Raw genomic sequence first — 72,089 nt, forward strand, 5'->3', positions numbered from 1 at the left:
CCTTACCACATCATCCATCAGTGGCAGAGAAGGACTCCAGTGATAGATTACACTGTAAGAAACAGCATGTACTTTCAGCTAATGCAAAGATAATGGAAGCAGGGAGCGCAGGAAAGATGTGTATATGATGCCTGAAATATAACAAAGCATATAAGGCTCATTTTTCAATATAAGCCCACAGTACAGGATGATGATAAATTGAAGAAGTCATTTTAAGCATCCATACCATGAGCACTCCAGAAAGTACCCATTAACAAATGCCTGATTTACCGGTGGTTTGACAGAAGTTCAGTGAAGTGTGCTATTATTTATGCTAATATCTGAGAATGCTAATCTGGCGTCAGCTAATTTTGAATTTTACTTTAGATCAAATGTAGTCAGTATGCTTGGACATATATGAGAATGAATTAATCTGTACATCTTTATATAATAATAATTTATAAAGAAGCCAAATAAACAAAAACAAATTTCATTAAAATTGTTTCTACATTCATTGTCCATTTTTACACAGAGCATTAGTGTGTGTTGCGCTGGTATGGGTGGAGTCTACTCACTGTCCACTGGTCCATATTAGACATGCCTGGCTGGTCCACCTTGTAGATGTAAAGTCAGAGCTGCAGTAGGTCATCAATGCATTGGTCATCCTCTAGTCCTTCAACAGTGGGCAAAAGTGCTGCCCCCAGGACACAGCTGCCTGGATATTTTTGGTTGGTGAACTATTCCCAGTCCAGCAGTGACACTAAGGGGTTTAAAAAAAAAAAAAAAGGACGCAAAATGGAGGGTCAGTGCAGAAACTTAGTTACCTGGATTTCATTGCACCCTGACGAAGGTGTGTAGGCCACAGATAATTGTGGTTCTAAAGTCTCTTCATAAAAACTTAGTGCCTGGTAATAACCACCCAGTGATGTTGCTAAGATTGTCCCCTAGTGGGAAGGCTATGTCACTGTAGATGTGCAATTTTTGAAAATGGACACAGGCTACATTTATTCGGGGTGTGTTAATATGTCCACAGGTGGCAGTATGTTAAACTGTGTGTGTGTGTGTGTGTGTGTGAGTGTCGGGGGGTTGCACTGTGATGGACTGCTGCCCTCTCCAGGTTGTGTTCCTGCATTACACCCAATGATTCCAGGTCAGCTCTGGACTCATGATCAGGATAAGTGGTTATAGAATTTGTATGAATGAATGGATTTCTATAAAGGAAGTTATAAAGACTATGTACATGTCACATAGTGACAAGGTGAGAATGGATGTCATGGATGGAACAGTCATTTCATAAATAGTCTTAACATTTCTTATAAACATCACACTGGATACAGCCATCACAGGGTTTGCAGTCATGTTTATTTAGTCTTTTTTGTACAAAAAGAGGTATGATATAACATAGCCAGCAAAGAATAGGCCACATCTTTACCATAAAAACAAACCAAAAATAATAATAAAAAAAGAACAAAATCAAAAGACATTACAGGTGCAGATTTGTGATTCGTCTGTAGTGTTGGCCCAGTTATACTCCATGAAGTTTCCACTATGAAAACTAAACTAGTACCAATTTTCATCGGAAAATATAAGATGCAGACATCAAACACAGATGTGGGTACGTTCTATAGTCACCAAATATTTTAGATGTTATGTCTGTTAAAAACCTGTCAGTAAACCCCACTGTAACTCTCCTAGAAAACAGTGAGTGGCAAGAGACTTCAAGGTGATGTATTGTGTAAAATGCCAGTATAAGTTCCTTTGCAATGCCTTTGTTTTTCAGCTGGATGTGTTTTTATCAGCTGGTAATCTCAAGCACAATGTATGTTCAGAAGCTTTATTTTTCCAATGTAAAATGTTAATTGTTAATATGTAATAATATACTTATTAGTCTTTTCATAGTATAAATTAGCTATTACACCAATAAGCGCATGAGAGTTCCTTTTAAAAAACAGGGAGCTCTTTACTTTAGGGAAGTGTTTGTAAGACTACACAACCCTTACAAGATCTCTGATTGTTAAGTAGCCTTATGAACCCTGACCTACAGCAAAGTATCACACAAACAGCTCTAGCATGTAGTGTACGTTAACATCAAGCAACACTAACATGCAGCATTACTCTTAACCCAATCTAATGCCATGAGTGTTGTTTGCAAGGTGCGAGTACTCCACGACCTGTTTAGCAGCAAAGGAGCATGGTGAGATGGCTCAGTTACACTCTCTGCACCTGCCTGTGTTGTTCTACACCCATGGCACTGGATAATACTGACAAGAAAAAATCTAATTAGAAATCAACACTGGTTTTTGGTGGATAGCAAATTGAAGTTCCAAAAGTGACCCGAGACCTAGTTATCCAAGGTTATATACACTTCAGTGTTGCATATTGATGATATGGACAAGGACATGTTACTCGGGCGGGTTGAAATGTGACAAAGTTGAGATGAGCTACACAGTTCTGCTTCTTCATTACAGACTGCAATCTAGACTGAAGTTTCCAAGAGTTCTGAAGCTGAAGGAATAATTGTCTAGAACTCAACACACTTGGAGGAGGACACAACTGAAATGAGCTGAGCAGTTCAGGACCTTCATTATAGACTGAGAACAAGACTGAAATTCCCAAGCGTTTGGAAGATAAAAGAATATTCCATTGTTTTTCTGGAACTTAACCCATTTGGGAGGAGGATACTAGTGACAGGAAGTGATTTGGAAAAATCTCACTGCCACAACTGCCATAACCATAATTGCGACATTATTTCTTAGAAAAGAAAGTGAAAACATCCTGGCAAAACCAAACCCTACCTATATTTTGAAATGTCTTCATACTGTAAAAGAGAGGTTGTGAACGGTCATTCAGTGTTTTTTTTTTTTTTTTTTTTTTTTGAAGGAACAGTGTCTACACCATGGTGGCAAAAGACACCAGACATTTGAAGTGTTTATTGCCTCTTAAATCTACATCACTGGTTATGAATATATTGCCTGAGTTGTAATACAGTGTTAGGATGTTTTGGTCAAGACTTGTTTGGTTTTTCCAATTTATTTCATTTAATACAAAGAAAAATATGGGCACATCCCAGTCACATACTTAATTCTAATTGTAGTTTTTGAGGATGTAGTATGTAATGAAGACGAGTGTCAAAGCCAACTGTGAAAGCAGTCTGTTACTCACGTTAGCATTAGTTTGTTTTTCTATATTCTAGTTTTAGGTAAAAAAACTAAAATGAATAAACATATGCATGTTACCATAGCAATGCTTCACCATGTTGTTAGTACAAAATGGAGTAATATCTTAATATTTTGTTTATTAACTGGCCAAATCATGCTATTAAGATTAGTATATATATATATATATATATATATATTTTACAGTATTAGTGTGTAGTACACAACTGGGATGCACCCCATCTTAAAATTGTCAACAGTAAATATTAAAAGGCAGGAGACGAATTAAAATGGCCATTCTGGCACACAGAGACTAATGGTCCCTATCACCACCACTGTAATGAAATTTGATTAGGTAAATTTTAATTACATTTTGTCTATTATAAGCCAAAATGTATTGAAAACTGGTGGATTCCCACTTCAAGCAGTTGCAGAGTTCCTTGACCAAGCATCTGAGATATGAAACTATGGACAGGAGAATTAGGTTTATCAAAACTGTTGTCAGTTACTAATTGTATCCTACAGTTGTGTGACCGCAATATGGCTGAAAACACTAGAGTATTCCTTTACAATCACTTCCACAGCTGAACACCTTGCTAGAAACTAACATGGACTTCTTATGACGAGGATGAGATATGGATGAGCGACGTGTAAACATAGAAGACAGGCTAATGACGTTTCACAGTTTAAAACAAAACAAAACAAACAAAAAAAAAGTAAGAATTTGAGACTCTCTCTGAAGAGTCCAAGGCCAGTATATCAGACAATGGAGCAAAAATAAAGTCTCCTAGACTTTGAACAAAATAGATTCATAGATCTGATATGGAACATTCCAAACAGATTTCTGTAACCAACTGCATAATCAGAGAACCTATGTTATGAACACTGAATATTTCGATATGCATACATACATTTACATACTATATACACACACATACAGGGACGTCCTTCACTAGAACTTTAGTACATTGATCTGTACAATAGCCTCAAAAGGGAAATTTGTGAGCAAAACACCGTCTTGCCTATACAGTAAATACTATGCTTTATAGTACAAAAACAAACACAAACAAAATGGTGCATGAGCCTGGAAAGGCCGCAAAGTGTGCAGAAATCAATGTTTGGGTAGTACCCACCAGGATACAACTGCTCACGTCTTCTGTTTATGGACTGCCACTACATGTTCATGACTACCGCTGATCTAATTGATTAGGACTTGGAGACGGAGTATATATATAAAAAAACATTGAGTTTAGTTTCCGGCCGTGGATTGTTGATGTAACTGACTGGCCATTTAATGTCATACCTACTAAAGTCTGACAGATTTGTTCATTTTGAAAGATGGTTTTACGGTCTAAAAAAAAAAACAGATAATCAATGGTTTCTTTTTTGTATTTACATTCAATATTTCAACAGTTTTAGGGTGGCACGGTGGCGCAGCAGGTGGTGTCACAGTCACAAAGCTCCAGGGACCTCATGCGTTTCCTCTGGGTTTCCACTCACAGTTCAAAAACACACTGGTAGGTGGATTGGCGACTCAAAAAGTGTCTGTAGGTGTGAGTGAACATACGTGTGTGTCCTATGAAGGACTGGCGCCCCCTCCAGGGTGTATTTCTGCCTTGCGCCCAATGATTCCAGGTAGGCTCTGGACCCACCACGACCCTGAACTGGATCAGCAGTTACAAATAATGAATGAATGAATGAATGAATGAATAAATAGTTTTAGATCAAGACAGAAATGTTAAATGTTAAATTTCTCTTAATATTAGGTTTTATAAAGTAACCCTAGGGGCAGGACCAACCACAATTAATTTGAATTAGTTACAAATTCTCAAAAATACATAAATGTTCGGCATATAATGTTTACGATGAGCTGTAATATTCTGTGCACCAGTCACGAGTTGCAAATTGACGGCAACTAATACACAAAATCCAAGACCGGAAACTGATTTCAGGATCTGGATTGCAAGACCTCCTATATGCCACATGTTTCCTGCTGTATCAGTGGCATTCCCACATGTGACACGGGTCACTCACATGTCACAGTGTCTCCTGCTATCTACGGTCATGTGGGAGCTACTAGATTGATATATTAATGAAACAGGTTTGCTCATTACAAACATTTGTATGAGAAGTATGCTTCAAGATTAAAACAAAATGGGGAAGAAAAAAAAAACCAAACAAAAAACATAAAAAAAAGACACTTCAGTTTGAAGTACGTGAAGGAACATAGATCAGATCATTTTGACCATAAATGAACGAAACTCCAGCAAAAATGGACTTTATTTCTGTGCGTGGAGAGCCATCTGGCATCAGTGCGGGGCCCGGCCCTCTAGAGGGGAATGTTTGAAATCATATCTGAGAAGCTTGAGAGATGCCTTTGCTTGTGATGATGCCGCAGCCTCAGATAGACATTGAGACATACTGCAGTTCTCATCTGAGACGCTAGCAAATTAGGAAACAAATCAAAACAATTTCTTTTTTTCTGAGAAACTGGAAAACCAACTGCTAGCAGCAGGAAAATAAAGAACGTCTTGCATTGTTAATGAAATCAGTTGAGTTCCTAATAGATATCTTTTGATATCCTAGTATTTTTCTCAAGCATTCCCCCCTGGATAGTCCTTTACCAAAAGGACTTCTTCACATTAAAGTTTGAGAAGAGAAACAGACAGACCTGACTCTCAATTGCTCAGTTTCAACAATCTCAGGTTCAAAACCAGCACCCTCCTTTACCTATCCCTTGCCATCTCTTTCTGTGCCAACAGCGCCTTACTGGAGGCTTTGGGCAAACAGTGCTATTCCTGTTTCTCTCTGCTTCTTTTGGTCTCACAACGGGACAATCTCTTTCTGTCGTGCCCTTTCTCCATCTATCTCTACCTCTCCTTTCTCTCCTCCTGATACTCCCACCTTTGCATGACCATAGTTAACCATTGAGCAGGTAGACCACCAGCTCATAGGTGCACATCATGATAGCAGTGTTGGGGATCTGTCTGACCAGGTGAGTGGTCAGGCCGCGGTACAGTGCCCTGTAGCCCTCTTCTCGGAACACCATGCTGAGGGTCTGGAAGAACGAGCGGTACTTGCTGCCTTCTTCTCGTAGCCTGGTACGGATCACCTCTGCAAAAGATTAGCCAGAGACGGTTAGTTGCCAAGCTGGAATGGCATGCAATTCCAGACTGTACATACATACATCTTCTGTAACCCATTAAGGCAGGAACAAATACACAGGACAGGGCGAAATCTCGCAAGCACACAACTGTGGGCATATTCATACTGCCAATGCCCCTACCCATGTGTCTTTTTGAACTGTGGGAGGTACCTTGAGGAAACTCGCACAGACACAGGGAGAATACAGCAAACCTGTAAAAATGAATTACCGTGCGGATACGCAATGGAAGTAGCACAGGTCTTGGACGTGGCGGCAGCCAGCATCATTCCAACAAAGTCCGAGGCATCCTTGACGGCTTCGTCCTCATCGTCCATATTAGCGTTTGCTTTGGACTCCAGGAGCTTGCGTTTGATGCTTTCGTAGATGACAAAGTGGATGACAGTCTCTGAGATGCCTGCGTAGGAGGCAGACATGCCCCTATAAAAGCCCCTCAGTCCATCTGCCTGATAGACCCTCCGCACACACTCAAATGCACTCATACGCCTCTCGCCACGATTTCTAAAAGTCAAATGGAAACATAGAGGATATGTCACATGCTTTCCCTTAAAATTCTGGTTAATAAAGTATATTGAGGTATTTCTTCAAAAAACACAACTTTAGTAACATCTTGTTTTACCAATAAAAACTATTCCAGAATATTCCAATTGTTTGGCAATCAAGTGTGTCTAGAATGATGTTTTCCCAAGTCTAAGGCTAGGAAAACCTACTAATGTTGGCTCTTGCAACTTGTTGCATCTTGAATGTAGTAGGATGGTGGAAAGCTAGATTGGTTGTGGTTACTGCACTATAGTTAATTGACTACTCTAGCAGGTAGGATGGATTGACACCACAGTATAAACGTGATAAACATTGGGCAGTAGAGTTCAATAAATGTGCTTTTCTATTCTCCATTAGCACTGCCATGCAATAATGGTACATGAATATATGAGATAGTATGAACGTCAGTACGTAAACAAGACTGAATAGTTAATTCAATTGCTTAAAATATGAGTTTAAATATACAAATTAAATGTTATAGTCTCCCATTCTGTGTTTTATTTGTTTTGTACATTCTTTAACTCCAAGTATTTTACCCATTTGTGACAGTATAGTTTACCAGTTTGCAAGGTGTCAAACCCCTTCCCCCAAACCTCCCCCCTTGCTGGAAGTTGTTTTTTTTTATTATTTGATGCCACAGATCAGGCTGCTTCTCTTCGCAAAAAAAAAAAAACATTCTAAATGTTTTTTGCAACAAGCATTCAAGTTTTTCCACTGTTACAAGCCTTCTAATGGGTTAAGTGCAATACGAGTGCAGAACTTTGTATTTGGGGTGTTTATTTATTTATTTATTTATTTATTTATTATCTTTAACTTTTCTTGTTAAATTTTCTACCTCTTTAAATGCTTGAGAAGCTAATACCCAACCAATGATTTCATGACATCAGGAAACAGATTACAGATTACATTTTTAATGGCAAAATTATTCTGTTAGGATTTAGTTTTTTTTTTTCCTTCATTGATCTATATAGGGATTGAAATATTACTATACTATGTGATAACATTTCTGGCCATATCGCCTAGCACTGCACCTCACAGCTTGCCAAATTATGTGATGCAATTCTAGAAAGTTAGTTTGTTAGTTAGGTTTGTATACATACTAGAGTTTAAGCTCACCAAACTTGTCAGCAGAGGAAGTGGTCAACTGGAAACTTAATAAACAACTATCAAAACAGCTGACACCACCTCTCCAAAATACATGACAACACGATTTGAGCCACTGCAACCTTATCGTCTCTGGGTGAAAGGTAAAGGCACACTGCCTAGTCTCCCAACATCATGAGCTTGAGCAAGAGCCCTATAAATACAACCGGATTAACAGTGCTGCTTACCTGGCATCCAGCTGCAGTCGGGTCTTTATGAGCCAGATAGGATTGGTGGCCGTGATCGCAGTGAACCCTGGGAAAAAGCAATGGCAGGGTCAGACAAGAAAGTGACATGGTCAAGCCACAGTTACTCAGCATAGGTAAAGGTACTGAGTAGAGATCTACACCTTAAAATCAAAGAGCAAATACACAGACAAACTGGCCTATAGTCATTTCACACTCCAGAGAAGCACTGTGGACTTCTGTAAGACGTGTTTATGACCTGTGTGTTTGGGCTTTTCAAGTGTAAGGTCAATTCTTATCCTTATCAGACATACTGGAATGAATGTCATTATGGACCCATATCAGTGGGGATTTATTCAGTATTGTTGGCAGGAACATGGCAGGATTGTCAGATTGAGTTCTTGCCCTTCAACACAGGCTTACATAAAACTATGGATGTTAGGAAACATCTAATTTTTAAGCCACAAACACATCTTAGAGTAGCTGACCACAAAAGCAAATAAGGTCTTGTTAACTAAAGCAATAAAAAGGATAACCAAATTTAGCTAAATTAAGGTATGTATTCTTCTAGTCCTGTTTCATTACATAGAATATTCCCTTGTAACGGTTTAGCGAAAGGACTAGAATATTTTGCATGGTTTTAACTACAATAATTTATAACGATTTGCATAACATGTAAAAAGGCAATGACTATGTTCTGGAGCTGCGGATCATTAGTGGCACTCCAACAAAAATGTCATATGACTTATATGATGTTTAGGGTTGACGTATTAGTAGCAAACCCTGACACTGCTCAGGCTGATGTATTAAATATGTGTCTGCAAGGTGGGCATGTATAGAGTTAGACCAAACACTGAGTTGTCAGGTTATGAAGTACACACCTATCTTCATGCTAACGTATACATTCCAACAAACCTATAAATAATGTGATCGTGGTGTGGGGTAAATGTCAAACAGCCTAACATTTTTGGCATCATAGTTTTCATATGTTTGGGATGGGCAATATTTTTTTCAACAGCAAATGGCTCAGAATATGCAAGCTTGGCAGAAGGTGAAATCGGAATAACTGGATAACCCTAAATGTGATGAACTACAACAGCACATAACTATGTGTTTGTCAGTGTTGTCAGATGAAAAAGGACCATCAAATGTGTGTCTTCCTGTGTGGTTTCAACTGACGAATTAAGATTCTGGGTATAATCTACAAATTAATTTGTTGCTGACCATGCTCTTTATTCATGGTTGGCGTTTAGCCATACAATGATGAACAATTCCACAATATAGTCTTATCTGTGACTGGCCTTGAACAATTCCAAGAACATATAGAGTTTTCATGGATTCAGTGGCTTGAAATGTGGGCTACATTAATCCTAAACCTCTAGAGAGAAGGGCTCTTCGGTCCCAATATAAGATGGATCATGCGTGCTGGTTTGCCTTCTCAATATCAGCCAATAAAAGTTTCAGTTAGTAAAGGAGTTGAATTAGGTTGGTCGGACCAAAAACATCAACAGACTTGACATTGAGACTCCGCGTGGAGTTTTGTGTGGTTTCCCTTTGTCTGCATGGGTTTCCTCCAGGTACGGTAGACTGGACTCTGATCAGAATTAAATGATTAGAAGTGGCTACATAAATTAATGAACTCTATTGTACCAGAACTGATTTTGTCTAAGAGACTGCAATTGATGGGTTCTCTGCACTTGCAACACTTATCCACATGGCCTTCTTATAGGATGTCCAGACTTGTTGTCCATTGGAAAAGGTTGATGAGAGCACGGATGCCACATTCCTGGAGTTCTGTCATCAAAATGGCATTGGGCTTGTTTCAAAATGTCATGCTGCTTGTTCCCATCCTAATAAGCCTACATACCAATCCACAGTTACAGCCCTAAATGTCTCATGGTTGTACCTAGGCATCTTGTTAGATAGCACTTGCCCATAGAAGACAAAGGGGAAATCATATTTTTCTGAAGGTCAAAGGATGCATGATCTGCAAATAGGTGGTGTACCTTATAACCTGGCAACTCAGTGTATGACTGCGTATGTGCAACTTAAACATCTGAGCAAGTTAGGTTTGTTTGTTAGGTTGTGTATCATCGCATATGCACTAGGGGTAAGTTGTTGGTTAACTATTAGCATTTTCAGTTCAATGTGCTAAACGTTCTGGATAAAGTTATATGCCATTAAGTACTATCTATGGCAAAACTGAAGGCTAAGGTTTTGCACTTTCTCTGGAAGCTGGCTAGAATTCCCCCCTTTTTAAGTGAATGAAAAGGGACAGATAACTGTTACGGATGAATGTTCAAATACTCATATATACAGTATATAGTACACATTATATTATAAATTGCTGTAGAGTACTATACAATGTAGTGAAAAATTTTCTTAGATCTATCAAATCCAAAAAAGGAGGTCTACTGACCTACAGTGGGGGTGGGGGGTGGGGGCTCTAGACAGGGTAAGAAGCCTAGGGCAACTGGGTGAAGGAGGATGATTGGTACAAGAGCAAGAGTGAGAGACAGAGAGAGATAGACAGAGAGATAGATAGTGTGTCTCTTGGCGAGTACTCACAGGGGAGGGGCATAGCTCCTCCTCACAGCTGCAGGACGAAGCCTGCAGATATGGGGGGGCGGAGCAGGCTGGCTCACAGACCCTCTCGCAGGGTGCAAAGCTACAGTACAGGCCTAAAATAGACACAGGCTTTTCTGTACCACAATCACAAGCAGCAGCAGCAGCAGTCCACGCACACCTCTGTGCCATGGCAGGCACAGGAGGGGGTGGAGCACTTAAAAAACCCACCCACCAAGTAACACCCACCACCCCTAACCCAAGTAACACCCACCACCCCCGCCCACAAGCCCATACTTAAATGTCCCACCCACAAAAATCATGTATGTTATACCCCTTCAACACAAACTGTTCAACAACTTGTGCTTTTCACTTTTGTTCCCATTCCATTTTAGAGAGAGAGAGAGAGAGAGAGAGAGAGAGAGAGAGAGAGAGAGATAGAGGGAGAAAAAGGCAGATGCTTTGTCTCTTGAGATTTAAAGGACATAATTAAACCAGTGCTTGTAACTATGTCTGGAATACAAGAGGTCAAAATGGGTACACTAATAGTCTTGCTGGTTCTACTGAACAGCAACACCATTAGCGCTGCCATTCTTATCATAATGGGTTAACCATAAGTTGGTGATAAAAGGTAATCATCAAAATTAAACTGAGGACAAAGTCTACATAAACAACAATAAAAAAAAGAAGGTCAAGCAGTGCATGTAAGAGAATACAAATGCTAACCTTGTCAATCATGTCAACAATTCACTGGATAGAATGTGTGTGGTCAGAATGCTGTTTCCCACCAACCATTTGTAGACAGATATCTAAACTTTCTTCTCTTGAAGGAGCGGATCCACGGCTAAGGCTTATTTATGCTTCGGCATTGAATCAACTTAGAGCCTACAGCACGCAGAGTCAGCGTTTAGACTTGTGAAATTGTGTGTCTGCATCAATCTGCAATTACAACACCAAAACACTACTGCTGATATATAACTATCTTCCGTTCTGTAGTGAAGATGGAGAATGGAGAAAGACTTCCGTATTAATGTCTCTCACCTCAGAGGGGAAAAAAACAACAACTCTGTTAGAGCAGTTGATTATGAACATTTAATGTAGGACTAATGAATGCTGGCTGGAGCCCAGGCAGTGTGTGAAGGCATATTACACTTTGAGAGATTTCTGTGGAACTGGCTGTTCCCTTTATCAGGAAACTTTAAAAGTACACCAGCAAGCCTAATAAAACTGAAAGAGTGGGACTAGGCAAACTGACATGAATTAATTGTGCAACTGAAGAATTAGGGGAGGGTGTAGAGTCGACTCACTGAGTGAATTAGTTCACGAATCGAGCGCAAATTCAAATCAATAATTCAAAACATTGCTTACAAGCATAGGCTGCACATGCTCTGACTTCATGTACACACAGCCATGGGGAAACCCAGAGATGACACACAGCTTGCCTTAAACACTGGACTGTCACTGGACATAGCAGAAAGCCAAACACATTGGAAGATTGACAAGAAAGTGAACAAATTGCATGAAACGAATAGTGGGGGTGGACAACGATGTCAAGGCGGCAACCCTTCGTTGTCAAGGCAGATGCCCTAACTGTAAAGCACTGCGAGAGACCCTGATAAGGGCAGAAAGCCATGATGGTCACAACACACCCTCAGTGCCCCATACTGTGGATGGGGCTGTGTATCTACAGAAGAGTTGGAGGACCTGTGCTCATCCATATTGCCTATTACCCACAATGAGCATAGAAGGGTCAGAATTAGACCTTGCAGTGATTTTCCTCAAGTATTGCATATATCCTTACAGAATTATTACTAGTCTTCTTCAGTAGGATTTTGTGCACCCTCAAGGGCTATGTGAGGTTATGTGAACAAATGGGTATCCCAATTCATTCCAGCATTTTTTATTATTATTATTATTTACAAGCAAGAACCCACAAGCTGTTTGGAGATGTAGGGGTGGGGAGAACAGTCGTGAAGTCTTAAAGTATTATGATATTTTCGCCATAGAGCCCACCTCTATAGGAAAGTACTATATGGCTAATCTTTTCAAGCTAAACAAACTACATTGTTCAATACTGGTGCCACCACAATGCCTGCTGTAGAAAGTAGGCCAATGTAACATACCCAGTGGCCCTGTGAGAAGAGAGAGTGGCCTATATTTCCACAGGAAACACGGTATACATTTACACACACAGTCCGTAGCTTGAGATCGGATCTGTAGCTTTTACATGTTCTTCAACTATGATGGGGAGTGCAGTTATAAATCGAATCTTATTCTATTACTGGTTTAAGGGTTTAAAAATATACACAGTTGAACTAAACTGTTAAGACTCTTTTCAGATGAAGCAATTAATGCTAATTATCTCCAAACATGGATAATTGTCAAGGTTTGATGGTAGAGAAATAGATACATCTCGTCTGGAAAAGACAAAGCCTGACTCCAATAAGTGTGGACAGACAACTTGATCCTAAATGTTAAGGTTAATCTGAGGGCCCTGGAAAGCGATTCTGAGTAGCTACTGACTGGAGGTTCAAGGCAAGACAAACCTATTTTAACCCTTCTCACAAAAATGATAGAAACAGGCGCAAAACATTCCTCAGCATCCCGTTATGTAGAAGGCTATGTGGCTGCAAAAAGGTCAGAGCACACATTCTGACGGTAAATCACACAAATGGGCCTACAAGGATCAAAGATGGACCTTGGAATAATGGAAGAAACTGGTCTGGTCCTGGAGTCCTGTTTTCTTTTAGATAATATGGATGGTCATGTACTTGTGCAGTTGATTTTCTGTGGGAAGTGATGGACCAGAATGCACTGTAGGAAGTTGCTCTAGGCAATGTTTTGCTGGGCCAGGTCCAGACATTCAAGTGGATGTGAATTTGACAGGAGCTAGTGGGACCAACCTAGAGGGACAATATTTTGGTTTGTGCAGGTATATCTTACAAATGGCCACCTTTTGGACTATTACCGCTCACCTTTGTTGTCCTTACTTTTAAGTCTAATGCTTAAGTTTAATGTTTGAACTGTTTTATTTACAAGTGCATATAGCTTATTTACAATTCTGACTATATAATGACAAGGTTAGCATTTGCAATTGCTGATTGTATACAGAGAAAGAAAAAGTGCATGAGCTTTTGCAAGTTACCTTACCATGGGTTACAGGCTGGTTGGGGCCAAGCCTCAAGACTGTGCAAGTACAAGGAGGTTAAAAAGAAAAAAAGGCTGCAAGCTAGCTAGAGTAGCTACATCAATAATAAAACCATCATCATTTATCATTAGGAGAATCGTAATCATACCAGTAAGATGAGATGCGACTACCTGAGGCGTCCCGATTCCGCCCGTGTCACTCGCGAGGACCGCTGCCCACCGCGCATGGCGCCCTATATGTTAGCGTAGCGCCCTGCTAGTGGCCACTACTACACACAGCACAGACAGCGTGTGAAGCCAGACTGTTTAGTAGCACACTGGTATGTAATGATTTATGTCCTCCAGCCCTCAAAAGGTAGAAGAAGAAAACAAAACAAACAAAAAAAAAAATGGGAAAGGAAAGCACAATCCAGACTTTGAGGACCTGCTTGTGTTCATTTTTCTTGTCAGTTTTGGTTCGCCGATAGCGATAGACTGCAGCTAAATCAGTCAGTAAACATGGCTTGCCTTGTTTGTATATGAATGTATACACTGACCATTATTTTTCAAAGTAGCATATGAAGTACAAACCAAATATTATTTTGGCACTATTGTGCAAGGAAACACATGCACAAGCAGCCACCTTGCTTCTACATTCACTGTCCATTGTGTTATCTCCACCGATCATACAGCTGCCCTTTGTAGTTCCTTAATTACAGAATGTAGTCCAACCTATGCCCTGTGTGCCCTCAGTGTCATTGCTGGACTGAGAACAGTCCACCAACCTGAGGGCAGCTTCTTGTGTCCTCCAAAGAAGGACTAGAGGATGATCAGTACAAACTGTGCAGCAACAGATGAGTTACTGTCTCTGACTTTACATCTGCAGTGAGTGGGCAAATGTTTAAAACTCTAGCAACACTGCTGCCTGCTCCACTCATACTAGCGTAAATTATACCTGCTCTCTGAGGGCTCTGTCTGCAGGGGTCCTGACTTTTGAAGAACATTGTGAAAGAGGGCTAACAAAATACACAGAGCAACAGACGGTAACTGTAAAACCATAAGAACTAGAAGTGGGCCTACAAGTGGAGCTAATAAATTGGACAAAAAGTTTAGAAACAAGTGGGTCATTGTGATGTTATGGCTGATTTGTTTGCATCTACCAGACATAAGTTGTTAGCTTTGTTGAATAATGGCCAGTGTGATTGATTTCTGTCCAATCCTGTCCATCACTGCATGTTCATAAACAGCAATAATGTGATGTTCCATTTTTGGGATCAGAGGGAGTATAGTTTGACCCTAAACCTGTCCACGGGCAGGTGGGATTTATTGGATAAGTTAGTCAATTACTACGTCTACTCCCGTTGTGCTTATAAACCCATTGTAATGAAGCTAGAACTACTGTTACTGCATATTTAGCTTTGTAAGTGCAACATACACTGGCAATGTGTTGTAAATGGATCCCACAGTTACAATATTAAGATGATCCTGAAAGTCTTTAATTGTGCTTTCGGGCTAGATGCTAACAAACGTCCTGCAAAACACGAGCCATTTGCCATGAGCTAACCATTCCCCATTTGTACAAGATGATGTTGACTTAAAAACCAGGAAAAAATCTATCTGATCTCTAACTCAGATTTATCTACTCTATGCTAGGTTTACAATGCAACTTTACAAGAACCATTTTCAAACACTGGTTATAAAAACATCTCCCAAGATACAATTTTAGTATTGTAACTACTAAGAGGTGAGTACCATTTTAGTTCAAAGGTGAAACACAACCAAAGAAACCAATGAAAAATGTTTAGTATCTAAAATAACAAATGCATCTAAAACCCATGAAAATGAGAGGGCGTGGCTGTGACCCTTACCTGCAAGGCCGGCAGAAACCATGTGGACCTGTGTGGAGTCAGGCTCAAACACAGCATTAAGCTTCTCTTTGGATGTGGAGTAGGCTGCAAAGTAGATAGCTCTGTGGAAGAAGATCAAGACTATCAATCAAGTCTTGTTTCACAAACCTGCTGAGATTAAAATGTTTTCTGTTACATGTTCATGGACACAGTCGTCCAGAGTTTCCTCTGTAATGAAGCTTATTAGTTGCGAGTTTGTCAAGCTATCCTGTATCGTACCTATTCTACTCACTTTTTGGCTCCTGGCACCTGGTTCGTCTTCCACTACCACACCTCCCCTCAAAATGTAGCCAGCAATGTTGCAAAACACAATTTATAATCAGAACTGTGGACTTTGAAAATCACAACAACAACGGTCACCAAAAATGTTGTTTACTTATGTATTTGCGTGCTATTTTTGTGCTTTTTTGGGACACAACATGACTCGTTCATTAGTACAGACAGATTAGTTGTGTAGTTCTTTTTTTTTGTCCCCCCCCCCCCATCCTTGATGACCTTTCCAGCTCTCGATGGATTTTTTTTTTGGGGCCACCAATTATGAGCTCTACCGTAGTTTGGAAGGTTTACAGATGGCTAGTTTGTGCTGGATATCTATATTTTTTGTGATTTACAAGTCAAGTTGCAGAATTCGCTACTCAAAAATGGGGTCTACAAACATTCTGAAATCCAGAATGGATGGTTGGTTGGCACAAATGGCAGTAGCAAGGCTTGAAATAACTCAAAAAAGGCACCCACTGATTTCAGACTATTCCGTTTTTAGGCCATTCTGCAATCTGCCTGACAGAATGTGTAAATAAGGGTAAAGCCTAGTGAAATGTCCTTGCCTCCACTGAATCACAGGCTAGTGCTGGATTTATTCTCCGTATGAGGCAATTTAGCCCACAGTTGCCCACACGCAAAATGGGATTATTCCTAATCAGAATTTCCGCCCCAGCTTTAAGCCCCTGTGCTGCAAGTGTAACCTTCTAATCTTATGTAACCATCACAGAGAGAGAGGGCAGACCTTTATTTTTTTAATTATTTGTGCTTTCCTGAATGCAGATGCAGATGAACCAGCAACTGCCTGAGCAGCCGTTAGATGCTTAATTCCACGGCTGAGGGAGCCAGTACATTTCCACAAGCTCAGCCACCTCCTCTGCCCCCTTACACAGCCAATCCGTGCTGTTCATACAATCCTGGCCAATCCCAGGCCAGCTTCCACATCTGTCGCGTGTCTACCAATCCGGATCCGGATTTCAGCTGAAGATTTATTTTAAGCAACCGGGGGAAAAAAAGATGAAATCAGAGCAAATCTGACCACCGTCATAGTTGTGCATTGCTATTTTTTGTGAAATGAAAGGTATATTTAGGTAGGTTGTCCAATCTTTGCAACATTGAAGTCCTTTTCTTTTCTACGAATGCTCTTTTGAACATTGCTGTGAGAATATGATGGATGCTACTGGAGTGTAAGCAAGGTGAGGTATAGATGTTGGATGATTAGTAGATCTTAAATGTACTGACTGAAGTGCCATCACTCTAGGGATGTTCCACTGTTCGACACTGGCCTTAGACATCATGACCTTCAGCTCATGTGCAACTTGCAGAGGCTGAAACAGCCAGAGTTGTCTATAAACTTATGGACCTTCAGTATAGAATGAGAAGGAATGTGCACAGGGGCTCATTCCTGACATTGAGAACACAGACTTGCAGCCTGCTAACCAGGCTATGCCAGGTTTGGTCCCTCTCCAACAGATATGATAGAGGCTTTTACATAATGAAGTGCTGGTCACGAGGCAGCTGCTCCAGCTGTGAATCCCCAGTGCATTGAGGACAGAGATGTAAACAAATCGGAGATAGTCACACAGCAAATCAGGGGCATACAGATGTCTAATTACAACACAGAATGAGGATAAATATTTTAGTCAAATAAACTACCTTCTCAAAAAGAGAATCGATTTATAGGGCATTAATAGAGAATTTGTCCACCACTATTGCAGCCTTCTTTTGTACTGTTTTGGGAAGGTATTACACGATACATTGGAACATTGCTGTGATGCTGGGACTCCTACACACCCCAAAGGTATGGGATTGTATGTCTACAAGCTTCTGAAATAACTATTATGATTCAAGAGTAACCACTAGGAATTAGGTGCTGCAGGTACAGCCACTGCCACACAGCTCCATTGCCCAGGGTTCTTGGTTCAATCCTCATCTCCTGTCAGTGTGTGAGGAGTTTTGTGTGTTCTAGCTGTGTCTATGTGGGTTTCTAGGTGCTAGAGTTTCCCCAATTGTGAGTAACTGGTTGAGTGTTTAACGCCTAATTTAATACCTGTCCAAGGGCCAATGATTTTGGGTAGGCTCCAGACCCAACACAGACACTGATCTGTTTAAAGTGTTTATAGAAGGTGAATCAAGGAATAAATGAAGAATCACAACTGCTGAAAGGTCAAGCTCACCATCTCTTTATATGAGTATGATAAGTTTTATGGCAAATGTGGATTGTTATATCGCCTGGAAAGCTTTGGAATATGTTCCTCAAGAGTCTAGATTGCCTGCGGTTATGGCCGTCTTTCCATTTCTTCAGTTGTGGACAGGAACTTTTCAGCTTAGATGATGGGGTCTGTGAATAACTCAGAGAACTCTAATCTTCAATCAATAGGTGAACTTCACTGGAATAATCTGAGAAACACTTTGTCAATGTCATGAAGATGATTAATACTCTTAAAGCACTTAGACTAGAGGGTGAGAAATGGTCTCTGAAGCTAATAAGGCATGACTGACAAACACTAGCAGTAAGCAGGAAAAATTCAAGGATTCAAGTAAAGTCAAAGTGTGACCACTAGCTGGACATCTAGGTCTGGGGGCACTTTCCATTCCATTGCTCTTCAAATACACCAGAAGTTGGTTCTCATACATTGTCAAATGTGTTAATAGGGAGCTGGCCCCTCTTTGTTGAATATCTCCTGATATAATCGTTTCTAATCTTCTGGGCATGCGATTGTATATACAAAATCTCTGAGGATTTGATTGCATTAAGCCATAAATGAATTCAAGATAACAAAAGTATTGAATAGTGCTTCATCAAGCCAGAAAATGCAGTTTCACTTCTTCATGGCATAATGCGGCAAGGGTTTGGGCATGGGCATGGTGACAATAGGCTCATGAGAGACTGCTCCAGAACACCCCATTCTATTGCCATTGCTTTTCTAGGAGGATTAGCAGGACCACTGCTGTTATTTAAGACATAAGGGAACTCTTTCAAATACTATACTATACTTCAAGCACTAACCATAAAAATGCACTCTCTGGAGCTGGACCAAAAGCCAAGGAGAAGCTTGGTCCCAGTGTTCTAGTGCCAAAGACTCTGCTATTTTGTGCTTTGTGCAGTGGAGTAGTCTGTATATGGGTGGGCGGTGCATTCTGTTACAGTGAGAATTGAGAAAGTGAGATATGACCAGTATGATGTTATATAATGCTTCCGACAATCATATAATTATCATCAGTTTCTTTCCAAAGTAATGGACCCATGAAATTGCAAGAGTTCTTGGTCATAGTAGAGTGCAAATTAAGAACTTATCTGTGGCAAAGTCAGTTTTATATGTTTTAAACAGTAGGGAGGAAGGTGTACAATCTCTCAAAAATTGTTGAGATCCTTGTTAAATACCAAAAGCAAATGTTTTAAGATTATGCAATGGTTTATTACCATAAGTGCATGGAGCAGTCAACATTGTATTGCTATATGAAGGTCCTGAGAGGTAGTCGAGGACAAAAATGTAGTCTGTAGAGTAAACTCACACAAACTCTGCACCTATGACACTGTAATGAGAACCCAAGTTACATGAATGTTATTTTTGTGTCCAGGACAAACGTACTATATCTTAACATTGGGGCATCATTAATGTTAAAAGTACACATACCTTGATGGAGCCACTCCCACCAGGTTTGGTCCCAACCCTCGGAAGAGTGAACGCGGACCTTCTCGCTCTAATATCAACCTGAGAAAGACAGAGAGAATCTGGAGATTAGCATCAGTGCTACACATCTAGGGCAACCCTTCAACGACTTGAATGGGCTGCTGTAATGGAACACGGACAGTATTGTCTTCTACTGTTTCCTTTCACAGAGGTCCGGAAGATTTTCTCCACAGCAACATGCTGGCTTTTTATTTACAAATGTGCCCTGAAAAGTTTACCTTCTTAGTAAATTTGGGGACATTCTAAAATAGAACAGAGTAAATAATTTAAAGTTTTGAATGCAGCTCTGTTTAGAATAACAACCGGATAAATATGTAAAAAAAAAACAAAAAAAAACTACATAATCACATGAAAAACACATTCAAAGTATATAGTCCAGAACACCCATCATCAAATGGCAGACCTTGCTCCAGACCTGGAATGAGTGGTGACTTTATCTTGACCCATGAATGATTTGTGAAAAATGAATGAGAATAAATAAAAAATGTTTATGGAGCATTATTATTTCCATTTGGTTGCACAACAGACAATGTGAACAACTAATCCAGTTAATACCGCAATAGCTTCATATTAAGCCCATTGATTTACCCAGTGTGACCAGTTCATTGGAGAGAGTGAGACGGACATTAGAGTGAGGACCGCATGACAAAAAGTTGATGCAGAAAAATGTAACATATATAAAAAGTAAAATATATAAATTAATAAATAAAATAAATAATAAAAATTATATAAATACTGGTCAATAGATCTGTTTGTTTACTATGAGCCCTACGAGTCAAATGTGTATGTTAAGAGTCTTCAACTTCGAAAACTGACTTCCACTGACCTATAGAATGGATTTCACTCATGTTCATTACCTCAGACTTTCTGCTGATATTATTTCAATACAGCTACCTGGTAGTGGATCCGTACCATCTCTAAGTTCTATTGTCAGTCCAGAGTGATGCCAGTCAACAGAAAGCCAAAACATCTCCACATGATCAAGTCTAGGTCTAGTCTGAGGGAATAAAAGGACCCCACTGTTGGTCAGTGAAGGAAAGCATGGTTCTATTAACAGCTGAAATGTGATGACGCACACCAGCCAGCTAGCAGCAAGACTCAATAATGGAAACCCCGATGTGACGTGTTGTTGCCATGGCATCAGACATTTGCTCTACTGTCTTGGTATCTATGGTCCTACCAGGACATTCCTTGAAAAAAAAGAAGAAAATAAAAAATAAATAAAAAATGTTTCCTAAAACGGCAATGGCTCTTTCCAGATAAAAACCAAAAAAATATTAATAAAAAAAATTCAGTAGGTCTAAACAGTGATTGAAAACAAAAGTATTTGCACAAGGCCAAACAGATGAGTTTAAAAACTTTGAGCAGTAGCAGAGTAAATATGACATGGGTAAGCAAAACCTCTTCAACTAATTGCTACACCATCATTTTAAATATACACAGGTTAAACAACTAATACCAGTTTTCCAACAACAAATTGGTGGTACTCATAGTTGGCCTGGTGCTGTTTCCATCAACTAGTGAAACGTTTAAGGATATGCATTCTTTTCTCCTGGTCTGAAGGCCCAAACATTATGTACCTGGAGGTGGGCATTCAATAACATAAGTGAAAATTTCTGCCGCTGGCAGAAAAGCAGGTGAAAAAATATTACTATTGATTCAACATAATTTTATCGGCATCAACACAATTTGCTTTTTAAAGAAGATCAACTTTGGGCCAGTGTTCATTCATTCATTATCTATAACCGCTTATCCAGTTCAGGGTCGTGGTGGGTCCAGAGCCTACCTGGAATCATTGGGCGCAAGGCAGGAATAAACCCTGGAGGGGGCGCTAGTCCTTCACAGGGAAACACACACACACTTTTGAGTCGCCAATCCACCCACCAACGTGTGTTTTTGGACTGTGGGAAGAAACCGGAGCACCCGGAGGAAACCCATGCGGACACAGAGAAAACACACCAACACCTCACAGACAGTCACCTGGAGCTGGAATTGAACCCACAACCTCCAGGCCCCTGGAGCTGTGTGACACACTACCTGCTGCGCCACCGTGCCGCCCTTGGGCCAGTGTGTTCATTTTAATAATATTTCAAACAAATATTGACGGACACATTTATTTTATGTCAGAAGTAGTCTAGGTGATGTTCTTGTTTAATAATAATAGCTTGCATACACTTGGTTGAAAACCAAAATATATAATGTCTATTTTATACACAATATAAAAGTCTATAGTGTTATTCCGGGTTATCCCATCTTTCTGCATTGTATAAATGTGTATATCGTCCTTCATATTGCCATCAGTAGATATGTACATGTACTATATCAAATATGGACATCAGACCAGCACTCAAACATCGGCCCATCCTTAAACATTTCATATTGACGGAAGGGTCAGACTCTTCATCAACTTGCAGCACAGGTTCATTGCAGATCAGCATGATTATGGGGCCAGAATGGCACCATTTTACTGGCTGAGAATTTAAAAGGACTTAAAAGTAAATTAGCTTTCAAGATTCTGGCACTAGGGCGGCACGGTGGTGCAGCAGGTAGTGTCGCAGTCAGACAGCTCCAGGGACCTGGAGGTTGTGGGTTCTAGTCCTGCTCCGGGTCTGTGAGGAGTTGTGTTCTCCCCGTGTTCATGTGGGTTTCCTCTGGGTGCTCCGGTTTCCTCCCGTGGTTCAAAAACACACATTGGTATGTGGACTGGCGACTCAAAAGTGTCCATACATATGACTGTGTGAGTGTTGCCCTGTGAAGGGCTAGCGCCCCCTCCAGGATGTATCCCCGCCTTGCGCCCAATGATTCCAGGTAGACTCTGGACCCACCACAACCCTGAACTGGATAAGCGGTTACAGATAATGAATGAATGAAAATGATTGATTCTGGCACCAGCACCATGGCAGAGGAATACGGGGGCTAAAAATATGATCAGAGTAATAAAGGACACTGTTAAAATTACACTCTTACAAATTGCTATGTCCATATGAAAATGACTACTCATTCAGCCCTGTTTATACATCACTGGCTTGCTTTTGAAGACCTGCTTCTGCATCATGCTTCCTGCAGGCAACGCATTCACACTGATTACATATGCTGTCTTTCAAAAAAGCTTGGATGGGAAGACTGACATGCACAGAGACCAAGTAAATCCTTCGTTCACCCTCTTCTCTCTCGGTGCAAAGCCTTCAAAATGTGCAGAGTCACAGGCTCAGGCTTTTGCCTACAACACAGTGTCCTGCAACTTCGTCTGCATCTGAAAAACATTCTCCGCTGACCTACTTTTCAGTTTTCCTGCTTTTTCCCTGTTTACATATGAAACCGTGGTTTGGATTGCAACACTGCTACAAACAGACAGCAGTTCCACCATGTTAGAAATTCCCTGGGAGAGTGACAGCTAGAGAGGATCTTCTGAAAACAGGTGACAGTGTAACAGTACACTGTCTCATCATATGGATGTTAACGTACACAGTGATAAGCCCCAACATGATAAAACCTCAGAAAACCCCAATCACTGCTGTACATAATCTGCACTCCTTACACTTGCAGGAGATTTATGAATAAATCAATGAGCAGCAAACTGACAAAATCAACAGCAAACATTAATGCCATATATTTATAAAGTAATGCTGAAAAATAGATCTAGATTTTTTTTGCAATAAATTTTTGTGATAAGCTTTGAGCAATACAGTGCAATACACATCAATGTTACACATCGACAATACCTGTTAGCACTGCCAACAGAAGTAGCCTGATCTTGCAGCACACCATCAGGTGCATGGACTCCTGCTATTATCAGGTTTAATTCATGTTTACATCATGTTTAAGTGCTTCTGTGTATAATACAATAATTTCTCTATATATAAGAATAAAAAATATATGTATTTAATATGTTATAGTCTCCCATTTTCTCTGTAGTTGGGGAATATTTTTGCCTGCATGTTAATATACCATAAGCATATGGCACCCCCCTGTCATTACCTCAAATGCGAGGAGAAGTCTAGAGCAATAAGCTTGGTGCTAGAGAACAGGCATAATTTCCTTGCACGGCGAGAGCAGTTTGCTGCGCGATAACGTTGTTTTCCTGCTCTCAAATTTTTAACTAGATCTGACAGCATACAAACAGGCTCTTGGCAACAAGATATTTATTAAAACATTTCAAGCTTTCAAACAAGTGAAATGCAATATGTTACAGTTCAGAGCCTTGTATTTTTTATTTACCTATTTTTTTAAATGTTAATTTATCTTGTTACTTTTTCTATACTTTTAAATGTGTGTAGTAGTAATGCCCTAATAATATTTTCATGACAGAAGACCCCAATAACAGATGACCTTTTTTCATGGTTAGAAAATAATGTTATAATTGAGTTTTCATTTTCTGGGGAGGGTCATCCACAAGATACATCATTCTAGTGAAAGCTTTCTTTATGGATTTGAGTAAATTTGCAAAATGTATATCTGATAATACAAATCTAAATATTGTACAGTAATAAACATTTTAGAAGGATGCTCTTTAAAAATTATAACAGTGTTACAACATTTTAAAACATACATACATTGTGATAACATTATTGGGCGTATAGCCCAGCTCTGGTATAAAGACTCCTAACTATGGAGCAGTCAACATTTGTTCTCTAGAATAGCTGAGCTCCACTTACTTATTTTGCTCTGAGTTAGAGTGGTGTTTTTGAGCCAGAACAAGTCATCCAACATCCTAAAGTCACTAATGTTCTTGTGGCTGAACGCCTACAGATCCTCACAGCAATGTTCCAGCATTGAAAGTACAGCTGTTACAGCAACAGAGGAACCAAATACCCATCTACAATTCAGAAGAAACTTACTAATGTCTAAAAATTGTCAAACCGTAGATGGTACCTTGGCCTCCCCAATGATATAATGATCCATTAGTGTGAGCACATGCTGACAGTGAAATTTATGAAACATTTGTGGCCTGCATTTAGCTGCAGATAGTAGAATTTTGGGACTGGGGGCAATGAGTGGCATGGAGAACATCCTGTTCTAGCATTAAAAATGGAAACATGCTGTCAAAACACAGTTCTGCACCTTCTCTAAATGTATGAACCAGCAGCAATACCATTTTAAAATGGTTTAAAGTTCAGCTAAAATTAAAACTAACTGCGCTACCTGACTTTTGGGTCTGAATAAAATGTATGGCTCACTGGGTTTTCATACACAGTGATACTGTAATAAAGGAGACATGATCACAAGTTAACACAACTCCCTGGTGTCTTAATGAGATACACCACTGCAACATTCTCCCTCAATCTGAACAGCTGTTACAGAGCCCTTAAATGTTAATGAGCCACAATACAGTTCGACTCAAGAGCCCAGGAATGCAGAGCAGAAGCTCTTTTTTTCCCCCGCCTCCTTCTTCACCATCATAATTTTCATCAGATTTAGTCAGGACTCTTATTTCTCTGCGTTTTTGTGCTTGTTTTGTTCTGTTTAACCTTGTTTTGCGCTCTTACCCTCTCAGGAAAAAAGTACCTCTCAGGTACAGTAGAGCTCAATCATAATTACTAATGGTATAAATAGTGTAAATGTACCTTTAAACAGTACAACACTGGTGTTAAAGTCCAGTTGTGTTCCCTAAATCTACATTATATTCTCTTCTCCAGAAATAGAGAGGTGCACATTTGTAATCTTTCATTATGGAACTGTGTACAATAAAACCACATAATGTAAGTCCTGGAGATGAAATTGGACATATGAAATCAAGGCAATTTTAAAATCTGCAATCATCATAGTATAAGGTACTACTATATTCCTTAATTAATGGTGCAGAATATTGCCCCTTGAGGGTACCACCCTTTCTGACAGTGTACAAAAACACAGGCCCAGCACTCTGATTGGACTCAGAGTTTCAAACTCTCTGCACTCTACATAAGAAGCAGAGCCAAATCAGAACTCACGTTGTCAGAATTGGGCAGACCACTAATAAACTTACTTGGTGGTTTTATTTCACAGTGTGTGGTTTGGTAGGCTCCATATCCCCTAATGTGTATGGTAGGCTCCATATCCAATTATTACCACACCACTTGTAAATGTATCCACTGTAACAGAGCTACCAAGATAAGCCTTGTGGATGTGGTCAGAACTGAGTAACCTGACTGGTCAGCATGAATAAAACAAACAAAACACTTCCACCGTGTTGAACGTTCACTCCAACAGTACCCTTTTTGCTGCAGATGCAGGTGCAGCTTCTACCTTTCTGGGAAGAATTTTGGAACATTCCCTTGAGAATTTGATGGCATTCGGCCACAGGAGCATAGGTGACATCAAGCACTGTTGTTAAATTTCATCACAAAGCTGGGATTACTTTGGTGCCTATTTCATTAGCAGAACCAAAATGTGTTTACATATATTCCTATAATTTGTGCTTTGTGTGTGAGCTGGGACAAAAATGGAGGTACTTACTTGAGACAGTGCAGGGGCCCTGGGGGGGACATTCGGGCCACGCTGGCTCCATCAACAGTGCTTAGCTGCACCTCCGAAATGTAGAGCGTTACTGAGGAAGACTGTAGCCTCGTCTTCACCACCTCCAGTGGACACGTCAAAATAGCACCAACGGTGCCCCCACAGCTACACACACACACACACACACACACACACACACACACACACACACACACACACACACACACACACACACACACACACACACACACACACACACACACACACACACACACACACACACAAAGCAGGTTTAGGAGAAGAATTTCACAGTAAGGTAACAAAATAAAAAAAAAAGGATGGAGCAGGGATAACCAAAGTGACTACGAGAACCTGCTTTATTTAAAAAAAAACAACAAAAAAAAAACACATTTATTTTATTTTATTTTCTTGGTACGGTTAACCTTCAGGTTCAAAAAGGAGACAAAGCAACCCATTCATTTCCAATTCAATTTCACTTCATTCATTCATTTACCCCTACATAATTCTGAGGTGCTACAAGTGAATATTTAATAGAAGGCACAGTTAAAAATTGGAACCATGCACCATCTGGTGCACCAGCAAAACTGTCACCATCAGCTTTCACCTATCATCTCTCCAATGCAGGAAGACGAATCAAACCATGAGTCAGAAAAAATGTGCAGCTGTCAAGAACCCCTTCCTGAGAAAAGCAAATAGAGCACAAAGAAGAAACTGTGCTTTTGTAGAACCTGTACAAACTTAAATAAAACCACTATTTCTTTGCTTGGAAAGCTGTGGTAAAGTAGTTATTACTAGAGTATTTCAGTAGTAGTTACTCCCATCATAGACCCTTTATGTCATTTTTCCAGGGTGAATATCAGATCATATACCGGGGTGTTTATTTGCAGGATTTCTTGAGTATGGAGAAACTGGAGGAGGCATTTAGTGACAAAATATACTGTTCAAGAACAAGGCTAAGCTCATCTGCGGAACGATGCACCACCACCAGTAGGTTTGGTGCACAATGGCAGCCTACCATGTCCTACTCATTAGGTTACCATTAAATTGTTAAAAATATCAGTTATAATAATAGCGTGAAGGTTTAGTAATTTATTTTTGCCATATTCTCACCTATTATCTGTAATGAAGGACTAGAAAATAAGGCCACTGAGAGATAGATATCTTTCATGGGAAAGCTGTTTAAACTCAAGTAGTGTTGCTGTGTCTGATCCACAGTGTGACAGCATTGTGTGAATCGGATAAACACTCCCATGTGTTATTTTCACCAAGATTTCGTATCCAGTGTGAATACACCATAAACATTACTAATGACCTTGACAATACCCCAGCTACCCACGCAAGACTAATCCCAACTTCCAGGACTGAAGTTGTGGAAAATATACCAGTGGAATTGTTTTTTTTTTAAACTAAATATTGAAAAATGGTAGAGACATATATTTGCTTTCTGCTTCTTTAATAGCATTTAAACCCAACTTAAAAAAAATAAAAGTAAGTTGCGCCAGGGTTGGGTGGTGAGTGCTGTGTATCAGCATGTGTTAGCAAGCATGTGTTAGCAAGAAGGTAAATAGAACATAAATAGGCCACACTTTGAGATGAACGAGCATGATACACAGCCCTGTACATTCAAGTGTGTACATAAGTAGGCTAAATATATACACATTTGATCCCTAGTTACATGTGTATGAACTCTACAATCATTGAGTCATTCTACCGGGTAAAAGGAGCAGTTGAATGTGGGTCAAGTTCATAGATAGCATGTGTAGCCCTCATGTGCTTGTCCATGTGTGTGTGTGTGTGTGTATAGTGGGTACGAAGGTGAAGAGAAAGCACAATCTGAACACGTGTACAGGAATATTTAGCAACCCCCTTGCCCCCAAGCAAAAGCAAGCAAACCCCCAGGGTCAGCTTCAACTGAACGGCGTTACCTCATCTGTGTAAACAAATACAGTTTAAAACCTAGTCTAACTTTTCACTGCATTATTTTGCACATTGACAACATTTCTTAGACACCCTTACCTAGAGTAAATTATAACTTTCTGCATGTTACACATACGGGCAATACACTGTTAGGAGTCTTGCCCAATCACCCTTATTGACCCTCGTCTTTTGTATGGAGGACAGCAGTGTCATCCATTAAACAAGACCAAATATCCTTAAGCAGCCAAGACATGTTTGATACAAGAGGTTTGCCCTGGAGCTACGGTCCTAATGTAGCTTACATCCTACTAAATAGCACTATGCAAAATGCAAAGCCAAATCATCACACTCACCTCAAACCACATCTAGGTGTTAAGTAAGCTCAAACAGCCTTGCTTGAGTGGTTTCAGACAGTACATTACATATTGTTATCTATAAATTCCAGCAATATTAGCATTGTTACACAGTATCAGACACTACATAAGCAAGCTTTAAAATGGCCTCCTTGTTTTTGGCTCACTGGCTGCATCCGAGTTGTGTATTACAAACCAATACGGTACAGTATATACTATGTATGAACCTTAGAATTGTGAGTTTGGCAGGCTAGTACACACAATATTAACATACTATATATTTGCTTACTAACAGGACATGATGAACTGTTGCTATGACAACTCACATCATACCAAGCTGCAGCTGCAATGCTTTCTATTTATTTTTCAATTTTACAAACTTAAGTATCATTAAATAATTGTTTCTGCAGTAAAAGAGTACATATGTTAGATGATAATTTGCATTCCACTGTAGCAGCTTCATGGCTTTGGTGCAAGAAACAGAGTGTTAAAAAAAAAAAAAAAAAAGAAAACCTTCATCAAGGTGGGCTACCAAGACAATGACTTACTGGGACAACTAATTGCTATGTCCAAACCTGGGTGGAAAAAACACTTCAAGCCACACAGTCACTAAACCTTTTTATATAATGCTGCCAGGCTGTGTTGTCCTATCTTTTAGGTTAATGTGGAAAATGGCACATGCTGATTAATGCCCTGACTGATGCAGTAGACTGTGAATTGTGAATCGACCTCTCTCTCTCTCTCTCTCTCTCTCTCTCTCTCTCTCTCTCTCTCTCTCTCTCTCTCTCTCTCTCTCTCTCTCTCTCTCTCTCTCTCTCTCTCTCTCTCTCTCTCTCTCTCTCTCTCTCTCTCTCTCTCTCTCTCTCTCTCTCTCTCTCTCTCTCTCTCTATTTTTAACTCCGCCTTTCAAAAAGACCGACCCACATACAGGCGTCAGCTGTGAACTTCGGCCCACATTCAGGGGCCTCCAGTTTGTTGCTGCTGGAGTTTACTCACTCGCTCGCTGGCGGTTGTGAGTGGAAACATGATCACACACAGATGCAGGAACAAAACAAAGCTCCCTTAAGCTGGGCCAGCTTGGATTCTTGTGCACTTCTGCAAAAGAAAAAACATGGTTTCCAGCACTCTGACGTGTGGTTTTTCTCTAAGGCCAGTTATGTTTTTTTTATTTAAAAAAATGGGAAGTACAGCAACCAATCTGGGCAGAATAAGAAGGAAACTGGGGAAAATTCCACAAGCAGAAGAGCAAAGAGCCTGCTAGTCAATGATTAGCATTGCTGGAAAGGGAAAATTGCCAGCATTAGCATTTCATTAGCATTGCCCAAAAAAGAGCATAACTACCACTGGGTTGTTTCCTAAGCAAGAAGCAAAATAATACAAATGAATGCTAATATGTTATGAAACATTGATCAGCTAAACTGCACCATGCTTTATGCTAGTTGCTATTACCCATTCAAGTACTCAAACTGATTTTGCTTCAATTACAGCATTTAATTCAAAGTCAGGAAGATTGGATGATTATAGCATCCTCAGAATAGCTACAAAATCCAAAAAGCAACTTCTAATGTCAACCTGGCCTTCCATTACTGATAATGGCAGATAGCTTTCAGAAGTTAAGCCATGGCCTTCAAATGCTAAATCTCACTGCTACCCTCAAGGCATGAATTTTTTAAATTTTTTTTTTTTGTCCTCACACTTATGATTGTAAATTGTCCTTTGGTTTGTGAAAGGCACTATATGAATTTAACTAATTATTATTATCATTAGCAGTTAATTTACCTGTCCAGCCTTTAATCAAAATCAAAACCTTGTATTTCTAAAAATGTGACTTTACACAAGGAGGTAAAAAGCCTTCATAAATTGCAATGTACCTGAACATAACAAAATATGCTTGTGTCATTTTACCCCATTTCTGTTTTTTAATGAGGTCAGAAAATTAAACATTTTAAAACTTGTGATGTAAGATTTTGCTCAGAGTGCAAAAATAAATATATATTCAAACTACACCGCTAGCATTAATGAGAATGCTGTTTGGTCTCAAAGACCAAACTGGTGATCAAGTTAAAGGGAGCTTGCTCTTTTCAGCCTTACAACACCCTAAATACCCTATTTGAGGTCAAAACCTTATATTTAAACTGTAAAACTTCACGCTACATATTTGTAACAATTTTGTGTCAATCTCAAGTTCCTATATTTTCAAGAATGGCACATGTCACATACAACCATTCTGAGAGACTTTGTTTATAACCTTTTAATACTAACCATTAAAGTCTGCAAAAAAAATTCCAAAGGAAAAAAAAAAAAAAAACACTGCAATTTTGGGGAACTCCAAGCCCCAAGCAATGTTAAAGAGCCGCTTTAAACAGCAGATACTTCCAGTCATCACTGTTACCAAGTTATTACAACTTTACTACATTTACTTACACTTTGATGTGTGCTATATTTTGTGATATTTAATCACATTTAAGCTACTCAACTGTCTAAGTTAATTAATCAAATGTGTACCACCATGATACTCCAACTAATTTACCACATCTGTTTTCCTTTAAAACTTCTTCAAGTTGAAGCAGCTTATTTTAACCCTCAGGGCAAATTCCATTTTATCTGGAAACAGCAAGAAACATTTATAGTCATTTTACACATACAGTATCTTTGAATGACTGGTGTCAAAAACATCTCACCACGGATTATCTAAAATAAAAATAATTAACAAAAAAAAGCATGAAGGAGTTTTATATACATTCCTGTATGCAAATAACATTCGAAATTTAAATTAACTGCATTTTTTAATATAAAGGCATAGTAATCTCGTTTACATCTGTAAATATGAATAAGTTTGATTTATAAAAGGCCTAACACTACCCATGTACTACAGTTGTCTAGAAACTTCGGAACAATGGAAGGAGGTTAATGTTACGGTATTACATTACAGATACAGACCGTTACCAAGAACCCTTAGCAAATTCGTTACAAACTGCAGTTAACCTTACTGAAAAAGTCCTGCTATTGTTCACAAACAGCTCTCTGCAAAATTTCACCAGCTTTTGCTTTAAAACTGTCACGTTTCCCATGGTCAGTAACACCAGAACATAAAAACATAATAAAAGCATCAAACTAGCTTCGTGCTAAGCTAGGCAGCAGCTAACCAGTCAGTAAGGCCTGATTGAACATGAAGCTGACACTGGCTTCACGATGGAATTTTCCGTTCCACCTTAAATGCAGCAGCAGCGAACGTCACACTCTGCCGCACACCTACCAGATCATTTTTATTTAATTTATAAAGCAGAATTAAGGTTTTTAAACGAAATTTCGACATACTGTATCTAATTAATATTTATGACATATAATCATTATTTTTAAAGGGAGTCACTTAATGACAAGTCATAATACTGGACGTTATTCTTCGACATTTTGCAGAGCATATATCAACATTTTGACAAAACAGGCCAATATGGACCTTTTAGACGCTGTAACGATAATAAAGTAATGGTGTTGCATAAAGTAACCTCTGCATCGGTTGAGCTGAAGCTATTTAAGGTGGAACTATATATTGAGCGAAGGTGAGCCAAAGAGCAGCAAGAAAGGCAGGTGAATGAACGTTAGTATTGGCAAATACGTTACTGACGTATGAACATATATATGAAAGACAAAACTAATAAGGTGCATCAACAGCAAAGCTCTGAATATAAGCAGCAACAGTGAGCTCCTCACCCTCCAGCAAACAGATGAACCAGGGTGTCCCTCTGACTCATCCTTTAGCATATTCTCCTCCGCGCCTCAGCTCAGATCGGCCTCGGAGGCCAAAGGCAGGCAGGCTGACAGCCGCCCCCAACAGCACCGGATCCCTCGGTTTCAAACCCAAGCGATTTCAGGTTGACCTGCACGGACTGGGTGGAAATTGCAGACTAGAAAGAGCCTGATACGCAGCTAGGTTTCCCGCACTACTCCGCCGTTTTTAAACCAAATCTATCTTGTTTTACCAGCCCTTCTTTCTGCCAAGAGAAGTGTCGACCACCGTGTTGTATCCCCAGCCCGTATTTTGGTTGTTTTTTTAAGCTGAATCCCGGTTGTTGCCGGTTCATAAGCGCGCTTAACCTCTGCTGAGTCCTCCCGCCTGCTGCAGACCGCACAGCGAAACGAGACGTACAGCCGAGTCTGTATTTACAGTCCAATCACTGGCCGCAAAACACACGCTGCGATTGGGCTACAAGCGTAGGACGTCACCTGGGCCCCGCCTCATCATGCCTTTTTCACATGATCACAGTCGTTTGATGAATCGCGAGGGGCCTGAGAGTGGGCTGCTGTGCGTTTTTTTTATGTTTTTATGCTTTGAAACAAACCATTTCAGATGTTTAAGGCATTTAAGGACATGCTGGCACAAGTCATTCCTTTCAGCAAATCCTGTTTTAGTATAATTCAATTTTATTCCTTTTTAATCCAGTAAAGTCCTCGTGTAGTCCACGATTAAACCTCTGAAAACATCCAGGCTAATTAAAACTACATATTTCTACGTAAGATTTAAGACACAGCCAGAGACATTTGCAGTTCGCAGTTCACTCCACAAATAAGGGCCAGTGCAAAGCCAAAAAAGTGGTGACACAAACATTTTGTTTCTATTAGTTAAAAAAAAAAGGTTAACTAATACACAAACAAATAAACTGCCAATGCCTGAATCTGGGCGGAGCTGGGAACTCGCAGGGGAGCTCCCAGCAGGCCTAGTGGCTCCCCCTAGGACTATTTTGTTGTTGTTTTGGGAATATTGTGTGTTTGGGAGCACATATTGGGGGTTGTGTGTGTCCTTGGATGTTGTGTGTGTGTATGGCTGTTGACATGGGCAGAGCAAGCTCTGTTTAATGGTGCGTAAGGACCCTGCCAGTCCTGACACACACTAAGCCCAAAATAGAATAGAATAGAGAATTAATAAAGGAATGAATGAGTGGCTCAGAAGTGAAGTGTTTCCAAAGCTGGTCATCTCTATGTTACAATTATTCTTGGATTTGTACAGGAAATTAAATTGTATTTCTGTTTTATTTTGTATCCTGAAATTACTTTTAATTTTTACATTGTCAATAGCTCAGCATATTGACTTTGAATGAATGTGTATTGAATGACAGAATTACATTCAGATTCATATGCAGTGACTGAGTTTAGATCAAGAGACAGGACTTGTCAGGACATGTATGGACTTGTACCCGGTGTAATAGGTCTGGCACTTTCCAATACTGTACTTCCTAAAATCACTTATTTACGCATTTAGATTTTTGTATGTGTGTTTGTGTGTGTGTGTGTGTGTGTGTGGGTGGGTGGGTTTACAAGTGTGTGTGGCCAAGAATTTAGATATTTGCAAGAATTAAAATGCACAAAGGATGATGGAGAACAGCAAAATACATTATACAACAACTGGAAATCCCTTGTGCGTCAACTACTACCTGCTGAGATTTAGGCTAATGCAGAGAGCCAAGCTTGTATTAGTGTAACTTACCTCAGAAGTGAAACAAAATTATTATAAAAAAGTAAACAGTGATTCTATTTTCTTCAGCACAAACAGGACACCAGTGACGTGTGTCCGCCTGTGAGTGCTTTGTGACCGTGGAGGGGCTCAGCAGCACCCGCTGGACAGAAACTGCGATAGAAGTCAGAAAAAGTGATAGAAGTCAGTCTCCAAACACAAGCAGCTACAAAAAACCCACCAGAAATAGAAGCTCGATTTGTCGCTAGTTGTTTTTAACAAAGAAAATGCCGCTAAGAGGATTAAGAAAGTCTCCAGTTCAACTCAGAACAGAATGAAAATGTAATGCTCCCACGGATCTTTACACCAAAGGATCGCTGATTCACTCATTTCGCTGTCAATCAAAAAGGGATTCAGCCTCAGACAGATCATCCAATCATCATGCAGATGCTGAGCATCCGGGCCAGCCGAGGCCAGCCTACTGCCCCATAGACCCCCAGAGACGCTGAGCGTCCGATGGGCGGGACAAAGCCCAGCATTTGTCCAATTACTCATCTCGTTTCGCTGCTTCGCTATTGAACTCTTTGGACGTCCACACCGTTTAAAGCAGTGTAAAGCTGCGGGAATGATTGAGAGGAAAGCCATGTCTTTACCAGTGATAAGAAGCTGATTCTGAACAAAAGTTGAGCGCGTTGTAGTGCATATTTATTCAATGACATGTACACACAACAGTATATATTTGATCACTTATTATTTGACATTTTAGGGGAAGCTGAGCTTCCCTTGCAGTCTTAGAGCAATCACCTCTGATATATATATAATAAGGGCAGCACGGTGGTGCAGCAGGTAGTGTCGCAGTCACACAGCTCCAGGGACCTGGAGGTTGTGGGTTCCATTCCCACTCTGGGTGACTGTCTGTGAGGAGTTGGTGTGTTCTCCCTGTGTCCGCGTGGGTTTCCTCCGGGTGCTCCGGTTTCCTCCCACAGTCCAAAAACACACATTAGTAAATGGATTGGCGACTCAAAAGTGTCCGTAGGTGTGAGTGAATGTGTGTGTGTGTGTCTGTGTTGCCCTGTGAAGGACTGGCGCCCCCTCCAGGGTGTATTCCTGCCTTGCGCCCAATGATTCCAGGTAGGCTCTGGACCCACCGCGACCCTGAATTGGATAAGCGGATACAGATAATGAATGAATGAATGAATACATATATATATATATATATATATATATATATATATATATATATACACAGAGACAAAATGGACACCCGCATGCATATTTTCTCAAAAATAAGACAAATCTAACACATGTTTGAGAACAAGGCTAGACAAAACATAGCAAAATATTATGTTAAATAGTTTCCAGATTTGTGAATGTCCCTGCATCAGATGACAATGGTTACAGCATTCCTCGTGGGAAAATCTGGTTTCCTAATCCAATATCCAAGAAGCGTACGCCTCTTGGTTTCACAATTAGAGCTACAATTGAACAAGTAGAGATCATGTGCAAGCTAATCATATCTCTCAAGATTGTCAACATAATGAGGGTTGATGCAAAGGTTTGAGACCTGTGCTGGGCACAAAAATGCAGCAGCACTTTTTAATTTCCAAAGTTTTACAAAGGGAAATGTTTTCCAGAACCTGGTCCCAGGTCAGTTCCTTAATTTCCATGTCCAAACAGTAACTGACCTTTCTCATGTGAGCAGCTGGGTTAAAAATAGCAAAGAAAAGGTTAATGTCACCCTTCTGAGGTTGTTCAAAACAAACATGAGATAACTAACCAAAACTATACCAAATGATAGGATGCAACAATTTTTGTACTAAAAATGGACATGAATTAAAACCTAATGACCAAGAAAAAACCTTCTTATAGCCTCCTTCATGCCTATCAAGTATGTCCACTTAGATTAAATTAGCATTCTTGCAAAATATCTTCAGATTCCTCTGTTTAGCTTAATTTAACAACCTGGCTAAATATTATGAGACACATTAGCCTCCTAGATAAATGACACAGTCACTCGGGTAGAGTTAGGTGTCTCACGCTAGTGTTCAAACAAAATCACGAGAAACTAGGAATACTGTTATAGCATAATATGTAGCATCTTGGATTCCATTAGATTGCATAACCCCATTGGCTAGCATTAGCACCAGAAACTGCTTTGAAAACTGTAGTGTACAGCTGTTGAGTTTTAAAGCACACTTTGTGTAGATTATATACAAGGGACAAAGTCCAGACCTATACAAGCATAGCTGGGCAGGGAGGGGTGGGGAACTGTGTAGTAATAGCTATAGAAGCCACGGTATATGGCCAAAATGTTTTGGACACATACTAGTCCATCATTTCTTCAAAGGCATTAATAGGTAGCATGTCTGCTTTTGCTACAGTAACAGCTTATATTTTTATTAGATTATTTTGTTTGCTCTCCCACAGATCCAGCATCAAGGACACCTATAAACCACACTCTGTGAGCCCCTTGCTTAAGGGCAGGCCTCCCTGTCCCTCCAGGTTAACGTTTCCTTTCTCATGCTGTTTTCACCCATGAACTCCAGAGAATTTCTAGAGAAACTCCAGAGTATCGGGTCTGGAAATATCCCGGAACGGTCGTTCACACTTGTAGCTTTTCTGCCTCAGCCATGCTCTTGTAGCAGCAAATGAAACACATGCTTTAGGTATGGTGCACAGCACTTGTACAGCACATGCAGAAGAAACTCCAGAACAGTTCCCCACTCTTCTCACATGCTCTGACTCAGATTTTACCCGGAACATTTCCTAGGACTTGCGGAGGATAATGTCCGGGTAAGGCCTGGAACAAAAGCTGTGGATGGTCACGTTTATGCATACAGCTCCTCTGGGTAAATGCCAGATCATTTCTGAATTACCGTGCATGTGTGAAAGGGGCTTTAGAGGAGTCAGTTCAGAACGTTTGAGCTTCAGATTTCCTCGGGGTCCAGTAGGCTGGATCCTTTGCAGCACAAGCAGACCTGTCAAGGCCACCTTGTTTCCCCAATTTCGGGTCTCTACATGGTGCAAGATGTCCCCTCAATTAAGGCCCATTTCCAAGTTTCAGGGTTCCTTTGGGGATGGTGGGACTGGATCTGTGGTGGCACTGAAACTGAGACCAAATGTTGGAATACTGCAATAAGGATGTGATTGCATTGATTAAGTTAGGCAATAATGCTGGTTGGTTCTGAGAAGATTGTCATTGCAATGCGTATGTTTATGTATGGCTCCTTAATTATAAAAGCTGTCTCCAAACATATTGACATATAACACACATTCTGATGTAGTTGCTACAGTGATACTTGTCTATTTATTTTTGTCAGAATATGGATTTGTATCATATAATCTTCCAACTGAAACATTGGACTTTTTATCACCTAGAGACTGACAATAGATAGGTGGTCACTCTATGCCTGTTTGCAGTAGATAAGGCATCCAAAAATAGGCAGCAGGGGGTTTAACACCAGAGCAACTGTGTGAAAGCAACTATGACCTAGTTCATAGATCAAATGTATCCCCTATGCTTCCCAAATTTGCACTGATTTTATTTTCTTTGTAGACTAGCAGTGTCTCATCAATTAGATGTTATTTGCACCTACACTGATGTTGGGATCTGGGCTATGGGGTGGCAATTGTAATAAGAAATGCAGCAACTCGTGTGTCTTCATTTCTTTTCTTTTTTTTTTTTTAGCGATGGCTTTTTCACAGCTGCATATCTTGTCACAACCAATTATTTGAGGTGTCTTCTTACAGTTGAATGATGGACACAAACACGTGTGGGCAGTGTCCTGTCACCACTGATGAAGGACTAGAGGACGACCAAACACAAAGTGTGCAGCAACAGATGTGGTATTGTCTTTGACTTTCCCGCTTCAAAGTAGACCTACAAGATAGGAGTGTCTGATAAAGTGGACAGTGAGTGGACATGATGTTTCAATACTCTAGGCACACTGCTGTATCTGATCCTTTGTACCAGTGTAACAGTCACTAACACACCACCACGTCAGTGTAACTGCAACACTGAGGATTATCTACCAGTCAAATCATAAATGCCCTGTGGTGATCCTGTAGGGGCCCTGACCATTGAAAAAATGTCTGAGGAGGAACACATGGATTATAGTCAGTAATTGTATAATTAATTAAGTAATTGTAACTACAAAGTGCTTTTTATTACAAGCGGAGCTAATAAAATGGACAATGAGTGTTGGTACAAGGTAGGTTTTCCTAATTCAATGATCCTTCAGTGTAAATAAATGGTTACTTGCACAAGATAGTATTTCCAAACGTGGTACCAGAGTTTTTATTTGGTTGGTAGGTAGGGGATAGAGGGGGGAGATAAAACCTGTTGCAAATGTAGGCCAGTAGCAAATGTTGCTGATTAACTGTGAACAATCGCATTTTCTGAGTTAGTAATGTACGCAAGCAATGAGAATGCACAAAATATTTCATGGTTTGTGCTTATTAGATGGGGCTTGAATGACTCCTGAGACAATTGTGTCATAGCACTGGAGGAGAACTATCTATTCACCTATGATGAAAAAGAGCCTTATGAAAATCCTGACCTATGGGCTGGAGAATGCTATGGCATGTGCAAAATAGTATTCAAACAAAGAGACAATGAGATTTGGTTAGCTGTTTTTAAGTTGTAGTCTGTGCAGAAACGTTAACTGATTAAATCCAGCTCATGTTTTTCCAACATACTGTCTATTCATTCATTCATTTTCTGTAATTTCTTCATCCTCTCGCAGTAGGTCCTGAGCCTACCTGGAATCACTGGATGCAAGATAGGAACAAACTGGAAGGAAAATATTGACTTAGTATGTCACAATGATGAGATATTATTTCAATATATTGATTTAGTATCTCAAAATGTTGAGATAATATCTCAAAACTATGAGAGTGTCTGAATATATTGACATAGTATTGCAAAATAATGTGAGAGTATTATGAAATATTGAGATAGCAACTTACATATTAATGAAAAAAAGTTCATTCATTCATTATCTGTAACCGCTTATCCAATTCAGGGTCGCAGTGGGTCTAGAGCCTACCTGGAATCATTGGGCGCAAGGCGGGAATACACCCTGGAGGGGGCGCCAGTCCTTCACAGGGCAACACAGACACACACACACACATTCACTCACACACTCATACCTACGGACACTTTTGAGTCGCCAATCCACCTACCAACGTGTGTTTTTGGACTGTGGGAGGAAACCGGAGCACCCGGAGGAAACTCACGCAGACACGGGGAGAACACACCAACTCCTCACAGACAGTCACCCGGAGCGGGAATCAAACCCACAACCTCCAGGTCCCTGGAGCTGTGTGACTGCGACACTAACTGCTGCGCCACCGTGCCGCCCTGAAGAAAAAAAAAAAAAGAGGTTTAAAAAAAGTTCTGCGTTGTATAATTATTATTTTATGTGGCTGAAACAGTCTTCCATACACAGAGGACAAAACCTGCATGAAGGTTTTATAACACTAGACTCTGATAACTACTGCCATCAGGCTGTTTATAGGAAAGGGTGGGAATTCTAAACAGATTATTGTTATATATATTATATAACAGATCATGTTCAAGCTTTCCCATTCATTTAATTGTCTGCAGTAACACCTTCTACTCCTCTGGGAAATTGTTAGACTGGATTTTGCATAATTTCTGTGAGGATTTGGTGGAATACAGCCACACGAACATTAGTGAGGTGAGGTACTGATATTGAGTGGTAAATTCTGCATCACAAACTCCATTCTAACTTGTTCTGAAGTACTGGATGCAGCTAATCTACTCTAGAGAATGCAGCCAAGTCCTGAAGGGACTTTTTCCCCTCTACCCAACACTTGGTAACTGGTATAATGATTGGCCTGTGGCTCATGTGCCATATACAAGGCAGCATAACTGAACATGTGTCCTTAATAGTGTAATAGTGTAGTATAATAATAGGGGGACCTTAAAATAACGATGAAATCACTAATTAAAAGGTGTGACTATACGTTGATAGACATATATTGTATATATTTTTAACCTTAACATATTAATGTACATTTTCAGTGATGATTCTAAATGCCAGCTCATTTTTACAGTCTATATTTAGATGATTGTTTTAAGTATGTCCTCATTTAGCAGAAGCCTTTATCCACAGATTCTTGCATAAACAAACTGTAGAAGCAAAGTAATAATGCGTACACAGAGAATCTGAAAACTTAAAAACGAGGAGTCTTATCCTAGTCCAAATATGGAGGCAAGTTAATGTGCAATGAGCTTCATGCACCAAAAGCATTTTGCATGTGTTACCTGGACTCTTGGCCAGTCCTGTATTTATTTTTATATATTTATATAATTGATTTACACAGCCAAATTTACCTCCTCTCTATGGCTCAGACTGAATTCCTAGAAATGGCTCATACTTGTAAATCCCCAGAACACATCTGGGTTTTAGCAAACAATTAATCCCCCCCCCCCAAAACCCTTTGCACTAAAAACTAATGTACTCAGTGGAATGTACACTCTTATGAATAAAAGGGCTACAAAAGGTTCTTATATGTTTAAATGGGTAGAGAACCTTAAGACCAGTTAAGGGTTTTTAAATATTTAAAAAGTTCTTCATTCACACATTTCTTAAACAAAAAATGGTTCATTATGGAACCAAAAGTGGTTCTTTGATGACATCACTCAAAGGACCTTTTGTAGCACCTCATTTTTAAGAGTGTAGGTTATTTTTTCATTCATTCATTCATTCATTGTCTGTAACAACTTATCCAGTTCAGGGACGCAGTGGATCCGAATCACTGAGCCAAGGCGGGAACACACCCTGGAGTGGGCGCCAGTCCTTCACAGGATGACACACACTCACACATTCACTCACACACACACCTGGACACTTTTAGAGTAGCCAATCCACCTACGAAAATGTGTTTTTGGATGATGAGGGGAAACCGAATAACCCAGAGGAAACCCACACAGACACGGGGAAACTCCTCACAGACAGTCACCCGGAGCGGGGCTCAAACTCACAACCCCAGGACCCTGGAGCTGTGTAGGTTCATTTTTCATTATTTTTTAGTGTTATTACATACATACAATTGATGTGAACATTTCTAAACACCTCTTGTATTAAGTGCACAAATAAGATTTCAACATTGTTTTGTCATTTGGTATCATATGTTGCAACTGTTGCATAGTGCTAAAATGACAAAAGTTCTTTTATGTCTCTTCTCTCATTTTGTTGGGTTTGCTTCTTTCTGTTATTTCCCTGTGCTCATTATGTCTGTTTGACGTGGTTAGATATATTCAGATGAGGGGAAGGTACAATCCTAATGATTTCCCTAATAAAGTAATAAGGAGAGCAAACTCCTTATTAATCAAAAGCAGCTCAATTTATGCTATGGATTCTGACTTACACCGTTCTCAAAGAAATGACTGGGTGGTCTTGTTTCCCAGTGTGTGGGTTGGTAGGCTTGATCCCAAAAATAACTTGCACTTGCACTAAAGAATGTACTTGTTCCAATAAGAGTAAGACATCATATTAATATGTCCTGTCCATACAATGTACTGGTGGCAACAGCCCAAATATGTCACATGAAGGCACATTCGTCTTATAATCACTGACCATCCAGAAAGATAGACCTCTACTCTAACAGTAATGAAGGAGCTGTTGCCTTAGTCTAATCGGTATCTCGTGATTGGCTGCTGAATTTGCTGAAGGTTGGTAAGATAGCGGCTAACAGGAGGCACGTTCTAGAGGGAGCTCATATGACTTGGATTCACAAGACGCCAGTGTCTTGTGCTGTATTTGACTGGATATTTGCTTAGTTTCCATGTGGCTCATGAGACAGACATGTTGTCTGACATTAAAGCCAGACTTGGCTAGCAGACTAACTTAAAATCAGTGATGACAAAACTATTTAATATAATTTTTTTTAATATAATATACAGACTCTTCTGTTTTCTAGACCCAAGCAATGACCACCTGTCAGCTCCACTGACCATACAGGAGCACTCTGTAGTTCTACAATCATAGACTCTAGTCCACCTGTTGCTCTGCGTACATTCGCTGCCCTGTTTTACCCTGTTCCCCAATGGTCAGGACCCATCGTGCTGACAATGATGTTGGTGTGTGAATGTGTGAACGGATCAGACACAGCCATGCTGCTGGAGTTTATAAACCCCTCGGTATCACTGCTGGACTGGGGATAATCCACCAACCCAAAATATCCAGACAACAGCGTCCTGTGGGTGGCATCCTGTGTCCACTGATGAAAGACTAGAGGACTATCACACACAAATTGTGCATCAACAGGTGACCTACTGTCTCTGAATTTCAGACAAAGTGTCTAATAGAGTGGACAGTGAGAGGACACAGCATTTAAAAGCTCCAACTACTGTTGCTGTGTTTGATCCACTTGCCCCATCACAACACATGCTAAAACACCACCACCACATCAATATCACGGCAGCACTAAGAATGATCCGCCACGGAAAGCAACAGATGGACTACAGTCTGTATTTGCAGAGCTACAGAGTGCTCCTGTGTGGTCTGTGGAGCTGAGAGAATGGACAGTGAGTGTAGAAACAAGGAGGCACATTTAGTGTCATGTATGATAGGTATAAACTGAAGGCCTTGAGGTTTTATGGACTTTGCTGTGTTATTTTTCTAATAATTATTCATTCGACCAAATCTGAAATCACATGACATGCCATTGTCCCAAGCCAGTGGGGAAAAGCACATCAGGTTTAATGAGCTTTATTCTGGACTTTGAACGGCAGCGACCGGATCAATAGGACAACAGGAAATGAATCAGAGGGGATGTGAATATTCCAGATCAACAACCTTGGTCGGTCATCCAGGTTCACTTCGGGACACTGCTAGTAGCTGCAGAACATTCTGCTATTTTCTGATTACAGCATGTAACTGCTGTTGATTCAGATGATTGTAGGATTCTGGCTCTGAAAGTAGATTCAGAATAAAGTTTACTTGATAAGTTAAGTTTATCTGGTTGAAATATATAGAAAAGTAATAGGATATGAGTAGGTAAGCTTTAACAATTTGCATATATTTCAGGAACAATAGATATGCTCCAGAATTACTTTGAATCAAATCTTTTTTTTTTTTTTACATTGCTTTCCTTTGAAAATTTTGCTTCTACTGTAAAGTTACTATTTAAATGTTTAGATATTGTATTAATGTATTACATATTTGGAGGACAACAATGATATACATGATATATGATATACACTTGTAATATACACTTTTAATGACTTTCAGAGGTCAGGTTTTATTCTGGATGATTAGTTCAACTCAGTCACTCTAGAGGACAGCCCAACGCTGGGTGGATTTATGCCCCTCTATTCAATGCTTATCATTGATCATTTGACCTTGGACTCAAGTGCAGCTGCTCCTGAGTGTCTTCTTCTATTGGTCCATGTTTTTCTATGCTGAGTGTATGCAGTCAAATGTATGTGTTCACAATAAGCATGAATTAGCTGAATTGACTAAAAGCATATGCAAAATTTTGTGGGTTTAATTCCTGTCTCGGGTCAGACCTTATCATGAGTTTGGTGTGTTCAACTTGTGTCTGTGTGGGGTTCCTGCCATTTTCCAAACACATGTTAGTAGGTGGATTGGCTACTCAAAAGTGTCCTTAGGTGTGAGTGAATGAATGTTTGAGTGTGTGTCACCCTGCGAAGGACTGGCACCCCTCCAGTCCACCCTGAACTGGATAAGTGGTTTCAGACAATGAATGAATGAATGTTGGTAGGTGAAATTGCTTTGTGAATCCCTTACCGAAAAAAAAGTATACATAAAGTAAATTTTATTAAATAAACTTAAGTAAGGTAGCTATATTCCCCAAGTAAGTATATTTCCCCAATATCAACTTACTAGTAGTATATTTATAAGTGTACTATTTCATTACTACTTGGGACAAAACTGGTCCACCTTTTAAATGTTAGTGTAAAGTAGTAATATTTGAGTATACTAGTTTTTTTTATTTTGTACTACTACTACACAAAACAAAATAAAATTTAGTAGTTCTCCTATTATATATGCTGTTATTTTATATAATTATAATAGGCTGTTACTACACTCTGAAACCTAAACCAGGTATCGGAGTGAAAACATACATATTTTATTAAAAGAACATCCCAGGTATTACTAACTTCTGTGCTATGAATATCTGGCTACTATAAAGTAAGTGTCTGTCTGTCAACTAGAAAAAACAGCCCCAAACGGGTGAAAAAACAGCCTTAAAACGTTCCTTAACCCTAACTCTAAACTCAACCTGAAGATTTCACTGCAGAGTCCTTAGAAAAGTTTTGCGTTTAACCATAAGAGAAAATTCTGCTGTCCTCATAGCTCTTCTTTGCGTGAATAAGAGAGGTTTTGTGCGTGTGTAGTGAAACAGCGCCACCGGTGGATGGGGGCTCAATGAACACACACTGACTAAAGGTTATCATGAAGCAGTGTCGTCATGGTCTTTAAGTAGTTTCTTTACATTTTAGATATGAAATCATGTTGCTCAAATCTTGGAGAATACTGTCAATAAAAATAGGCCAATGTTTCTGTTTTGGTAAATACTGTGTACAATTCCACATTTGTAGCCTACTATTTGCTCTCATTTATTCCACCCAAAACTAAGTCAAGTACACTTTTTATAATTTATAAAAGCAAGAATATTTAATTATAATTTTCTTAAGTGTATCTCACACGTGTAGGCTAAATATACTTATGTTTCTGTATACATTTCAGTATAAGCCAAGTATACTTAAGTATAATGGTGTTAAGTATATTAGGATATAATTACATAAAAAAGTAAACTAAAAGTATGCTCATTATTTTTAAAGTTTAAAAGAAGTATACTAATAGCACACTTGAATAATCTCCATAGATGTGAGAGTTTGAGTGACAGGATGAGTCTGGTGCCTTGAGATGGACAGGTAAACACACTGTGCAGCCTTGAATTATACATTCATTCAACTGAGATTGTTTACCCCAAAGCACCTGTTCACCTGTTAATCAAGAGAACCTACCCTTCTCCAAAAGTTACAAAGTGTAGTTTCAGCAGGACTGAGCCCGGAGTAGCAACAACAGAGGTTCTATTCTCACTACTACAGGTCAGAGTAGCATCACAATTGATTTGAAGTTGTCATTTTAAGGTACAAATACTAACTACTGTTCTTTTAAGGCTGGGTTCGCATTTTGTATCCATTAAAAATGCACAGATTGCCATTGATTTCAGTAAAAAAAAAACTGTGTTAACGAAGGACTGATATGAACACAAGGCAGTCCTTGACAGTTGCTTGACAGTTACACTCACCAGACTTGAACGTTTGATGGAGCATGCTCAGACATAACAGTACATCTGCCAATAGGAGATGCCCACTCGCACGATTCCTGGACACATGAAGAAAAGCATTACTCCACCCACAAGCACACATACAGCAAACCAGCAGTGCGTTATTGTGTATTGCTTTTATAAATACAAATATAATAGTGGGTGGCACAGTTGCGCACAGAGGGTCCCAAGGTTGTGTGTTCAATCCCCACCTCAGATCCCTGTGTGTAAGGAGTGTGCTGTGTTCTACTTGTGTCTGTGTGGGTTTCCTCCTGGTGCTCCGTCCAAACACACATATATGTTGTGTGATAATCACCACAGGTTTGAGTGTGTGATGGCTTGTGATGACTGTCGCCTTGTTCTGGCTGTAGGCTCTGGACCCACTGTGACCCTGAACAGGAACAGAATAAAGCAGTTACAGGAGATGAATAGATTAATGGATTAATTTAAAACTAAACTAAATGTGTTGTTAACTTAGACTTAACTTACACCCGATTTCAGTCTGTGGCCTTCATTGAATTAAGTGATGAAATAAAACTTTCAGTTACACTTTATTTTAACAAACACAAAATAGAGATTTATTACGGTTATGTTCTTCGCTGAAAAATGCATAAATTAAACATTTATAAATCATTTATTCAATATGCATTAAGCTTTATTCACTGTGACCTTTATTAGTACTAAACTGGGTGTCTGTTATGTGGAACTTGCTGTCTATTAGTTTAGCAGGTATTTTGACCTAAATGGACATGTTATTAGTGTGTAATCGATTCAGATGTTTTCCTGAGTTAATTTATTGAGTTTAATAATTCACTAATAAACCAAGAATTGTTCCATATACTAATGTGAGCTTCTACTCACAACTAAATAGGGATTTAAAAGCAATGAATAATACAGAAATTATTACAACTTCATACAGTAATTTAATAAGTTACAGCAATATAAACTATATCCCCATCTGCATTTTGTATAATAACAGTTCTACGTTTTAAAATATGAAAGGAATAAAAATGTTCAAATGGATATTATTTTACTGAAAGTTGTAACTAATGATAAACCTGATGAACCTCATTCATCAAGGTCCTGCCAAATATAGAGTATCAATATGAACATTTCAGTAGTAATTCATGCTCTAAAATATGCATAACAGGGTCTTAACAAAGTGTTAATTGTGCAGTATTACATCTAGTGATGCAATTATTAGTGATTTCACTGTTAAAAAACCCCAAAACAAAACAAAACACTTTACAGTAAAAGTACAGCAGCTGTGGTTGCCAGAATTTCACCGTAAAATATACAGTCGAAACGTATATAATATTACAGTATTGTTTATAGCAACCGTAAATGTTACATTCATACATATATACATATATACATATATATATATGTATATACATACATATATATGCTGTAAAAACGTAGCATTTACATAAAAAAAAAGAAAGAAACGTTGTTTTGCTGTAAAATTAACGTAAATTAATGTAAATAGTGTGACAAATGAGAGAATGGAGACTGAGATATAGCCATACATTGAATAAGTCCTTTGTTCAGCCCTTAAAAGGACTTATTCCTGAAAGGAGCAATGAAATGTGCAGCACCTGGGTGCCACACTCCAGCACTTGAACACAGGCTGAAGGGGAACTTTCCTCACCAACATCCATCTCGTCACACATCAACACTAAATCTACACAGAAACACACACACACACACACACACACGCACACACACACACACACACACACACACACACACACACACACACAAAATAGTTGCCCAAATGCAACCCAAAATCCAAAAAAAAGAAGAACCAAGACACTTTGAAAATCACAGAAAATATGGAGCTGCTAGGCATGCTGGGAACTCCCCCATGAGTCTCAGCTCCTCCCAGTCCTTGGCCACTGGTACAGCCCACAATGGTTTGTGTATTTAAGAGTGACACAATGTATTTTTTTTAACCAAAAATAAATAAATAAATAAAATCACAGTGTTGTTTATTATTTAAATTGTATTATATGTTTTTGTTATACGCACAGTGCAAGTGTATTTAACTTGGGAATAATATTTTTTTTCAGTAAAGTATGTAAAAATGAGTGTTTGGGCTGATATAAGTATTTATAATATTTCAGTTACAGAAACTGTATTAAACTTTTTACAGTTTACAGTCCTTTCTTTACTGTTGTGTTTTGACAGCTTTTACTGTAAAATTTCCAGTTAAGTACTAATAAAGCTCACAGTGAGTAAAGATTAACGCACAGTGAAGAAATCTTTTATAAATGGCTATTGAGCAAAGAAAAAGACCGTTTCCACCACTGGATGGCGCCATTGGATCAGTGGACGCCTTGGATGAGCCGCTCTCACTGCTGCAGACTTTGCTCTGAGCTTAGCAACAAAATGGTCAGACAAAGGCATGTCTTAATTATGGCAGCTCTGCAGTTGTGCCCTGCGCAGGGATCCTACATGGTGTGGCCCTACAGGGGCAGGGTGGAGTAGGAGGAGCTTTGGTGTAGAAGTGGATGGAGAGGCTCTATTTGTGCCATGCTTTGTGTTCTGTTGGAATCCAGTTCTGTTTAATGGCATTTACAGGAGAGTTATGATGTACCTTATGTCACTGTTGGCCCCTGACGCATGCCTGTGATCTTCATTGTTCCTGCATTTTTATTTTGATCAGGTTGAGCTATTGGTAATGCATATGCGTGTGTGTGTGTGTGTGTGTGTGTGTGTGTGTGAGTGAGTGTGTTTGCGCTTACAAGCTGATTGATCTTCAAAGAGGCATGTGTGCTTGTGTGAGGTGACTGCAGATGGAAGCAAGACCCCTTCTGCTACCCCCTCCCTGTTTCTAGCCCATCTTTTACTTGTGTGTTTGTGTCTCATCTCTCCCATGCTTATACTTTTTTCTTCCTCTCTTGTCTTTCATTCCTCTCTCACTCTCCCTTCATTTTGTTCTCTCTCTCGCTCTCTTGCAGCCTCTCTCTCTCTCTCTCTCTTTTCCTCTCTCTCACTCAATAGCACGGTCTCTCCCTCCCTCTATTTTGCTCTCTCTCTATTGCTCTCTCTCTCTCTCTCTTTCCCTCTCTCTCTCTCTCTCTCTCTCTCTCTCTCTCTCCTTTGCACTCTCTCCCGCTCCTTACTAAAGTGGGTCAGACTGGGTTCTCTCAGATCTCTGAGTCTCAGTGGGTAGAGACCACCCCCCACACTCCACAGAAAGCCCCCATCCTGCACTGTAAGCAGAGGAGAGAGGGATTTCTGCATCTGCTAGGAAAGAGAGAGTGAGAGAGAGAGAGCGAGATAGAGAGTTTTCCTTCCTGACACACAGCACATCTTTATCAACACAGATTCACACTGGAATGTCAGCGCTGTATAAAAAGGTCAGAAGTCTTAAACACATCAACTGCTTTAGGTTTTTCCCATGACATTGTCCACAGTTGTGTGAGTGTGTGACTAACTGGATGAGTGTGTGATGCTCTGTGATCACCCTTGCCGTGTGCCCAGAGATACCAGGCAAGCTCTGGACCTACCGCAACCTGGACCAGGAAGGGATGAAATGGCTGTAAAATAATCTCCATAAAGAAACATAGAGCTATTAAACCAAATCGAGCCCCAGTTTTAGGGTCTTTTCGTGTGTGGGTGGGTGTGTGAATATGTGTTGACAGGTGTGTGAATGACTCAAGCCGTCTCCAGCAGGCTGTAAATTCATGAGCCTTCAGGCTGTGATTATGGCTGTGTGATACAGACCTGTGCGAGGTGAAAAAGCCAAGCTTCCTCTCTTTGTCAACGAGTTCCGGGCTTAAACGAATACCTCACTTGCTTTAGTTGGCAGGTTCTATCAGGACTGTGACGTTTCTCCACCACTGATATCACACCAGGGGTGCACAGATGTGTGTGTTTGTGGATAATTTGTGTGTGCTGTAATGAAGCCTTTGTAACAACAAGTTGCAGGACACCCTTGTATTTCAGAAACAAAAGAGAAAACAACATATCCGAATACCCCAGCAAGTAATGAGTGAGAGAGCCTAACTTTAAGCTATGTCCAGAACATTGCCACCATTATAAAAGTCACTGTACTGGATCAAGGGCAAGTTATTCCATATCAAAGAAGACCAGAATTGCCTCAGGAACTGTTTGCTCAACCAGATCATAAATGCACGGCACTAACTGACAATGCTAAAAGAAACGATGTTCCCATCCATTCTGACCAAAGATGGCACTGAGCATTTAGGCTCTGGTCAAGCCTATAATTAGTTAGCGCTGGTGTTAGCAAACACTCCCTTGACCCACAGTAGCAACACCAAGTACAGGCGGCTCCTTGGTCCAAAGTCTCGGTGCACAGAGCAGCAAAGCCAGTCAGGCACTTGCCGAACTGTGATGATGGAAATTCTGGTCTTCATTGATATGCTACATGACCACCTTCCCTTTGGAAAAATTTGACCTTCTTCCAATATGGTGGCTTTCAAAATGATGGCAATGTTCCAGACATAGCCTAAGAGATAGGCCCCTCACATATTAATTGTCATTATAGAACTGTGAAAAGTAACTACAGAATATAATAGAATGAGGTACAATTAAGTTCCCTCACAAAAGGCACTGAAAATGTACTCTTGAGGGTACCACCTCAGGGGCAATATTTCTGACACTGTACCTACTATTGTTGGGCGACACAACGATAATTTCGTATATTGTTATATTTAGAAATGTGGATGGTTATCTCAATTTGAGGCTGGTTTTTCAAAATTATTACGTGTCATTAAAAACTGTAATATCTTATATTTAGGAAGAAATCCTGGATAAGCAGGTGTTCCACATTCTACTCCGGAGAATTTAGAAGATCACATTTGCGCATCTGAGGCTCCATAATGTTTATTCTAGACCCCCTTCCCCATGCTTCTTCCTTTTAAATAATTGATAGCAAGCTGATACATTGCTGTGACTGCTACAACTGCAGGGCATGTATGCTAATGAATAGCTTGTTAATAAATGTGACATACACAGACATGTATTCGTTAATATTCTGTAACGACTTCATCATTTTCAGGGTTGCAAAGGATCTGGAACGCATCCCAAAATCATTGGGTGCAAGGCAGGATTAGGGGGACTCTGTGTGGCTGCAGCCCACCATGACTACTGCACAGAACACTGCAGTGTATACAAGCCTCCTCCAGCTATGTTTTGACATGTATGTCGATGCCACAACAAGCCATGCAATAAGGTGAGTGATGTGTGGACACACAAGTCTGATCTGACCACCCACAAATAACAGTGAGGACAATTATCACAAAAGATCAGATATCAGAAACAGATCTGATTTGCCTGAAGTGTGAACACAGCCCAAGTGTTCAAGAGATGTGGCATTTAGTGTTCTCCTCCAAGCGTGTTGAGCTATCTAGTAAGGTAATGATAATGACAGAGCTGCTTCATATGCCATACTTGCCTGGCCTTCTTCTTGTTCTTCTTGTGATTTAGTGATTTGCTTTTTGATCATATGACTGGTCACTTCTGGTTTGTTTTTAATCAGGTATACAACTGGACAGCATTACTAAATTGGTGTGAGTGCGTGTCTGTTTGTGTGTGTGTTAATGTTCAGCCTCATCCCTCCCTAACGCTCTGATACTGCAGTAAGTGCCTTGAATTCACTCTCCACTGCTTTCCGCCATCCCCACTGAGATCTGCCCTTTTTCTGTTTGTCCAAACACACACACACACAGACACATGTTCAGTCTTTCTTTCACGTTTGCACACACAAACGCACACCGAGGCTCCCGAAAAACCTTGATCTCAGTTGGTAACACACACACCCCCCTCCATCCACATGAAAGGCCCCTCTGAGCTGTTTTTTTTTTTTTGATGCTGTGCATCTTGGTGGATGCATCGCCGAAGTAAAATGTCTGCCCTCCAATCGATACGACTCAATCCCGAGCGCTGTTGAGTCTGTGGCAAAAACACACAGACAGAGATAGTGAGAAATAGGGTGAGAATAAGAGAGATAGAGGGAGATGTTTTTCCCTTCACCATCATCCACTGGGGACAAGAGACTGAAGAAGGGTTGAGAATACAAAAAGAGTTGTATTTTGTCACTGTAAATAAGTAATACTTCATAATCTTTCATTAATTTTTTTATTCATTTGTTCATCTTCTGTAATTGTTTCATCCTGGTCAGGATCGTTGTTGGTCAGTGGCCTGCCTGGGATCATTGTGTGCAAGGTAAGAACACACCCTTCCAGTCCAGTGCATCATACATTCACACTTTTGAGTTTCACACAGTCAATCCACATACCAACACCATGAGAAACCATGAGGAGCACCCGGAGAACATACCAGACTCACAGACAGCCATAACCCTAGGACCCTGGACCCTGTAGAAGCACTGTGACCACCCCACTGTGACCACCTGGCATTTTTAATGATGTATCTGGACCATCGTCTTGTTCAGACCGTCCTCCTTCTGTCTCTCATTACTGCTTTCTATATCTGCATTCCAAAGCTTAGACTGCAGCCAAGGTACGACGTGTCATGAGTGGGACTTATGAAGTGCCTTAGTAACTTACAGATGGAACAGTCTAAAGAGTTGCATCATGATGTCACTACACAGGTCTTATCTGCCTCCATGCTCAGTTTTTTGCCATGTCTTGTATATTTTCTCCAATGTGCCGTACCCGCGCAAAGAATTGTAGTTAACTGAGGGCCATGAAAGATATGTCTGTTACATCCTTGAAATCACTCCAAACATAGGCTGAATTTCTAGGCTGTGCACGAAGGATCCTTCACATTGAAGCAGCCTTCTATGTCATAGCATCCGAGGAATGCAGCCGAGTTTGGCCACAGCCTAGGCTTTGGAACGCAGCTTGTTTGTTTTCCCTCCTGCTTTCTCTGACAGTTATCCCTTGTGTTTCTCCCCTAGCTCCACCCCTTTACCTCATGTGACTTGTGAGTCATTATAACTCTGGTTATTCCTTCTCCTGGTCTTGGTTTGTCTTGGACCTCATGTTTTGTCTTTGTCTGTGTCTCACTTTTAGCTCTATGTGGAGCTATCTGTAAAGTTTGTGTTTCTTCTTAAGCTGTATACAATTCTGTAGTTGTTTCTTTTTGGTTCTCACATTTGCTCTGTTTACTACTCTCAGTTTAGTCTCCCTACATTAGCCTCCCTGTGTAGTCTTGTTTTTTTGCTTTTACTTAACCCACTGTTCAGCCCATCACCAGGTCTTCTGTTTTAGTCCTTGGTTAAGTGGATCCTTAGCCATTTTTTTAGTTTCCTGATTTTTTTATTATAAAATTTTGCATCTCTTGCTTTTACATCTGCCTTTATTTCCATGCATTCTCTTGCACACCCTATTACAACTATAGTCAGGTCAATGAAGCACTGTCCAGATTCCGCAGCTATTCTGTTATAAGCTGTGTAAAATGTTACTTGACTTTGTGTACTGCAATTTAGTCCTCTAAAAGGCAGCATATGTTGCTCTGAAATGATGTCTTCACAGATGACCAAGTCAATCCATGACAGGCGTGCTAAAACAGTACTATACCTTGACAGAGCCTGGATTTTGAACTCCACACTGGTAAAGATTCTGGTAGTTTGATAACATAAACATTAATTGTACATTGTGTCAGTCTCTTATGATCACTAGCTCAGAGAACTTAGCAGTGTTTCTTATATGGCATAAGTATTCCAGATCCCATTTGGTAATATATATATATTTAATGAAGTGCTGTTTGAGGGATTGAAGGTCATAGGCATTCAGTTATGGTTCTTCCAAAATGTTTCTTTGCACAATATTTTAATGACATCATACACTGCAGAAGGTGCAATCCACAAATACTAGCAGCTGCTTTTGAGAGTCTTGTTGAATTCATGGACCCATCCTTGCTCATAATGGACTAGCGCCTTCCTGTATGGATTTCACCTAAGTACATGTACACAATTAATAATATTCCTTATTCTAAATCACTTTGTCTAAATTATGTGACTATAAAAAATGTGTTTGTTTATTAGGATTTGTTGGAGAGCTTGCTGTTTATAACCCTTAGCCGGCTGCTAAGCAAGTTCCTTTTCAGCACTGTTGGGTAAATCTTATTTCAGGTCATAATGATCCACAAGTTATGAGCATCGCCTGTTGGCTTCTGCTGTCCAACTAATGAAACCCCCGTCCCCCTGCTGTTTCACTCAAGACCAGCTGTCATTCTTCTGTTTATCCCTTCTGGGTACCCCATGGTATATGCCCCATAGTTTCTACACACATACAACCCAATTATTTAGCTCACTGAAACAAGCAGAAGAAGTCTGTTTCTCTGGATAGATTCTATATTTTCAGTCCATGCCATGCATTTTATTGTGATTTGAATTTGCATAAAATCATTTTGCTTACTTTATAGGAGGCATTTAGGAAACATCTGCAGGGATATAATATTCCACACCTCTAAAGTTTTTTGAAATTTTTAGAAGTTGGCTGTGTCTGCTTTTTTCAATCCACGTAATCCTAAAGACTTTCAGGTTCTCTTTTGTTTTCTACTCTTTTGCTTTTCCACTGGCCAAGTTTGGTACCTAGTCCTGAAACCAGGTACTTTCTTAGTCCGTGCTCACTTACGGTTTCAACCAAGCCAAGAAGGGACTCAATCATGACATAAAAACCCAGCAGAGTGCTGATTGGACAGAGAGACCTGTCAATCACCAACATTATCGCCGGCTTTTTGTTGTTTTCAAATGCCAGCAGTTTTCATTAGTGATGGGGCTTTGCGACGTCACCAGCTCCATTTCATGGAGGTGCTGTGATTTGACCAGCTAAAGGCGAGCCGAGCCAAGTCAAGTTGAGTTGATCTCAGGAAGTGGAAAAGCACCAATAGTTGGAGCAGAGACTACATAGAATCTTTGGCCGCAATCCAGGAACCCACTCTGGATAGGACCCCTGTACATCACATGCTTCTGTTTAAGTGTAGTTATATTATGTAGTTCAGATTTGGAAATTCTTGCCATATCATCACTTTTGCAGGATTTTTGCAGCATGTAACTAATGATTGATTTTTACGTATGGAATTCAGTAAGTTTAGGCTGGCCTTTTGGCCTTTTGGCTTTCAAAAGTGCACATATTCTGCTACTTTTCACAAATGAACACAGTTCTGAAGTCTTAATGAAACGTCAGTGACAAGGATCCATCTCCAGCACCACTCTGCCCCTGTCTAAACAACCCTGATCAGAAGAACTTAAGGGCCTGCTCCATTAAATGGTAATGAGCTACAGTTTTGCTAGTTCTTTCTTCTCACATTCCAGAGAAGTTTCTACCCTGTTTTCTCATATCTCTGCTGTGGTCCTGTCTGTTTAACACAGTTTAACCTCGCCTTTGCTCATGGGACCAGAGCTATGCTCAGAGGTGATTCTAATGTACCCTAACGCTACAAAAACAGCAGTACATAATCAGAATGGCTCATTTTATCCCTTATTTAACGAGTAGGCAAACCACACACAAAAAATGACTGGGTAGTCTTGTTTCACGGTTATCTGTGTTGGTAGGCTCCAGATTCATGTGTACATACACCAAACTATTCCATTTTTCTTCAAATGTGCCCTTAAAACTGAAAAACCTTTGTTTATAGAGAAATATTTCAAAAGGGTATTTTAAGTGCAATAAATACTTGCATTATGGGCATTTTGAGTGTATGGCAAACTCTCCAGGAGAAGTTTGCAAAAGCCTCAAAAACATCAAAGTGACTTTTGAATGAAAACATAAATGGTATGTTTTGAGAATGGTGAGCGGAAAGAGTAGACCGGAGACATACAGTTAAAGATTATTCAGACGAGAGGAAGTAATAAGGAGAAAGAGAGAGACAGAGAGACTGATGGGGGCTCTGGCTCTGGTCTGAGCCTCTTGCCCTCTGTCTGTGGAGGGAGGCCATTGAGGCTGATAACTCAACCCTGACAAGTCGTGATGGAATTCATGATTGATAGGGGCTCAATAGCTGCCAGTTCAATTTTCTTCCGTAATGAAAACAAGATTCACCTTCTTCTGCCTGCCACTAGAATCCAGGAGAGAGAGAGAGAGAGAGAGAGAGAGAGAGAGAGAGAGAGAGAGAGAGAGAGAGAGAGAGAGAGAGAGAACACAGTGGCATGGCATGGTTCATGTTTGTCTTTCAGGTTTCAGGCCCTCTCTTTCTTGGTGGAATAGAATGAATAGGTGGTGGAGACGTAGATGAAGACAGATTGTGGGTATAGGGGTTGATTCGGCTTGTCTCAAGTCATCACAACATGGTGCAGAGCCTTAAGAAATGCTCTGCAACCTGTTCACGATATATTTCACTTTAACAGACTTACGTCCTTCACCCAGGCACTCTCTCTCTCTCTCTCTCTCTCTCTCTCACTCACTCACTCACTCACTTGTGTGTGATGTTTTTTTATTATAACAATTTTATTTTAAGAAAAAGAATAACGGTAAGCAAGCAACAGGTTATGCAGTTTTTGTTTTGAAATTGGGAAACACTCCATTATGTGATTTCTGAAAATTTTTGCTGTGGACCCATAGGAAAGCCATCTAACCCCCAAATGCTCCCCAGGCACCAAGGTGGCCTAAAGTCTGCTCAATGTGTGTGTGTGTGTGTGTTCATTGCCTTTAATCACTAGTGTGTTTCTTGACTCCACATTTTAGTTGTACTTCTGTGCAATGATGATAAAGCATGTTTCACATGTCACGTTACCTCTTGTTTCAGTGCTAATAGTGTGCCCACCAAGCTGCACTACAAAACAGAGCCTAAAATGCCTGCAAAGTTGTTACAACAACCTTGAATGGAGCTTATAGTGCTGCCTGGCTGTAAACCAAAAGTAGGAAAAGATTTATGCTTTGGAATTGAGTTTGCACATTTCCCTCTCAGTACCTTTGTAGCATTTATTGCTGTAATGTTCATGGGTGTTTTTTCCCTCGCTTTCTTTTGTCCAGGGGAATATCACTTTCCCGAATTACGCTTATAATTTTACAGCTTTATACATAAACCCTGAGTTACAGTACATTACATTTACTCCAAATCCCAGTCTGACTCAGTCTTGCTGTTTGGCTGTAGTCTACAGACCCTGGAACTGTCCTTTGTGAGAGAAAGTCAGGTGGTCCTCTCAGTGCCTGGAATAGTTTTGCCTCATGAGACAACACCAGTACGAGTTTTTCAAATGTTTCAAATTATTTTCAACCCAACCCTGGCCATATTTTTGTAGTGTAGCCTTGTCACCCATTCAGTCTGAATAGATATCCCATTCTTCTGATAGCCAATACAATCTGGGAACTTAACTGTGCCTAGCCACACACTTAACTTCACACATTTGGAACAAGAAAGAAACAAGCAGTACCTACACGCCCCACACACCACCCCAACTTTGTACTTGCTTGGCTCCCCTTTACCTTAGCTTTGGCAGAAAAGCAACACCTACTCCAGCTTATTGCTGCTCTGTGTGTCCTAGTAACAGGAAAGCAATTGAGTCCATGCAAGCTGATGTTCAGGTCATTCAAGTTCGGTGAGTTCAGGTTGGTTCTGCAACAAAATAAAGGTTGTATAGAGTGTGAGCCCCAATATTTCATTTACTGAAATAACTCCAGGCTAATGTGGGGTGCCCATTCATATAGCCTTTATTGGATGGTGTTACAGTGGATTCATTTGTGTGGTGGATATGTAACCCCAACTCCCTTGGTGCTCCAAACTCTTGTCCCGACAGCATGGGTGCAGCCGCTCCCCCATGCTCTGGTATATCTCACTCGTTAAGCTGCCAGAGTGAGCGCCCAGACGCTGTATTTCTCAGAGAGAGCCTCTTGTACCTGGCTAATGTTCTCCGACTCTCCTCACCTCGTTAAACCATGGGTTGGAGAAGAAAATGTGAAGCCTGTGCCTGGACATTTTAAGAGCTCTTTACTTTGATAACGATGAAATGCTGAGCAAAGAAAGGCTTTTTTTTTTCCCAGCATGGAATGATACCATTACTGCCAGAGCCGTATATTACTACACTCATTCGACGTCTATGGCTTTCAGATGGCAGGCAATTGATGTAAAGCCGTAACTACAAAAAAATTCAACACTTGCATTTCAGAGGGGATATATCAAAAGAGACTAGAGGAGGGTAACTTTTATGCCTGGGATTTAGGCCTAATGAAAGGAAATGAAACAATAGAGCGAAAGTAAACTAGAGAAAACCTTTCTCATTAAAAGGAGAGTTCAACTGCACAAACATTTGCTGAGAGAATTGTGGAGTAATGTGCTGTTTGGACAGGCCTATGGTTTTCTACCACACCTTGTGTGCTTCCAGGAGCACTTGCCCAGAGAAGAGTGCTGCAGTGTGCATGGCTCGTTCCTCTGGGGTCAGCAAATTCCTCCTGAATTTCATATTGATCCAAACATAACTTCAGCAGGGAGAGCAGAGCCAAGAAACGCTGTGATGGATGGATGTGGAGTGGGAGATGGTTTTAAATGTACATCGTTTAAAATAATAAGTTAGTGTAAAGCGGTAAAGAGAGGAAGAACATTAAACAGTCCCACTGGACTTCAGATATTGACTAAAGGCCTTCGCATGCCAACTGTGATGTATTTATGCAGGTTTGGGTAGTTTCATGTGTGTAAAATGAGGGAAATATAGGGCTGGTGGAGTTGTAAGACTTGTCAACAACAGTACAAAATTTATGAACACACACACACACACTCATGTAGTCACACACACTACCAACTTGAGGTTTTGGATTTTGGGAGGAAGCCCATGCAGGCACAGGGAGAACAGTCCCACCAAACTCCTCAAAGAGGATTGAACTGAGTAGCCAAGGACCTATGGCTCAATAATGTCTCTCCATTTTTTATTGGCTTTATATTTCACATTCATGTCATAACCATTGTTATGCAAATAAAATAAGCATTAAAAGAACCAATCAGCTGCTAGAACCATGACGGTAGTAAATCGATAAGATTTAGTCAATGTTAGTTGTCTATATGTAACATAAATTACAATCTGTGGCAAGCTACCAGATGTTTAAATGTTAATGTGGCCCCTGGTGGGATAAATGTTTACCCACCCTTATGTTATAGACATTGCATGGTACATTCGAATGTTTTTTTTTTTTCAAAAATAAACATTGGGGAGCTTATGAAACATCTGTGATATTTTTTATCAAAATACCACAAGGATCAAACACCAGCACTTCTCTGCTCATGTCTAAACAGCCCTGTTCAGAATGGTTTCACTGCCCATTTTCTTTAAACAATATTGAGCTGCTGTTCAGACTGACCAGAGCACAAATCAGGGAGGAGCAGAAACTCTTCTGTTTCATCCCAATTTTACTGACTTTGAAAGCCCAAAAATAAATTGATTGGGTCGACTTGTTTCAGAGTGTGTGACTTGGTAGACTTCAGATTCCCAAATCAATGTCCATGTACACTGAACATGTGAATCTGTCATTATGTAATCTTAAATTTTGGACTGTCATAATAACTGTGGGGTGAAGAATATGTGACAAATTTGTCACAAAAAGGCATTGTTGGACTTCTGCAGAGTCACACAGTAGTTGATGCATTTAGAAAAATTTACAAATAAAATCTAGACAGGAAATGACATAAGCTCTGTGAAAAGAGCTTAAAAACAGACGTTGGAAGGTGCTGCATTTGTTAAATAAGTTAGAAGTCCTCTCCAGTGTGTGAGTTTGACCCTGAAGTCAGAGCCAAGGAGCTGAGAGATCCATTTTACACAAAGTTGGAAATCTGTAAACACAAAGCAGATGTGGGCGGGTGGCAACTTCTCGAAATATAGCGCACCATCTCCGGGTCATGACGCCGAATGTCAACGAGTAGACATTGTTGTTTTAAAGCAGCCACCATGGACTCAAATTAGATGAAGAAGTGGAACGGGCAGATATTGATCCTCTGGTTAAGGTAGGAAGACAAAGAGAGGGCAGGACAGTGAGATAGATTGAGAGGAAAAGAGAGAGGGAGAGATGGAAAGAGTGGCAGGCAGCAAGAAAGCAGAAGCCAGAGACTCCTCTATTCTTCTCAGCTCTCGCTAACCTTTATTGCAGCTTGTCACTTCCATTTGTCCTGCCACTACATTATACATTTCTCCCTGCCAGTGTGAATTACCGTGTCTGAACTGCTGCATAAGTGTATTAACCAGTGGACTCGACATATTCAAAAGGCCAGAAAGTGACACTACCAAAGCTGCCCACTGTCCCCACTGCTATTTGCACTAAGATGCTAATTACTTAATCAGCCATTTGGAGTGCACAATGTTCCAGTGCTTTCTAAGCATACAGTTCATATGTTTGATATTTGTTGTCTTGGCATTTGATTACCATGCAAGGGCATGATCAGGGCATGTTTTTATGACACATTTGTTGATTTTGAAAATAAGTATATGCCACCTCTGCATGGAAAACCTTAAAGGCAAGCTGAAATGGACATCACACCATATTTTACCCCCCCCCCCCTCGTAAGAAAAAAGAGGGTGTACACAAAGTTTACTATTTTGGAACCACTTATTAGTACTAAATCATTTCTGATTTGTAATTTTAATTACATTAAGTTATACTTAATTTATACTGAGTGTACTAGCCATATGTTATTTTTAAACTCTGTAAATACACTTTAAATATAATTATATACTTAGTTTTGTATAAGTCAAATTCTTATCATTTACATGTATTGTAGTTTGTTATGCTATACACTGGCATGTTTTGTGCTACTGCATAACTTTTATTAGTGATTATTTTGACATGGTGTGATTGTTTGTTTATATTACTGAGCTTTTAAAAATATTTTATTAATAATTTAAATATTTCATTAATCATTTTAATGTTTTTTAGAGACCAGGCAGGAAGCTTAGGGAAATATTTCAAATGTATTAGAAGAGTGACAAAAATAACATATGACTAGTATTCCCAGTATATATTAAATGTAATTTAATATAATTTAAATTGCATTTTAGTATTGATTTAGTAAAAATGAGTGGTTCCAAAATAACATAACTTGAGTACACTTTTTTGACAAGGGCAGTATAAGGTATATATGACTGAACAGGATGGTTAGACTGGATATGATACTGGCAGAATACAAGTATCAAGATTTGATTGGACAGTGAAAAGCTGGTGTTTCAGAAGTGTTTGATTAGTTTTTAAGACTTTTGTTTTGGGTAAAATACTGCTCCATTTTGGCTAAAGTTAACTCTAATTACCTTCTCTTAAAACCTATATGTTTAGTTTAGGTCATATTTCCCTACTTCCCTTTAGTCCCAACGTTATTTCAGTGTTCTTGCTGATTGGTCATGTGGCAGATGAGGAGGGTACATATGGTGTGATATTACTGATTAGTACTGGTTTCCAAGCCTACAGATCTTGTGTTTATGTCCACATGTTACACAGGGTGTTTTATGTTAAGAATAACTCTCTTTTAAGTAAAGCTTACAATAAGCAATTATTTTTCCATGTTGTATTAATATGAATAGATAAATTCTGTTTAATATGAATTCAGACATGAACCAGCAAAAACAAGTTCAATTTAATTTTGGCTTGACTTTAAATAGAGCCATTTTTTGCAAGTTAGAAAATAAATTCTATATGGTACACTCAGCAAAACCTTGGCCTAATTGTGGCTTCTTGCACCAGTCGTGTAATAAGCAGCACTTGTATTGCTGTATATGTTTTCTCTGTGTGTTTACATGAGTGTGTTGTTCTGTACAATTACCCTCCCATCTCGTAGCTGCTGGTAATAAGATTGCAGGCCTATGAATCTCATCCCATTTCTGCAGCGTGTGCATGGCCCTCCCTCTCCCCCCACAGCGTTGTCTTGCTGGGCTGTCAGATCAGACTGCGCTCATTACTAAGGCTTAGCAGAGTATTCCCTCTCACCAGAAAGCTGTCCTCACCATTGCTGGAACCCAACAGTAGAGATGAGGTTTTTAAGCTAATGCTGAATCTTATTGAAGCTGCTTAAGCATGCTAAAGCTAAACCCTGTGATAAAACATACATAAACAGGCATAAGAGCAAAAGAGATAATATTCGTTAAGCAATTCATACCTTACACTAGGTAAAGTAAGCACCACAATAAATGTCCTCTGTGCTCAAGTAACGGCTTCTAATCTTCGGGACAGGATTTACAGTTGAAAATGGAGCATTGGCTGTAAAGATAGGATGGCATTCAACCAAGAGAACATAGGCAAGTAAAGTTCTGGAAAACAAACTGCAGGACAGCTAATCCCTAAGATATTAAATGCAGCTACACTTCAGAGACCATAGTTCTCTTGCTATACAGCCTAATGCTTAATGGCTTTATACTTCTCTAGCCAACACTTAGCATTCGCTGTGGCTAGTTTAGCCTCTGGTATGGCTTCACCAGAAAGTCCAGTATACTTTATTCCTTTCTGTAAAGTTTATATGCAACAGAACCAACACCCAGCAGAGATGCACATTGGGAGCAAATGATGTTCTGATGTGTTAGAAAAACAATTCTGCGCAGAGACGCAAACATTGTGACACGAAGACAAGCGGAGCAAAACAATAGCAGCTGGGAGTGAAAGTGAAGCCGCTCTGTGTAACTGGCTCCACATGGTTCTCTCCTGCTCTGTCGCTTTTACGGAATACCAAACATCACTGGCAGAGGATCTTCCAAGTGACAGTAGCTTGTTTGGACCCCTTTTTGCACTAATTTCTTTGAGAAAGTTTTCAAGCTTAATGCAATTTTTAAAGATAAATTAAATGAATGTTGACTATATTCAAATAGACTATACTATGCTGGATGTAATCAATTCATTCTTTAATTTTCGGTAGCCATTTCATCCTGATGAGGGTCTGGAACAATTTCCCGCAGCCAGTCCATCTACCAACATTATTGGATCATGGGAGGAACCCAGAGCACCCGTTGGAATCCCATGCAGACACAGGGAGAACACACCATGCTTCTCACAGACCCGAGGTGAAGATTGAATCCAGAACACCTGGACTCCAGGGACCTGGAGGTTGTGGGTTCGAGCCCCGCTCCAGGTTACTGTTTGGTGTGTTCTCCCAGTGTCCTTGCGGGTCCCATCACATATTGGTAGGTAGATTTGCAACTCAAAACTGTCCGTAGGTGTGAGTGTGTGAGTGAATGTGTGAGTGTGTGACGCCCTGCATAGGACTAGCACCCCCTCCAGAGTGTGTTCCTGTCATGCGCCCAGTGATTCTGGGTAGGCTCTGGACCCACCACAACCCCAAAATGGATAAGCAGTTACAGACAATGAATCAATAAGAAAATATATGTGTATCTCAATCATTTGCTAGCTTAGCAATGTTCTGTGATTAAGAGAGACCTAAGTGAATGGAATTTTTAAGCTTTGGTAATATCGTTTAAGAAATGGCCCTTACATTTCCTGAAAATTGCTTGAATTCACTCAAACTGTGTTATGTCTGAGTTTGAATTTATGAATTAGGTCAAATCTGTGTAAGTCTGTAAGAAGGAAAGCGGTTAGCAATATGCTAATAAAAATATTAAGATTATTTAATTCAGGTTAACACGGATAGTGTTTTTGGTTGAAGTATTCTTTTAATGTGACATCCTGACCCTTCCCTTCTCTGTTTCTCTCTCTCTCCCTCCCTCTCACTCTCTTTCTCTCTCTTTAACAAAGCCTCCACTTGTTCATCAGTTCCATCAGTGGGGTAAAGTGGGCCAGCAGCAAATTTCAACACTGGGACCTGCAGGCAACCCAAGGCTTGGATTACATCGCCATTGTTCTGTATGGCCATCTCAGGCACTCCACAGGCTGGAATGAAAAGTATCAGCACGGTCAATTAATTCGGCTCTAAGCAAAGATCTCCTCTTCACTCCATCTGCAGCATCATGGCCTGGAGGTGTGGAGAAGTCTCATTATCTTCAGATGCCCGAACCTTGATGTTTGGAAGCTTATGATAGCATTTTTCTTGTCCTACTGAGACAGTGGTAGGACAAGTGTTGTTACTCTGTTTACAAGTGTCTTGATGTTTATTGTTCTGGAGTTGTTGTATATAATTTAACAAAGGCACATCATTTAAATTACAGTTAATATCTTTTGGCTTTGCTTTTATTGCTTTTATTTTGATTCCCCTAAAGGTCTCTTCCAAGGACTCATAGTCAAAACTGTTGTATTTTATGTGAAGAATACACACACCCTGTGTTCTTAGCTGCAATGTTATGTCCATAACATTGCACTGAGGACCTGTGTTCTATGCTGCCCCAGTGCACCAAATGCTAGCTGGCCGAAAGAAACAAGTCAGCCGTGGGCTAAAGGATAGCCTGTGTTCTGCTTTTAGAGGCTTGAATGTTGGTGAGGTGCTGCCAATAAGGTCATGGGGGCTGTAGCACATTTCAGGAAACTCCTATGGTTCCTCCTGCAGTCATTTTAACGCAGTCCAGATGCAGAGGGTTCATCATCTGTGGAGACTTCTTTCGTACTAGCCAATCTCATGATAAATTCATCCATCTCAGCACATAACAGGGCTGATTTCCTACCCTCCTCCAAAAGATACATAGTGCAGTTTCTGCAATGCAGAATACGAATAGCAAGAACAGAGGCTCAATTCTCCATATTACAGGTCAGTGAAAAATCAAAATTATTGTGAAACTGTAATTTTAAGGTTTAAATGTCATGTAGTATTCCTATAATTGGTTCTATAATTACAAGTTCTTGTTATCACTGTTGCTAACAACAATTGCTAAAGTGGTCAGCTGATTCCCCTACATAGCAAGCCAGGCTGGATTCCCAAGTGTGTTAAGCCTAGCACGGGCATAGCACCACCCCACTACGCCAATGCAAACATAATAAACTAGTGGAGGTAAAGCATAGGAAAGCCTTGTAATATTTATGCCCCATCTTGGTGCAAAGTCAGGGCAGGAGCAGGCTCAGAAGGCAGCCAACAGGTGCTGGAGTGAGCACATGACCGTAATGAGACCTGTTCTCAGAAAATACTCAGCCCACAGGGGAGTCTGCCATGGACGGGGTGTATATTTTCCCAGTCTGGGCTGGACGAGGGGTGGATTTTTGGGAGATCAGAGGGGGGCTTTCTCCCTTCTCCAGCTCAAATGGGATCCTGTTCCAACCTCCCTCCCACAGTGCCTCTCTCTCTCTCTCTCTCTCTCTCTCTCTCTCTCTCTCTCTTGCTTTGTCACTCGGTCCAAACCCCAGTGGAACAGGGCTCTGTCCCCGCTCCGGTATTTATTTCCAGGTCCAGGCTCACGTGTGCTAGATTTATTTAAGTTCACTCAAGGCTAGAGGGGGGTAGATCTGGCTGAAAGAGCTACTTGTGTGAGGTTGGACGACGGGACGCTGGCACAGGAGACAGACACAAAGGTGCCTGAGAGCCTAGGGTTTTGGTTGCAAGGCTGGTACAGGCAGACTTAGTTTTAGAGCAATAGGGGAGTAATAAGAATGTGAAAGGCTAAATGACTAAGCCTAAGGAAGTTAGTTCCATGCCACCTGTACATGCTGCTTTGCATGGTCCCTTCCAACTTGGAAAGTGGTGGTGTGCAAAGGGTAGAATGTCCCATCCTTTGCAGCAGTAACAGCCTCTTCTTTCTGTTCTAAAATGAGAGAAATAGACACACATCTATAAAATAGTTGCACTCTAAAGGAAGTGTTGGATTGCAATGATATTCGGAAGGAAGATAAAGGCCACCAGGAATAATAAACAATAAAAAATTTAGACTGATATCCATCTTATTTCAAACATCCAAACCTTTTTATCTGGGTTTTTCAACTCGACAGCTAGTTTTACATGGTCCCACCCACTTTTATGTTTCCTTTCCAACTCTGCTTTTCTATTGGTTGATCAGGGATGTTTAGGTCTTTTTGATAGGTTGTTAAAAAAAGCCCTGGAATGCACATTGCATATGTGACCGAACAAAACATGAAAATAAAAGGTTTTTCTTCACTATCCCACACTGACAACTAAAATGTCTTTGTATATTTTAGAAGAATAATGTTACAAAAAATAATTATACTGTCAATGGAAAGTTATTTGCACAGTCAAAAATATCAAGCTAAACTTTTATGTCCACATATATGGACATTTGTGATTAGTCTTTGGACTGGTGCTGAGTTTATCCTATGTATCACAAGTATGCTTGTGCTATGCTTAACTTCTCATGGCTGTTTAGGTCTGATGGTAGAAGTTGTGCATCCTTTACTAGATGATAGTATGATTTATGTGACCTAAACATAGAAAATAACATATCTTGGTGCTGACTACGGTTCTATCTATCTATCTATCGTTACACTTATATAGCGCCTTTCTAGATACCCAAGGACGCTTTACAATCCACATTGCTCCGAACGCTCAGAACACTCAATCCACACACTGGTGAGAAGCGGCAGCCAAACGCGCACAGCGTACTCTCGACCAGGAACGACCGTCCACCTGGAGGACTGCATCGGGCACTAGGATTTCACCCAGGACAGAGTGCCAATCCATATCTGGGCTCACACATACAGACACTCATTCACACACACACCAGGACAGTTATTAGACAGAAGCCAATTCACCTACCCTCCATGTTTTTTTGGTTCCTCCACATATGGATTTACAGGTCATCCCCACCAAGACAAAAGTGGGACTTGTCACTGAAAATGACTGCTGTCATTCTGAGACAATCCATCGGTTTTCCTTCTCCATGGTTCAGGTAGGTCTCCCAGATCCTTCATGTCACTGGTGCATGCCTTTTCCTACCTACTGCCACCAACAGTGTACTATGGTAATATCCACATGACTGATATGGGTTTATTTCTTGGATAAGTCTATCCTGCTTCCCAGAGCACTAGGTCGTGATCCCTCTTGAACCCTTCCAACTGCTCAAATTGCTTTCAAACTGTTCTCCAAAGCATACTTCGTTTGCAAACATGCTACCAGCACTACAGCATGACTCAGAATTGAAGACATATGTAACGGGACAAGCTTACATAGTCAGTCAGCTACAGGGATAAGGCCCATTCTTGATTACATCACATATATCAACTTGAATTATTTCCATGTCTCACAATGCCAAACCTACCCAAGATTAAATTGTGTCAGTTGATTCATTCTGGGTGCAACTATTTCTTTGACAATGAGTGTATTTCTCCAGAAAAGATTATGCCTTCTGTGAAGGGTTCCTTTAGGGTTGCAGTATTGTCCACTACCCCAGAGACTGCAGCAGGATCAGACGTCAGTGTGTGGAGTGTGTGTTCAGCATAAGTAAGGTCCACCAGTATTTGAGAATAAATTATTAACAGACACCTTAGGTGCATATTCCCATTTTCAGCAAGATTCAATCTGCAGTTACCATACCACCCTTTGCCCTTTCTCTCCTGTTCTGGCTGATGAGTTCCAGAGGAACTGTTTTCTCATTCTGGGGGTCTCCCTCTCTCTCTCAACACCTCATTGACCCATGTGGTGGGCGAGCCGCTAGAGAACCGTGAGGGTTTTCCAACCCCTTTGCATTTCCAAGAATATTAATTTCATTACATCCTCCACCACTTTACAGGGCTTTCATCCAAACTCTAATCCCGAAATGCACGTTTTATAGAGCCGGGAGGGGAACGCCGCTTTCTGCCTCTCAAGGACGCTGCCTCTTAGGTTCCAGATTGGAGCGTCATCCCATTTTTTTTTCTGTTTATGCGGAAAAGCCTTAAGCCCAGATTTGAGCGCCCTGAGAAAGAAAGTTGTCTGCAGGCCTGCATAATCTCCCTCAAACCTCTCCCCTGCCTCCTCCGCCTTTCCGGGGGTAAGCCGGGGTCATGGACCTTACAGCAAATATCTCATTTGGAGGTTTGGGACTTTTCTGGAGTGTGGGGGCTTTAGAAATGTGTGCAGGTTCTTGAGAACTCTATTAGGATTCTGCAAATGAGCCGGCTGTGGGGATATGTTCAAGGGCTGTGCGAGCATCAAAGAGTATGGAGAGGGTGAGAGGGAGGGAGAGGTTGAGAGAGAGAGAGACTGGGGAATTGAGGATGAGGTGAAAGTAAATAAAAGGCTAATGAAGACGAAATGTTTTCAGATGTATACATTCACTTGCCAGTTTATTAGGTATTGTACAGTAGTGGGCAAAACTCAGAGACCATGCTTCAATCATTTATTTTCCAGTTTCTACAGCTGTTGAGTGCAAGATCATTCCTGATTAGATGCAGACAAAGAAGACTCCTAGCCATGCAGCAGGAACTTGTAAACCACCAAAACTTTCTCCAGATAAACAGTACTTATAGGTGACATATTTTACCCCAATTTTCCAGAAGTTAAGAAGACCTGTACAGAACAGCCGGTTTCAGCGCCTGTACCTATAAATGATGAGCCACACACAGCTCATCCTGAAGCAAGCAGCAGCATCAAGTGATGCACACAGAATTAGAATCACTTAATTGTGCATTGTGAATGGTTTCTCCCCATTTAACCCAATCCGTGCAGTGAAACACACATTTACACACATTCTTTTGTACACTAGGGGGCAATAAGCACACATGCCCGGAGCAGTGGGCAGCCCTACCCACAGCGCCCGGGGAGCAGCTGGGGTTTAGGTGCCTTGCTCAGGGGCACTTCAGTCATGACGTGCTGGCTCTGTGGATTGAAATGGCAACCTTCCCGTTACAAGCCTAACTAGTAGGGACCGGTTGCACCAGCTATGCTTAAGTTCAAATGTAGGCTAGGTGTAACGTTTTACTAAACATTTAAATTAAACCTTACTAAATTCAGATTAACACATTTCTAAATCAAAATTTAAAAATAAAAAAAAATAAAAAATCATATTTAAACCCAAACTAGTATGTACGTAGGAGCTAGTTGCTACTAAATATTTACACCTACCCCTAAGCAGATGTAAGCGGTTACATAAATGACAACAACCAAAATATGGCTCATTCTGAGTGTTTTGAGTGGGACGACTGGAATAATTTTCACACTCAGATGTTAAGAGACAGGCCACATACTTTAGATAACTATGATGATGTGGATATCTGTGCTCGAATTTCGGTTCAGGCAAGATCAGTATAACCCAAAAGGCATAAAACTATGGCTTGTTTTGTTTGATGTTTTCTTAAAAAAAAATCAAATTTCACTGTATGTAAATTGGTAGGATACCAATACACATCATAATTATATTATCACAATATGCCACATTAATTGTTTGCACTAAAAGATGGGAGGAAATCAGGCTCCATTCTTGTTTGAACAAGTTTGAACTAATCCACAGATGTTTATCTTTTCACTGCGAGAACTGAATGTAGCTCTCTGGGTCTGAAAGAATGTGGATCAATCCATAAGTGTGGAAAGATATACCAGTAGATTTTGGTGAAAATAAAAAAAAACTAAAAATGTTTGTTGGTGTTTTTATTAACACGGCCAGTCAGTGTAACATTTATTAGGTGCTTGGTCACTGAAGAACATGGTCAGTTTTGCATTTACAATTATATTGTGCCTATAGAGGGTGCTGATTCCCAGGATTTCATCTCAGCTCTCTCAAAATAACAGGCTTACCAACTTATATTTTTCCCTCTAGTGTTCTGTTCTCTCTTTCACTCTTCCCCCTTTCCAAAATTTGGGAGGAAAACAATCAGCCAATTGTGTCCCGAGATCGTTGACCTTGAGAAAATGCATCTCTCTGCTCGGTCGTATAGTTTTTCAGCCTTTAAAGCCAACTGAAAATGATGGGAGACTGTAAAACTAGCAAGACAAGTTCACACTCCAATCTTTCCCAAAACTGTAGATGCATTTCCAAGCCTGGTGCAGGGGAACGAGTGGCAAGGGAAAGAGGAAGGGAGGGAGGGTGAAAAATGAGAATTGTATTTTTTTACCAGCAGTTCTGTGCCAATGCTTAAGGTCAGCTCTGCATATCATCAGGACGACACGCCTGACTGCCGGACCCAACGCCGGATTGTGCCAGTTCCAGGTTCATAGGTGACCTCTCAGAGTCCTACAACATCAGCTTTTGGGTTGGTGCTCTCCAAAATGTTCCAGGTGCCACATTTAATTAATTAAATCAGTTACATAAAGGTGGACTCTCTGCATAGAAAAGGCAATACAATGAGATACTCCCCCTTGAGTATAAGAAGTGGGCCTATGACATTATTAATGCTTTTATATATCCTCTCATACACACACACACGGCTCATATAAATGGTCCATGCCCTCGTCATCTTAATCACAGGTTGTCTGCCTGGAGAGCTAAGCATCCAGTTTTAATGGGCCAGACCTAGTGGACAGTATGACATCAGAACCACCCACCCACATATATTCACATTTACATACAATCATACTGTATAGTATTGGCTTTCTCTTATGGCTTTCTCATATGAGTCAACTGAGATGCTCAGGTATCAGTCCTGAAGATGTACATAGCATCTAACTGAATTTGATGTCCTAATTTTATGTGTACATTCCACATTAAATGGTGCAACAGTTCCTTTCCTGCACCAAGTAGGTGCAGCGGTCAAATACTAATGCCTCCATTCCTCCTTAAAATGCTGATTATATCTGCAGAACCATAGGTTTCTTAATGAGTACATTGGACAACAAAGGTTCCAATTTATCTAAAGCTTGGATATATAATCTTTATGCATTAGATCAGTGGGCTAGTAGTCAGGATTAGTGGGCAACACATGCATTAACAGTGCTTTCATGATTTAAAATAAGTAATTAAAATAGCACAAAATAAGACAAAATAGTAAGTTACGTCAAACTGACAATGATTTAGACTGAAAGGGCACAATGCAAAGTCATGGAGCCTACCTGGAACCACTCAACACAAAGCAGGAACACATCCCGGACAGGGGTCCAGTCCATCATAGGGTAACACACAGTTACTTTCAAAGACCTATGTTATGACCCTTGTGAAATGCAATAGTTCTATGAGGTTTCAGTTTCCGTATCCCAGGCACATTAATTGTTTGCACATTACTACTCAGTGTTTGTTGCTACTAAATATATCATTGCTAAACTAAGAAAAATATACATCTCTAAAAAATGTACTTGATAGAAGAAGGAAAAAATAAACATAAGCAATTTCAGTGTAAAATGAATGTAAAAGATTTTATTCCAAATAATTTTGGAGCATTTCTATTGGTCCATTGGTCATGAAATTTTCACACAGTTTGAAAATGAAAAAAGAGCGAGACAATGCCTGAATTTTGAATTACAAAGGAGCATGCTCTTCCTCCGAGACATGTGATGTCACCAACCGCCTCTTTTCACACCCCCACTAATTTGACTGGAGAGCACCAGCTGCCAAGGTCTGTCACATCAGCTGATAGACGCCTGCACTAGCAGGCACTGTGCCATCCATTGAAGGGATGGAGGGTTTATAGGGATAATGTCAATGCTTAGACCACTGGGCCTTTCTGGAGCACCCTTTTTTAACATATTTTAATACATATTTAAGAACTTTATTTGCTTGTGATTTATTGTCTACCAGAGCAGGTAGGGCTACAGATATATATGATTATGAAAAATGACATACTGGAATATGCCCCCACCCCCAACACAGAAACCTTCCCTAAACACAATTGACTGAATATCCTCTTAAAATCAAAAGCCTGGTCAAGCTGAGTCCAGCCCTGGTATGGGTCTGGGTGTGTGTGCAAAAGTTTAGGCATCCCCTGGCGAAAAACGAAGGTGAACCTAGAATCAAATTGTTCTCAACATAAATGACATTTCAATTTCTTACTTGGTAGTTATATGTAGGCCGATGAACAAGGGCTAGATGGGACTTCTCTGTGCTGTAGCCTCTTGTATGTGCCGAGTTTTTAGGTCTGTAAGAAGAGCCCCAGCTGTCTGACAGGGTCCATTCTCTGCTGGCCAGAGGCGCCTCAGGCTAGCGCGCTGCGACAAGAAAACACTCTTTATGTTTCACATTGTTCTGGCTCTGTTTGTCTTTCCTTATTTTTCCAAGCCAAGCCCTCACCAAGCCACAGCAGGCACCAAGGCACTAGAAGCCTGAGAGGACATTAAACCCATGCCTTCACATCACCGTAACACCACTGCGGTGTGTGTGTGTTTGTACGAGTGTGTGTGTGTGTGTGGAGCCTGCTACTGAGAGGAGCAACAATCAGTAGCAATCAAAAGTTTGCCCAAACAGTCTTATGTAAATGTGGACATATATATATATATATATATATATATATGGAAGTGGCTTAAAATGTGGTTCCGATATATATTCCCAGACAGTGACACATCCAGGGATTTCACACAATTGGAAATCAGAACATAACAGGTGTGATTTTTCCATCGGTTTGTCTCTGGAAGAGCTAGACTGGCTGTAACCCTTGACAAAATGTTCAGTTGTTGAGTGACTGAAACTGACTGTAACTTGTTCATTGTTGAGGTTTAAGTTGTCTTTAAATGTTGACTTACCACAGAAACTTATTTGTAACTGTTTTGTTTTGTAGCACTTACGATCTGTGTTTACTTTCATGCAGTTATCGAGTCAGTTTCACCTTAAGTAATTGGAAACAACGAAAATAAGTCAGTATTACCCACCTATTGAGCAGAAAAAGCACAGCATCCTCAGCACTTTTCATACAGTCATTGTGGGTCTAACATTTGCCCATCTGTCCATTCATCCACTCATCGATTCATCCATCTGCCAACCAACAAACTGTGGAAATAAAGGCAAACAAAAGAAAACAAAAGAAACACAGTGAGTGTTGAGAAATAAGAGCATGAAATAAAAAAAGGAAATGAAAGAGAACGGAGCAAGAAAAGGCTAAAATTCAGAACTTCTGCTCCTCACTGCTGTGTGCTTGGGGTTGGGGTGAACAGTGAGCGGATCATTATCATTTAAAGGTACAGGTACTGAAACTGGCCTTTCTGAAAAGGTCTGTTTAGACACGGGAGGACACTGCACCCCATTTTGTTTTATATTCGTCTATGGAAATTTTATGCGTGTGTGTGTACGACTGAATGCCTGTGTCAAC

The 72,089-nt window shown here is 40.2% G+C and overlaps 1 protein-coding gene across 1 annotated transcript; it reads right to left on the bottom strand.

Annotated features, from left to right (window-relative positions):
• Positions 1-1,323: 1,323 nt before the first annotated feature.
• slc25a36a (solute carrier family 25 member 36a) lies at positions 1,324-32,583 on the bottom strand. The gene is made up of 7 exons (XM_066680664.1): positions 32,154-32,583; positions 26,152-26,316; positions 19,660-19,737; positions 15,725-15,825; positions 8,169-8,235; positions 6,509-6,798; positions 1,324-6,248 (listed from the first exon to the last, which is right to left on the bottom strand). Exons 1-7 carry the CDS (start codon positions 32,192-32,194, stop codon positions 6,055-6,057), a joined length of 936 nt encoding a protein of 311 aa, XP_066536761.1. The 5' UTR covers positions 32,195-32,583; the 3' UTR covers positions 1,324-6,054.
• Positions 32,584-72,089: the final 39,506 nt, after the last annotated feature.

Source organism: Hoplias malabaricus, chromosome 9, assembly GCF_029633855.1.
Source record: "Hoplias malabaricus isolate fHopMal1 chromosome 9, fHopMal1.hap1, whole genome shotgun sequence".
Taxonomy (NCBI): Eukaryota; Metazoa; Chordata; class Actinopteri; order Characiformes; family Erythrinidae; genus Hoplias; species Hoplias malabaricus.

What these genes read in the sequence shown, in the direction of transcription:
- slc25a36a (XM_066680664.1), bottom strand. Translation starts at nt 32,194, where the DNA reads ATGAGTCAGAGGGACACCCTGGTTCATCTGTTTGCTGGAGG. An exon ending in GGGCCCCTGCACTGTCTCAA is followed by an intron (nt 19,738 to 26,151) that starts GTAAGTACCTCC and finishes TGTCTTTCTCAG; the next exon opens with GTTGATATTAGAGCGAGAAG. An exon ending in CGACTGCAGCTGGATGCCAG is followed by an intron (nt 6,799 to 8,168) that starts GTAAGCAGCACT and finishes TTTGACTTTTAG; the next exon opens with AAATCGTGGCGAGAGGCGTA.